At 37.8% G+C, this 62,576-nt stretch overlaps 4 protein-coding genes across 6 annotated transcripts; 3 read left to right on the top strand and 1 right to left on the bottom strand.

Moving 5' to 3' along the window:
* The first annotated feature begins 17,078 nt into the window (after positions 1-17,078).
* Positions 17,079-17,756, top strand: LOC145990405 (uncharacterized). The gene has a single exon (XM_083126100.1). It carries the CDS (start codon positions 17,079-17,081, stop codon positions 17,754-17,756), a length of 678 nt encoding a protein of 225 aa, XP_082982226.1.
* Positions 17,757-17,816: 60 nt separating this feature from the next.
* On the top strand, positions 17,817-18,731 carry LOC145990404 (uncharacterized). Its single transcript, XM_083126099.1, has one exon. The coding sequence runs from the start codon at positions 17,817-17,819 to the stop codon at positions 18,729-18,731; it is 915 nt and encodes a 304-aa protein (XP_082982225.1).
* A 762-nt stretch (positions 18,732-19,493) lies between these two features.
* On the top strand, positions 19,494-20,453 carry LOC145990402 (uncharacterized). Its single transcript, XM_083126098.1, has one exon. It carries the CDS (start codon positions 19,494-19,496, stop codon positions 20,451-20,453), a length of 960 nt encoding a protein of 319 aa, XP_082982224.1.
* An 833-nt stretch (positions 20,454-21,286) lies between these two features.
* Positions 21,287-44,222, bottom strand: LOC145990166 (uncharacterized). Of its 3 annotated transcripts, none has more exons than XM_083125827.1 (6): positions 44,051-44,222; positions 32,420-32,494; positions 30,160-30,414; positions 28,427-28,950; positions 25,604-25,800; positions 21,287-22,129 (listed from the first exon to the last, which is right to left on the bottom strand). In XM_083125827.1, the coding sequence occupies exons 1-6, from the start codon at positions 44,144-44,146 to the stop codon at positions 21,897-21,899; spliced, it is 1,380 nt and encodes a 459-aa protein (XP_082981953.1). In that variant the 5' UTR covers positions 44,147-44,222; the 3' UTR covers positions 21,287-21,896. The 3 variants fall into 3 exon arrangements, with proteins under 3 accessions (XP_082981953.1, XP_082981954.1, XP_082981955.1); XM_083125828.1 differs by having other exon boundaries at positions 21,287-22,126; XM_083125829.1 differs by lacking the exon at positions 21,287-22,129 and adding an exon at positions 22,153-22,256.
* Between the last annotated feature and the right edge of the window lie 18,354 nt (positions 44,223-62,576).

Below are 62,576 nucleotides of genomic sequence, written 5' to 3'. Positions count from 1 at the left end.
ACCTGCCATTACAGAGGTTTGACTCACTATTTTATCAGAAACTTTCCAAGCATTAAGTTGTTTAATAAGAACTTCTGATAGCCCTAAAGCAGTTTTATCACTAGAAACGCCATAAAAGCCAATAAATCTCTCTTTAGGACCATCTTGTGTACAGAACCTTAGAATAATGCTCATTTGAGTTTTGCAAGAAACATCGAGAGTTTCGTCTGCTTGCACACCAACAAACTCACAGGAATGTAGCTCTTCTTTAATATGTTCATTAATTACGTCAGTTACTGATTCAATCAGCTGATTTTGAATTGTACTTGACGTGCCTTTAAAGCCTCAAGAGTAGTGCAAATGATCACGTAAAAACTGTTCTTGTTTGGAAAGAAGTTTTAATAATTTAAGATAATTTCCTTTGTTGTCCGAACTTTCATCTGCTCTAAAAGCAAGCTCTTGCTTACCCAAGAAGCAAACAACATCGATAAGTCTCTCGATTACAAATCTATTTTGTTTCACGATTTCATTGTGTTTGATGGCCTGAAGTTTGGCTCCTTCAGAAAATGCATGTTCAATTCTTCCACGACCTAACAATAGAAAACTCGCTTCATTCTGAAGATTCTTTCTTGAACTTTGATGTTTCTCAGCCTTTCTATCAAAATTTTTTGTTACATAGACCCCCTAAGATGACCATGCTTTTTCACTCCCATACAGAATACAGGTATAACAATATGTATTAGAGCACCCTGTTAGCCAAGGGTATTTCTTATACCATGAAAACTGAAAATTTCTAATTTGTTTTCCTCCATCTGCTACTTTAATATCTAAATGTGGTGTCCATCGCCTATCTTTGCAAGCACATTTGGTTTCATAAGTCCAACTTGAAAATGGTTTCTCTTTTAATTCCTCAAACAATGACGTCAATGTTCTCTAGAGTATCAGCCATTTTTATAACATAAATACACTATGTGACACACACACAAACACACACGTGCATGCACTTGAGTAAATTAACATTCAACATGCAGCATGTGAACGACGCACTTTGCACAAGAAGACTAGAAGCACAAGTTGGTTCTGAGGCTAGGTGCTTTCCCCCAGCGAATCGGCAGTCCCCTCCCCTTACACTCCCCTCCCACCTACACAGAGCTCACACTGTAGCTGCCGTTAACCACGAGGCTTTTCGTCAAAAGCCTCACAGTTCGGCCCAAACGCGCTCTGTCTTTCTGGCCTGACTGACGAGACATCTGGAAGCATCGGCGGAACGAAACGTTCGGATTACATAGTTTAATTCGTTTTAACGAACTTTGATTGTTACAGGGTACAGAAACATTTTAATTTCAACATTTTTTGGGTAGGCTAAGCTTCATAAGCCTCATAGGAGCTTTGCCACTGGTGGTTAGCACATTGTGCTACGATGCCAGGGGTTCCAGATTTGAATCCCGGCCTGTGCATGGATGTTTGTGATTGTCCATTCATCAATTTCATCATATCATTATGACAATATTTGTCATGGCTGTAACATTTGTAAAGTGATTTAAGGCCGATTGTGCCGAAACTGCCGATAGATGGCATTTGAGTGTTAAATTTGAATCGAACATTAGTACAAAGATTTGACAATAGATGGCCTCAAGGTACTTTATGTGAAAATTAACACGAATGTTTGTATAAGTGTTATAAATAAGATTGTATTGTGTATAGTACAAAAAATAATATTTAAATTAGATTAGAACATTTAAAATTATATCGCAATTAGTAACTTACGTTTTGGTATTGCAACAAAAGAAAAACTTTCGTCAACGCCGGAAGACTGCACAATAAAAGTGAACTGGTTTGAGGAACGGGTCATCACACCCGTTACCTGTGCATAAGCGGTGGATTGGAAAGAGCAGGAATCGAAATCGAAGGAACGGTTCAGGACTCGGTCCGGGAGAGGAAAGAATCTTGGTGGATGTAAAAGGAATTGGACGAAGCATCAATGGAAATCGAACATAATGGGAAGTGTTAAGTGAATCCATATGTCTTAAATTGTTCAGGAAGGACTGTTTGTCAAGAATCTCGATGAGTATGGATTTTCCATTGTGTCTAAAGATGGATATTTTAAATTAAACATAACGGAAATTTCCCCGATGGCATCTGATCCGTAAGTACTGTTTTGATGTCATTCCTTGCATCACAGTTACAAGAATAGGAAGAATTGTGATCTACACCCAAATTCTTTCTCAAATATAATAATGCTAGCATCCGTGTGTCACAAATGGCCATAATTCGTGTGCTTTCTTTGTTTTAAGATTTGGCGGAAAACTTGGCGTCCGTGGCAGCCATATTGGAAAAAAGTAAATAAGAACGTTGAGAAATTTTACTTACAGTCGTTAAAGAAGGTTAAAGGTCTCTGACGTATGTCTTTACGACAAACTTTGATGAATGATTCAGTTGTGGTTTTGTTTGGATAATACAATGCCAGTATTTGAAACAGATATAATATTTCTGTAGGAAAAATAATAATTTGTACTTGGCAATTGACATGTATGAAAAATATTTATTGTCCAATACAAGTTTGTTTATGTGCTAATGCAAATAAATAGTTGTAGTCAAAGCAGTATTCCTGACTCCAAATTGGCATTTTGTATCCAGGCATGTTTGATGTAATTTAAATGGTATTATGTTAATAAGAATATTTCTTTCAGGATGGAAAGATTCATCTCGCTCTGGTCTCATAAGTCGATAAACTGAACTTCCATTTCAGCAAGGGTTTTATGTTAAATTCTACTGTTCTGGGTTGGGGTGTACGGAAAGCTAGCATACTTCCCCCCCCCCTTTTCCGGTTAAGCGGAACTGCTGAATTTTTTTTTAGTTTACGAATTTCATCCATCAGTGTAGATTAATTGTTTTGTCTTTCTTTCTAAAAGCCTGCGGGAATTTAAGTTAAAGGTAAGGGCTAGGGGTGAGCTTAATTCATTTGCAGAGCTGTTCATTCTAACCGGTTGGTCACCATATGTGTTATTTTGGACGTTGATTTTTTTTTTTAACTTGGAGCTTTAAGGGTATGATCTCACGTTAACAATCACAATGCTGCGTATCCGTGCGTTGCTTGACGGGTGAATCCAAAGTGCGGTGGCTCTATGAATTTTTTTTTTTAAGGAGAATTTAGGTTTGGGAAATTTTGTAGTGCACTGCATGAGGATAAATAGGAACGGGAAAGTCTCGTCTGCCTAGTCTCGTCATAGAAAGATTATGAGACTCAGGCATTGTTGAATTGTTCGTGCAGATTATCTTAAAAAAAAAAAAAGTAGATTTTTTTTAGTAGATTGGGTAAATCTTTCATTATGGGTACTGAACATGAGCCAGTGACGCTCGATGCCCTGTTTGCGTTCATCAAAGAGAGTAATGAAGCTCTCAAAGGTGAACTCAAAGAGAGTAATGAAGCTCTCAAAGGTGAACTCAAAGAGAGTAATGAAGCTCTCAAAGGGGAACTTGGTGATAAACTCATAAGTACCACCAAGGAACTTAAAGGTGAACTCAAGGAGAGAATTCAAGCTCTCAAGATAGAAATAAGTGATAAATTTACTAGGTCCAAAAGGGAACTCAGTGAGAGAAATCAAGCTCTCAAGAGGGAAATTAGTGATAATCTCACCAGTTCCAAAAGGGAACTCAAAGGAGAACTTAAAGAAATATTCACCAGTGAACTGAAAAGAGACTTTGGTGACAGCTTTAAAGGTGTTAATCAGAAATTAAGTGAATTGTGTGAGGATTGGGATGTGATCAGTAAAGATTGCAATAATGACTTTCAGGAAGTAGTACAGAGTCAAAAAGAATTTATAGAAGAACTTAAGGCGGGTCTACTTGAATTTCAAGGGGGATCTCATGCAAGTTCTTATCCGTTAATGCAGGGAAAAATTGAAATTTCAGTTTGTCTCTCACCTTCTGAAAATGAAAGCCACGGTGGCAGGGAGGAGGAGAAAAAGACAAATGAAAATGTATATGATGACAAAATCATAAAAATACAGGGTGACCATAAAGTTGATGTGTCACTGGATACAGAATGTGTCAAAAACATGCAGGTTTTTGGTGGGAATTCAGGCGCTTGCGGAGGTGCTCAGAACTTTGTATATTTAGGTTCCACCCTCAAAAAAGAAATTCTCACGTATGAATTAGGACAATTTGAGAGAAGGGAACTTGTTGTTGTAAACTGTGCAAACGCACATCTCTCTCCTAGTTATATATTTGTCCCTTGTGAAGCTAAGTTAGAGAATAATCATGTAATTGTAGATTCATTGGGAAGAGCTGTTGGTGTGGAAACTCGTCACGTTAACGGGTACATTAAAAGTAATGTGTCCACTCAAGAACAAAGTTGCATAACTAATCATAGCTTAATAGTCTTAGTTGGGGTCCTTTCCTCATGGGATGATCGAAAGCATTCACCAAGGTTGTCTTTGAAGTTGTCATGTCATGCAGACAAAGGAAATGTTCCAGAGGGATCAGGCTATGGGCATGCACAAAAGTACTTCGGAACTGACTTTATTTGTCAACCACAGTGCAATGTTGACAGATGGCACAAACATATGAACCAAGGGGTATTTCTCAGAAACCTTTCGAAAATTAAATTTAGGAATAGAATCAGAAAGGGCGTCAGATTCAGATTGAAACACACTACCAAGCCTGGCTTAAATAATCGCCCGGGTGTAAAGAGAACGTTAATGACTCATCCGAAGCATGTGCGTAAAAGAAAATTCAGACAACGGGGTTTGAAACTCAAGAAGAGGGAATTTTGTCTGGAAGCATATCATGCTATATCCTCTTTTTCGTGTACGTTGATCATTAAAACAAGCTTGATCATGCATCGTACTCATGTACGCCGAAGATGTGATGAGGATGACGTGAAGTTAATTTAACTTCATCTTTGTAATGTAGCTGACTTACCTTATGATTATCCGTTAGTTAACTTTCCGCGAAACTTTTCGGAGGTACAGGGACTAAATATCCATTCGAACATGTCTTGTGAAAATTTATAGGGAATGTGACAAACTTTCATGAATAATAAACGCTGTCATCCACTTTTAGATTTGGTCATGGCAATTGAGTTCAGTCTTCTAGTACGTTGAACTATATGTGAGCTAAAATTCTTATGCAGTTGCATAAATTTAAATAAATACGAGTAAATAAATATATAAGAAAAGAGATAGGTATATTTGAAGTCATTAATGTTATTTGTATGTAAAAACTGGGACATACAGATTGCATAGTAGTTGTTGTGTGCATGTATTGTCTCTTGCGAATCGTGAAGTAATATCATTTAATGCCATAGGGTAACAATGTGGCTTATTTTTGGACGGTATAGATGGTACAAAGTCAGTAGTTTTATTGCTAGACATGTTGATCCATTAATTTAGTTTCCGGTTCCGATGCTGAAATTTAAGAAACGTGTATGCAAACCCTATATTAAAAGTATTTACATATAATATTAATAAATAAATTTTAAAGAGAAATCTTTGTTTAAAGAAAGAGTTATGCTTTTGTTTTGTTCTGCGGGAACATAAAGTCCAGTATTGTGACCTAAGGACAGGTTCATATGCTCTTCCTTTAGGGTGTAGTTCCGATACATGATAGTAACATGGTGACTCGAGAAAGTGTCAAAGGGGGATAGCAAGCAAACCGAGGATAGGTTTCATCCCGACACAGAAAAGTCTCGGACTAACTAACCTTAAAGAGGTTTAATAGGAATAATTGAAAATTATATTCCTTATCACAGATTGTATGGTGATGGCAGGGGGAGTAGTTCTTACACTCACACCCGATGGTAACCTGCATTCTAGGTGAAGTAGTGAAATTTTTAGAAAGGGGTTTTCGCATATTGTTAATTTGTTTCTGTTCGTTGTCAGCAGCCTGGTAATCCTGATGGAACATGTTAATAGCGATAAAGGTGCGATAACTTGGGCACGCGTGTTATTAGAAACACACATCAGCAGATAACTTTTAATGACAGTATTTCCATCTGACTTTGAAAGATTTTTCTAAAATAATCGAATTTGATTCGACACGCATAATGAAACATTATTGTGAAATGCATAGAGACTTTACATTCATGACACCTTTGTGGTAGAGGTATATCACGAAGAGCTTAACTGATTCATGAAAGGTTGCAGGAACTTGACTCACTTGTTTGTCTCGTGAGTGAGCCTACTTATACTGATCAAGAGTAAGGTGTAGTGTTCAGCAATGACGCATACAGGTCAAGTAGATCACCTGCAGCGGGCTATTATGGCCAAGTAGGAGGGATTCAGCGGCGGGCCGGAGTATGCTAGTTGGGAACTGCAATTACTAACGATAGTTAGAGTTGTGAAGATAGGAGAGTTAGACAAATTGCAGAGTAAGCTATTCATTTGCGGGTTTGGGCATGTGTTATTAAAAAAAAATTAAGGGATTACTTAGAATGTTGATGCCCAGTTTTGTCCGGATTCGAAATATCAGGTAATAATTGCCTTGTTAGTCCAAGTGGAATCTTGCCTGCGGCGGGCTGTGGAGCCAAGTGAGCAAGGTTTTGCGGCGGGACAGCACGCGACTGATGGGTCATAGACTCACTCAATACCTGATGAAATTTGCAATTATGTGATGACCAGGGCGACATGAGCATTCCCTTCCTGTGAAATTCATACTGTGTTCTTGTTGTAAATAGTATGATGTTGTAAATGATGTAATTGATTTTTTGTGATTATGAGAGTCTATGTTCTATGTTCAGTTGAATATAAATCTATTGTAAGAATTGTTTATATGGGTTCGGCCTTTAGTTGGGCGCCAACTATGACAATATTTGTCATGGCTGTAACATTTGTAAAGTGATTTAAGGCCGATTGTGCCGAAACTGCCGATAGATGGCATTTAAGTGTTAAATTTACCTTGAATCGAACATTAGTACAAAGATTTGACAATAGATGGCCTCAAGATACTTTATGTGAAAATTAACACGAATGTTTGTATAAGTGTTATAAATAAGATTGTATTGTGTATACTACAAAAAATAATATTTAAATTAGATTATGAACATTTAAAATTATATCGCAATTAGTAACTTACGTTTTGGTATTGCAACAAAAGAAAAACTTTCGTCAACGCCGGAAGACTGCACAATAAAAGTGAACTGGTTTGAGGAACGGGTCATCACACCCGTTACCTGTGCATAAGCGGTGGATTGGAAAGAGCAGGAATCGGAATCGAAGGAACGGTTCAGGACTCGGTCCGGGAGAGGAAAGAATCTTGGTGGATGTAAAAGGAATTGGACGAAGCATCAATGGAAATCGAACATAATGGGAAGTGTTAAGTGAATCCATATGTCTTAAATTGTTCAGGAAGGACTGTTTGTCAAGAATCTCGATGAGTATGGATTCTCCATTGTGTCTAATGGATATTTTAAATTAAACATAACGGAAATTTCCCCGATGGCATCTGATCCGTAAGTACTGTTTTGATGTCATTCCTTGCATCACAGTTACAAGAATAGGAAGAATTGTGATCTACACCCAAATTCTTTCTCAAATATAATAATGCTAGCATCCGTGTGTCACAAATGGCCATAATTCGTGTGCTTTCTTTGTTTTAAGATTTGGCGGAAAACTTGGCGTCCGTGGCAGCCATATTGGAAAAAAGTAAATAAGAACGTTGAGAAATTTTACTTACAGTCGTTAAAGAAGGTTAAAGGTCTCTGACGTATGTCTTTACGACAAACTTTGATGAATGATTCAGTTGTGGTTTTGTTTGGATAATACAATGCCAGTATTTGAAACAGATATAATATTTCGGTAGGAAAAATAATAATTTGTACTTGGCAATTGACATGTATGAAAAATATTTATTGTCCAATACAAGTTTGTTTATGTGCTAATGCAAATAAATAGTTGTAGTCAAAGCAGTATTCCTGACTCCAAATTGGCATTTTGTATCCAGGCATGTTTGATGTAATTTAAATGGTATTATGTTAATAAGAATATTTCTTTCAGGATGGAAAGATTCATCTCGCTCTGGTCTCATAAGTCGATAAACTGAACTTCCATTTCAGCAAGGGTTTTATGTTAAATTCTACTGTTCTGGGTTGGGGTGTACGGAAAGCTAGCATACTTCCCCCCCCCCCTTTTCCGGTTAAGCGGAACTGCTGAATTTTTTTTTAGTTTACGAATTTCATCCATCAGTGTAGATTAATTGTTTTGTCTTTCTTTCTAAAAGCCTGCGGGAATTTAAGTTAAAGGTAAGGGTAGGGGTGAGCTTAATTCATTTGCAGAGCTGTTCATTCTAACCGGTTGGTCACCATATGTGTTATTTTGGACGTTGATTTTTTTTTTTTAACTTGGAGCTTTAAGGGTATGATCTCACGTTAACAATCACAATGCTGCGTATCCGTGCGTTGCTTGACGGGTGAATCCAAAGTGCGGTGGCTCTATGATTTTTTTTTTTAAGGAGAATTTAGGTTTGGGAAATTTTGTAGTGCACTGCATGAGGATAAATAGGAACGGGAAAGTCTCGTCTGCCTAGTCTCGTCATATCATCTCTCATCCCCATCTTCGCAAATTAGCCAAAAGTGGCACAAAAAGCAAAGTAAAATAAAGCAAAACAATAAAAATGTACAAAAACATTTTGTGACGTTTTTAAACACTCTAGGAGTAATACAACAATGCACGTCACTTTGCTTCGGTAAAAACGCAACCTGGGATCAAGAAATAAGATACTTACAATTTTTTCATTTCAGCTTCAACCATCTTCTTTTCAGTAGTGCTCATGATCATTTTTTTACCTCATTCTTTATTGATATTTTCTTTCCAGAATTGAATACAAATTGACATAATTTCTACAAAGTTTTATATTAACAAATTTAAATAGTTTGTTTACAATATTGTCTGATGATAACTTATTATTGAATACTTTGAAATAAAATAGGTTTTTTAAAAAAAATTGCTACTATGTTGGGATATAGATTGCAATGGTGAACAATAGATGGCTCTGGACTTATGAGTATTTTCTAACATTTTTCTTTATTGTTTCTGAATGTTTTACTGTGGTGGAAATGAGTTAATATCTTGATCTTTTTTACAGAATTTAGAACTTTATTTGAAATTAAGAAGATAAACCACATGTAAGAAGATAACAGAGTTTAATTTCTAATTGCCATTAAGAAAAATGTATGTAATTTCCTTTTATACAAGTAATAATAGAGCTAAATTTTTCTTGCCAAATGGCTTTTATATCAATATCATGATGATATTGATATATGGCACTCAACATGGGTTCGAACTACAGACCCTGAATATCCCAAACCATCCACTGCACAACTCAACCAAGAAATTTTACATGAAATTTTAAAATGTACATAAGTATGAAATTTTTCTTGTACAAATGATATAATTACAATTTGTTTTTTGAATGTCCTGAACTTTTCTGTTTTGTTTTGAAACATTTACATAAATAAATTTATTTCACAATGATTTTTAGTTTTACTATGTTTATATGGAAACATACAAAGGCAAAATTATATTTGTGTGAAATTATGAAATGAACCCATATATATATATATATATATATTTTTTTTATATGCTAGCTTAATAGCATAATGCTATAAAAAACAAGAATAGCAAATATGGTATAATACCTGAGTGAATGACTAATTTGCAATGACAATATGCAACAATCATGTTACAAAATAGTAGTAAGTTCTACAAGAAATTTTAACGAAATTAAGCAGGAAGCACTTTGCTACGTCCAATCTTAATGCAATACAAGAAATAGTACAAACTCTTCATTTGTGAGCAAGATGCACATATATATAAATATATTTATTTTTGCTGACCTCACATTGTCAACATGAATAAAATAAGTTTAAGGAATGGATATTATGTATGCAGTATATTTGCAACTGAGCGTGTGTACACCACATGTCATTCAAATGCCAATTATACCTGAACATGGACAAAAGAAGCATATTGAAGGAGCATACTAATTTTACCTTCAGCAGTAACTAATTAAACACTGGGCATATTCTTTTACAGGTAAGTGTGTGGAATGCCATATCGGCGCAATACCACCTTATTAATCTTGCAAATTTAAAATTTTGGTTATTTGCTCTTGCAGATATTATGCTGAGTATTAACTATGAGTGAAAGCACAAAATTTGTTAACTGGTTATTCCGACTATTCACATACCATCAGTGTTTATGCTCATTGCATATCAAGATTGAATATTCAAAAATTAAGGCTGCATATCTTAACTATTCACAAAGAACAAAACATTTAAGGAAATATAGATCCGACGAGCTAGGTACAACTTACATTATACTGGAAAATAAATATTATGTGATTTTATAATATTACCTTGAGAAATCTAAGGGTATCACATATACATTTTCATCACATTTAATATATCACTCTACAGAGCTTACGCGTCTATGTGTATATCAAGTTACAAAATATTACCAAATTTACATTACTAAGAAAATATTGCATACCTTGTACTTTACTATTTTTTTTTTTTTACTATTAAATATATATATATATTACCATGCACTTATGTCTGAATAATTAGAAAAATTAAACAGTCAGTATAATTAAGCTAAAATGGGATTGCATTGATTAAAGTGATTATTTCAATGAACCAGACAAATTACCATCTAAATAAGAAATACCATTTCTTTTTATTATTATTTTATACCATAAATATCGTTACGCCAAATACCGTGTATCTACAATACTGCCACAGCAACTTTATAAAATAAAATTTTTATTTATATGTTTGTATCTATGTTGTACTAATTAAGAATGAACCACGAGTGAAATATTAGACCTAATTGACCACTCAATTTCAAGATTGAACATTCAAAGTACAGTAAATCACATGAGACAGACTACTAAATACCTTACATGTGACTGAGACACTGACCGAAGTAATGGAATACTGTAAATATAACTCATTATCTAGAAGTCAAACATTACCCTAATTACTATAATGCCTTTGAAATATTTGTCTTCAACAGAGATGTGGACACCAGATTGATCTTTACAAATGTTTGTTTTTACAATGCCAATACAATTTCAGGTAAGTTTTCTCCTAGTGTCATGTTATCAAGAACTTTGCAATCGATTAATAGCATAAAAGTATACAGCTGGCTGCAAATGTATCACAAAGTACATTGCACTTCACCATATTTACTCTCTGCAATCTAATCAACATTACATGTAATTCTACAGAAAACACTTTTATAACATATTATAGTACCGAATCATTGTCTGCAGATAATTCAACGGAAGGCTAAAAACATAGATTGCTTCAAAAATGAGCATACATGTCTCACAATAATAGATAAACATGCAGAAATATCTTACTTTGCTGTTGTACAAACATAAATTCAGATCTCTGAAAACATTATGTAACACCTTGCAATAGCATGTGAATAAATATTTAGTACACTGTATCACAAGAATGCATCTTATTGAAGTATGTGTCCGTGGGTTATTTGTTTACTATTTTAAATACATGTTCTTACATACTGACACAAATATTTACTCATTTGTTATTATTCGGAGTTCAAGAATTAAACATAAAATGCAAAGACATCGGTATACAAATGCTGGACTAGCATCATGAATAATAATGTTATTTTCAGACATGAAGAATATAAAAATAATGTATTTATTTTCAGCTGACTGTACTAAATAGTGATATTTAAAAACTGATACTTTTCAATTCTCTAAATACTTGATTTAGGTTTTGCCAGCAAAGCAGTTTTCATTACATCAACATACCTAGATGTATGCACATATAGAGATATACATGAACATGCATACACACTTATCATCTCTAATATTTTAAAAGTACTACCTACCACTCAACTTATTATTAAAACATAATTCATAGTACACTTATGAGAAAACAAAAGTAGTTAAGTTAATAAACATAAGCTTCTAACATATTCTTGCACTTAACTTTTTTTTTTTTTTTTTTTTTTTTTTTTTTTCAAAGACTTATGAAAGAACAAGACAACAACATGTTTCACTGTAAATCACTTTTGAAAGAATTACAATATATACATCTGGTTAATTTCACAAAGCACACTATTGACATTAAGGCAATACTAAAAATTTCGTGTGTGTGTTTTCGGATCCAAGATTGTCTGTATTGTTGCCTTTATGATCACCTTGCTTCTTCATTTTCACTTTTTTCTTTTGTGTCTCGTAGTCTTTATTTCCTGTTTGCTCAGAACTTGCAGAACAAATTCCTTCATCTTCCGTACTGGTTGTAACATGCTTTACCTTAAAAGTTTTCCACTTTGTGTGTCTTCTGACATCTTCACTAAGCATTGGTAAGTCTTTATCTTCTATGAAATACGGCTTCTCACTGTCGGAACTTCTACATCCAGCTTCCCTTCTCAATTTCTTTTTCCGCTTTTTCTTCTTTCTACTTTTTACTTTCTTCACCATTTTCTCTTGTTTGTGACTATCTGAGGAGTCGTTACTACTACTGGATATCTTGGAGCTGACAATCTTAAGTCGCTTTACATCATGTGTTTGATTTTGAGAAAAGCACGTAGAATTATTCTTATGCAAACTGTTCTGGTGATGTACATTTACTTCCATAAATTCAAGTAAGCTTGCATTGATTTTACTACTCTCCTTAAGAGACTCTCTAATTTCACTTAAGGCATTAACTATACACTTGTTGCTTTGTTCCACATTGTCTTTACCTTCTTTTTCCAAATCAAAACTGTTTGTGGCAATAACTACACCTGAAGGTGGACATGCATCATCTTCTGGGCACAAGAATTTACATACCTCTTCTATGTCTGTTGCATTGCTGTGTCCCTTTTGCATTTGTTTCATTTCACTTTTCAATTCCCTTACCTTTTGATCTAAATGACCTAAACTTCTTTCTAGACTAACTTTTGTGTCCATTATCAATGCCATTATTTTATCTAGTTTCTTCTCCATTTTGTGGTGATTTTCCTTTTATACACTTGCACTGAAATTACCTGCTTAGTTCTTTGTTCAGTATCAGTCTTGCATGTATAATTTATCTTAAGTCATTTATCCCTTCTGAGTCTCATAATCTTATTTATGACGTTTTTAAACACTCTAGGAGTAATACAACAATGCACGTCACTTTGCTTCGGTAAAAACGCAACCTGGGATCAAGAAATAAGATACTTACAATTTTTTCATTTCAGCTTCAACCATCTTCTTTTCAGTAGTGCTCATGATCATTTTTTTACCTCATTCTTTATTGATATTTTCTTTCCAGAATTGAATACAAATTGACATAATTTCTACAAAGTTTTATATTAACAAATTTAAATAGTTTGTTTACAATATTGTCTGATGATAACTTATTATTGAATAATTTGAAATAAAATAGGTTTTTTAAAAAAAATTGCTACTATGTTGGGATATAGATTGCAATGGTGAACAATAGATGGCTCTGGACTTATGAGTATTTTCTAACATTTTTCTTTATTGTTTCTGAATGTTTTACTGTGGTGGAAATGAGTTAATATCTTGATCTTTTTTACAGAATTTAGAACTTTATTTGAAATTAAGAAGATAAACCACATGTAAGAAGATAACAGAGTTTAATTTCTAATTGCCATTAAGAAAAATGTATGTAATTTCCTTTTATACAAGTAATAATAGAGCTAAATTTTTCTTGCCAAATGGCTTTTATATCAATATCATGATGATATTGATATAATTTGTAGCCAAGAAAAAAATTCATGATGTAATCACAACAAATGCATGTGTTCACAGGGAAATATATTACAAATGCAGTTCAATTTACAGAACATTAGTTCTAAAAATAAATCTTTACAAAGAAATAAAACTATTTGAAGTAAAACGTTGTAATATTCAGTGTTGTACAGCGATGAAAAAATTCCGTTACTGGCACTAACTTATGCTTTGTACTATTATCAATACCTTACAAATTATAATTAACATCTTATCTTATTTACATAATCACAAAGTATTTATGTACCTCAAAATTCTAAACAGTTACATGAGCAATTCAGATTATAAAAATTCTGTAATATTTCAAATAATCACATAGTTCACAAATTTGTGCTTTATTCTTTAACAAAGATTATATATTTTTAAAATATTTCTATATATTTAAAAAAACTTCACACTACAAACTGAAAAGGTTATTTGAGCAAGAAATGACCTAAGTATGATGGGTACACTTTTTAGAAATTCTTCATTATTTCAGAAAATTCAACTATATCTCTTATAATGATAATGTAAAGCCTAGTTTTGTGAAAAATCAAGGGTTCCGCAAGAGAAACAAAGGGTAATATTACATTTATATGCAGAAAAATGTAGTTACGAACTGTTTGTATCCACATGCGTAAATATACTTTAAAAAGGGAATGTATACTAAAGATAAAAATAGCAAAAAATGTAATTATCAATACCATTAATATTATCAAAACTTGAATTTAAAAAATGAAAGTTACAACTGAGTTTCTGATATTACAACAAAAATGGATAAATACGGAGAAACTAGTACTCACTTTTATCCGCGAAGCTGTTCTTTCTTTTTCGATTAATTTCAGTGGCCAATGCCACTGTTCAGGTTTTAATCATTAATCAGTGTATTTTAGTGGGACTTGCAGCACGCCAGTGAAGCGGCGTGAACAGTTGGCAACACTGCCTCAAGACAGTCTCAGTCGGCAGCAGTGGAACATTCTACGAAGACGTGCGTGTGTGTTGCGGGAACACAATCTAGTTGTACTTCTTAGTTTGTGTATGTAATCATGTGTATTCATCAAATATAGCATTTACAAGCAAAAAAAATGTCTACTGCATCCGTGCAAAAATCAGTATGGTGAAACAGTTACGGCAATCGCAAACATGTATGGTCCTCCATGCGGACGGATGCCATTGTGGACGTTATCAAGTGCGTAGTTTGTGATGTGAAAACAGTCATTGCAGTACAGTTATGTGCGTGTCGCTTCAAGAACACACTCGGTACATTCGGTTAGTGTATTACACACAGTGACAGCAGCATTATTGTGTATTACATACATTGAACATAGCAGCATACGTATATTTCTCAGTACGGGAACTAAGAAAGTTACATGAACATTTCGGGCGTGGCACGTTTCGCGCGCAGTTCATTTCGTCGCGGCCAGCAATTCTTCTCGTGTTGCAGCCACTATCAACAACGGAGCTCCGAGCAGCCTTGTTGACGTCTGGAGTCAGGAGCGGCAATCAGCTGTACAAAGGTCAGTCATTTCTGCTAACACAACACCCACACAAGCTCAATTTCTTCCCTCTTGTTTCTTTCCCTTCCTTTTACAATGAATCAAGAAGCACGGAAGAAATTAATACGACAGCGCGGAGTTGTAAAGGGGCAACTTACACGTTTGTTAGAATTCATTCAGACCTTTGAGGAAACTCAAAATATTGAGGAGGTGAAATGCCGTGCTCCGTATTTATCAGATGTTTGGGCAAAATTCAATGAAGTGTAAACACAGCTGGAACTCGAAGACGACGAGTCAGAAGAACATGAAACTTACTGCATTGAAGTTGAAGAGTTGTACTTTCAAATAAAGGTTCAAATGCAAAACATAATTTCTAAACATGCTGTAATTAGTAATCAGGGTCAAGAATCAGCTGCTCAGAAATTTACAAATAAAGACAACCAGCTCAAGCTACCTTCAATTTCTCTTCCTACTTTTGATGGTAGTTACGACAAATGGTTAGGGTTTTCGGATACATTTGTAGCCTTAGTGCACAATAATGACACCTTATCTGCAATTCAGAAATTCCATTATTTGAAATCAGCTGTGAAGGGTCAGGCACTACGCTTAATCCAGAATTTGCCAATCACTGAAGGCAACTACACAGTAGCTTGGGAACAGCTAGTTCAGCGCTATGAACACAAGAAGCTCATAGCGGCAACACACATAAAGGAACTCTTGCACATTCACTCAGTTAGTAGGGAAAATGCGTCAGATTTGCGTCACTTCGCAAATACCATTACAGGCAATCTTTCGGCATTAAAGGCATTACAGTTATCGCAACCTTTAGAGGATGTAATATTATTGCAGCACTTCCTATCTCAATTAGACATGCAAACAAGACGTGATTGGGAATTAACTCACACTGAGCAAGACTTCCCACCACTATCAGAATTCTTTACGTTTCTCGAGCATAAATGTCAAGCACTACAAACTATCAAACCGCAAGGACCAAACAAAACTACACAGCAGTCACATTCATATTTGGTTTCTTCATCAAATGCATGTTTGTATTGTAAACAACAGCCTTCTCATTTTCTGTATACATGCCCAGGTTTTCTCAGTGCAAATGTACATCAAAGGAGACAGTGTGTGCGTGAAAACAAGTTGTGTTGGAACTGTTTGAAGCCACATCGAAGCAGGGACTGTAAATCAGGCAATTGCAGAGTATGTTCACAGAAACACAACACTTTGCTGCACGATGATCAACGGAAGCTCGGTGCTGTTCGAAGGGAAACACAGAACAGACACACCGACACCCAAGGCTCAGTGGCGGAGAGTGAGACTCACAATCGGGAGAATACGCAAGCATCATACTGCAGTTTCAAGACCAGACACACATCACATGTTCTACTTTCAACTGCTTTGGTACAAGTGAAGGATAAGGACGGAAGATTGGTCACATGTCGTGCCTTACTAGATAATGGAAGTCAATCAAACATCGTAACGGAGGAAACCGTTCAAAGACTGCATCTCAAGAAACAAAGGGCGTACATTCCAATTCATGGGATAAATAACTCAACGTCGGAAACTCGCTTCAGTGTGAATGTGAACATTTCATCACTCGCGAATGACTTCTCAACTACAATCTCTTGTTCAGTTCTGCCAAAAATCACTGGAGATATGCCTGCAGAGCACATAAACTACGATACATGGAATATTCCAACGGACATCGCACTGGCAGACCCCACATTCAATAAACCTGGCAAGATAGACATTCTTTTGGGCGCAGGGCTTTTCTAGTCCATACTGAAGCCAGAACGTCTAAGTAGAGAAGGCAATTACCCTGTTCTGCAAGATTCGCAACTTGGATGGATACTGGGTGGATCCATGCCTCAAGAATGCAACTCATCAGTCACTGCATGTTTTCTAAGAACAGATGACAGTTTGGAAAAACAACTTATACGCTTCTGGGAGTTGGAAGGAATAGAGTCACCACACAGATCTAAGGAAGAAGAACTATGTGAAGAGCACTTTAAATTAAATACAACGCGATCCGAATCTGGTCGTTTCATAGTATGTCTACCTAAACACCCAAATCATCCACAATTAGGAGATTCAACTCAGCAAGCCATGAGTAGACTGGAACAACTGGAGAGAAGATTGAAGAGGCAGCCAGCTCTGAGAGAAAATTACAAGAACTTCATGAAGGAATACGAGAATTTAGGACACATGAGAAAGTTAGACACAGTCAAGGATGACACACAAGTATTCTACATGCCTCATCATCCAGTATTCAAGCCAGACAGCAGCACAACGAAGACCAGAGTTGTCTATGATGCCAGCGCCAAAACTACATCTGGAAACTCACTTAACGACATTTTACTAGGAGGTCCAATTCTGCAACAAGATTTGTACTCCATCATTCTACGATTTCGCACACACAGCATAGCATTTATGGCAGACACGGAGAAAATGTTCCGCCAAATTATGGTGCATGAAGACGACTTACCATTGCAGAGAATATTCTGGAGATACTCATCAGACAGCCAAGTAGACACTTATTAACTTTTAACGGTGACTTATGGCACAAAACCAGCTTCATTCCTCGCAACAGCGTGTACACAAATGCTAGCCGAACAGCAACAACACGTGTATCCGAATGCAGCAAGAGCTGTAAGGGAAGATATGTACATGGATGATTGTTTATCAGGCAGTGACAGTGTAGAGGATGCACTGAAATTACAAGAAGAATTAATCCATCTTCTACGAAGTGGCGGTTTCAATCTTCGAAAATGGTGTTCTAACCATCCCGCACTTTTAGAGGCAGTACCTCATAGCCACAGAGAAGTGCAGTTACCACTTCAGTTAGATAAGGATAAAGGTGTCAAAACTCTTGGTCTACTCTGGGATCCAGGCACAGACAAATTTTTAATCGCCAACAAGGCAGCATCAACATCTGCCCACGCAGCAGAAATAAGCAAAAGAAGAGTAACGTCAATAATCGCTTCAATATTCGATCCTCTTGGATTGGTCAGTCCTGTAGTCATCAGTTTCAAGGCATTTCTACAACAGTTGTGGTTTCAAAGCATCGATTGGGACGAGAGCTTACCACCGACGTTATTGCAGCAATGGTTGCAGTTGTATAGAAACCTACCACGCATCAATGATATACGAGTCAGTAGATTCATCTTGATTGAAGGAAAAATCAACGACATACAGCTTCATGGATTCTGCGATGCCAGTACAAAGGCTTACGGTGCAGCAATCTACGTTAGGTCAACAAACAGAAGTCGTGATGTTGCAGTTAAACTTCTTTGCGCCAAATCAAGAGTGGCTCCAGTAAAACAGGTTACACTTCCACGTCTGGAACTATGTGGAGCAGTTTTACTTGCCAAATTAATGAAGAAAGTATTAGCGGTACTCAATCTTGCAATCAGTCAAGTATATTTTTGGACAGATTCTAAGATAGTCCTAGCATGGCTGTCATCGCCGCCAAACAAGTGGAAAACTTTTATCGCCAACAGGGTGGCACAAGTTTAAGATTCAACAAGTCCTTCACAATGGAGACACGTGTCATCACAAGACAATCCTGCGGACCTTGTATCTCGAGGTGTAGAACCGGCCACATTGCAAGACAATACACTGTGGTGGAATGGACCCACATTCTTGAGTGAAGAATCTTCATCATGGCCAAATTCTTCGTCAAACGAAGAGATAGAAGAAGTTACAGAAGAAAGAAAATGGGTCACATCACTAGTCATTCAAGTTCCATCGACGACCTTCATTCACAAATTTTCGTCATTATCGAAACTAGTTAGAGTCATTGCCTATTGCCAGCATTTCATTCAAAACACAAAGAATCGTGAAAACAAGAAAACAGGGCAGCTAACAGCAAACGATTTAAGACTCAGCCTGGCAGCAATAATCAAGGCAACACAACAAGATGTTTTCAGAGAAGCATTCCATGAGCTTCAACGCAATGGACAAGTGGCAAGGGATAGTCCATTAAGAAGTCTCTATCCATTCATAGACGAAAACAGCATGCTTAGAGTAGGTGGGAGACTACAAAATGCTCAAATACCCTATGAGAGCAAACACCAACTCATATTGCCATCAGAGCATCATTTAACAAGACTCATTATACTAGCAGAGCATCAGAGATTACTTCACGCGGGCTCTCAGCTACTGTTGGCCTCACTTCGCCAAAAATACTGGATTCCGAGAGCAAGACAAGTTATCAGGAAGGTTATACATAATTGTTTACCTTGCTTCAAGCTAAAATCATCTGTGTCAGAGCAACTAATGGGTCAACTACCATCAACAAGACTTCAACCAGGTAGAGCATTCCTCAATGCAGGAGTGGATTATGCTGGTCCATTTAATGTGAAATCAGGAAATGCAAGAAGCAAGATTTCGAGAAAATGTTATGTAGCAGTCTTCGTCTGTCTCACTACAAAGGCTATACATCTAGAATTAGTCTCGGATCTAACATCATCTGCCTTTATCGCAGCTCTAAGGAGATTTACTTCAAGAAGGGGAAAATGTAGAAATTTATACAGCGATAATGGAACAAACTTCGTAGGAGCTTACAGAGAACTACAACAATTGCGTCAGCTGTTTGAGTCTCAAGAAGTCAAGACTGAAATACACAAGTATGCAGCATCAGAAGAATTCATATGGCATTTCATACCTCCACATGCGCCCCATTTCAATGGCCTGCAGGAAGCAGCGGTAAAATCAATGAAATACCACTTAAGAAGAGCAGCTGGAAATCAGCACTTCACATTTGAAGAACTTTCAACTTTGATTTGTCAAATCGAAGCCTGTTTAAATTCACGTCCTATCACTGCTATGTCCAATGACCCTACTGACAATAGTTATCTCACCCCAGGTCATTTCCTAACAGGTAGTCCTCTAACATCCTTTCCCGGGCTTGATGTAACACATATAGCAGAAAATCGTCTGGATCGGTGGCAACGGATTCAACGGATCTATCAACACATCTGGCAGCGGTGGTCAAGGGACTATCTCAACAACCTGCAGCAGAGAACCAAATGGACAACAACGAAACCCAATCTCAGACCAGGGATGCTGGTGCTAATGAAGGAAGACCATGTTCCACCCCTCACATGGAGGACTGGAGTCATCGAAGAGGTCTACACAGGATCTGATAAACTTGTGAGAGTAGTGAACGTTCGCACTACTCAGGGTACATTTAAAAGACCAATTCATAAACTTATCCCTTTTCCAACAGAGAAATAACTTGTTGTAGTATTTTATGTTGATTTAGTAAATCAAGGAGGGGGGAGAATGTTCAGGTTTTAATCATTAATCAGTGTATTTTAGTGGGACTTGCAGCACGCCAGTGAAGCGGCGTGAACAGTTGGCAACACTGCCTCAAGACAGTCTCAGTCGGCAGCAGTGGAACATTCTACGAAGACGTGCGTGTGTGTTGCGGGAACACAATCTAGTTGTACTTCTTAGTTTGTGTATGTAATCATGTGTATTCATCAAATATAGCATTTACAAGCAAAAAAAACGTCTACTGCATCCGTGCAAAAATCAGTATGGTGAAACAGTTACGGCAATCGCAAACAGCCACCATCCTCGGAACTTGCTGTACTGTTGCTTGGTGTGTCTTTTGTTTGTAGTTCTCTGGCTGCTGGGCAAGCGCACCACACTTGGATTCCCCTACTACAACAGTTATCGCCTGGAAATAGCAGACGACACAGACCCAGACGCACAGTTAACAACAGCGCATCTAATGGCAGCCAGAGAACTACAAACAAAAGATGCACGCCAAGCAACAGTACAGCAAGTTCCGAGGATGGTGGCAGTGACCACTGAAATTAATCGAAAAATAAAAAAACATCTTCGCGGATAAAAGTGAGTACTAGTTTCTCAGTATTTATATACTACCGCGTCTCTCTTTTCCCAATTATGAAAAATGGATATATATAATTTTTCTTATAGCTTGTCAGTTTTATTTTTCCATTTTCTTGTATGTGCACTTGTACTTTAAATGAATATTAAAATAGCTGCTGCCATTTCAGAGCAAAAAAAAAACAAAACTAAATTTTGAATTTTGCACAATATCGAGAATATTTAGACCCCATGAAAGTATCATGTGGCATGGACGTCCGCAGGATTTTTTCCAGGGAGGGGCAAGGAAGGTATATTTTTCCGGGGGGGGCCAACATGGCATATTTTCCACAATAATAGTGTTCATCCCTCAAAAAAACATTGCTTAATTGAATTCATTAACACACATTATTGTGGCTGAAATTAAATTATATGTGTGAAATATGTAATTTTTGGTTGACTTATGTTTTCCAGGGGGGGGCCACGGCCCCCCCTTCCGGACGCCCATGTCATGTGGTATTTTGCAGACTTCATGAAATACTGAAACTCCGGAAAACTACTGCATTGGTTAGTATTGAGATTAAAATCAAGCTATACTTGTACCACTGGTATTTACAAATACGGACTAAATCAGAATCAACTCGGTTGTAGTATTGATGAATGTAAGAAGTACAAAGCAGATGATTTTTCAGACATCTATATACACACTGCACACACTGAAAAATAATCTTTTAGAAATATATTTGCATAGGAACTCGTATAAAAATATTAACTTTTTTTTGTACATTTATGTGTATGGACAAACATTGTGTTTAAAGTGTAGATGAACATTTTCCACTTCATTCATGTTTTCTTAAGCTTTCTCTTCTTGCTCAAAAACTCTTTCACTTCTTTAATCATTTGCTTTGTATCGTCTTTGTCACTACTATCATCACTCATGTCTGTCTCACTGCTATCCGAATCTGTTACCTGAAAATCATCAGAACTTGTGTCATTCAAGAATGAGTCATCATAGTCATAATCCTCTTCGTCATCAACTTCATCCTTCTTCTCTTGGGTCTTCTTCTTTGCAGCTGCTGAAATATCAGCATATAATACAAATTTGCTTGCCTGGTTAATTGTGTGAACCTATGATTTAATGATGGGGAGGAAGAAATTGTTACCAATTTAGCATAGGAGAGGTGGGTATCTGATTAATTTGACCTGAAAAAGAAAGTCCAAAAAAACTGATACAAATAGTTTTAAAAAAATAAAATTATTCATAAAGAAATTATTGAAACATTGGTGGCACTTACAGAAAAGAGGGCTAGTTATGAATACATAGGTACAAAAGCTCACCCACACCAACAGACTACCACTTCTTCAAACATCTCGACAACTTCCTATGATGCTGTCAAAAACACCTTTCAACGGCTCATTGACTCCAGAAGCCCGAATTTTTTTTCTACCAAAATAAATAAACTTGTTTCTCATTGGCAAAAATGTGTTGAATAGAATGGTTATTTTTCAATTAGTAAAAATAAGTTTAAACAAAGTTCTAGCATGTCAGCACAAAATCGGGCATTATTTTTGCATCAACTTGATATATGAGGGTGAATCAAATATGAACGAGCCTTGTGCGGAAAATCAAAATTTATTGAAGGAAACATAGACATTGTCACATCCTATTTTTCTACATAGTCTACGCCCTTAGTGATACATTTTTCCCAATGTTGTGGTAGGTTCTTGATGCCGTTCTCGTAGAATGAAGCTGGGCAGGTAGCCAACCAGTTGCGCACAAAGGTTTCCACCTGATTGTTGGTTGCAAATCGCTTGCCCCCAAGTGCTTCTTTGAGGGGTCCGAACAGGTGAAAATCACATGGTGAAAGGTCTGGGCTGTATGGTGGATGCGGAAGCGGATCCCAGTGCATTTCCACCAGTTTCTGCTGCGTAACATGTGCTGTATGGGGTATGGCATTGTCGTGGAGGAACAAGACCTGACGGATGGGACAGCCTCGTCGTTTGCGTCGATACTGCACCTTAACTTGATCCAGGAGGCCGCAGTAGTAGGGTGCGTTGATGGTCCGACGTTCGTGTCAGAAATCCACCAGTAGGATCCCCCTCCAGTCCCAAAACACAGTGGCCAACACCTTCCCCGCAGACAACCGAACTTTGGCCTTCACGGGGTTTCCTTCGCCTTTCCTCCTCCACTCTATGCTGGCATGCTTGGATGCTGGGGTGTAATGATGCACCCATGTCTCGTCACAGGTAACGATGCGTTCCAATGCAAAAATGCTTCCCCTTCCACGTCAAAACGAGTGTGAAGCTGGCGAGCAATGCGAACTCGGTCATCTTTTTGAGCAACATTCAGCAGCTTAGGAACCCACCGAGCTGTGATTTTGCGGAAGCCCAAGTGCTTTGTGATGATTGATTGGACACTTCCATAGCTCACACCAAGTTCTGCCGCAATTTGCTTCACAGTGACTCGGCGATCCTGTTCGACAAGCTCACGAACACGAGCCATGTTGTCATTCGTCACACTGGTGCGAGGACGACGGGGGTGCACTTCATTTGCAACACGTTCACGGCCTTGCTGGAATTCCTTACACCACACCTTCACTCTTGCCCACGAGAGGGTACCATTTCCAAACTGGGCCTGCAGTCTCCGGTAAATTTCGGCCGGTTTGACGTTTTTCTGGGTGAGGAACTTGATGATTATGCATTGCGCAACAGACACTGGCACACACTGCTCACTCATCGTGAGAGCTACTAAACAAAGCATGCGACATGCCGGCTGTTCTAGTTCCTGACTCAGGACAGCCCCACCTACCGGCCGCACATGCCCAATCACACCCTGCTACCCATTCCAACGCTTAGCCAATCAAGGCTCGTTCATATTTGATTCACCCTCGTAATAAACCACGTCAAGACCCATGTTCGATACCCGAAGTGGGATTTCAGGTGTGAATTCTTCCTGCAATGTGTCTGCATGAAATGGCTCTGGGTTTTACCCAGTTCTGTTAAGTGAGAAGAAGGCTAAAGGTAGTTGGAGTATGGTACTGATCATATCACCTCCGCAACCCTTCATGGCATGTTGGAATGCGTAAAAGGTAATTTTACCTTTCATTTTGCATGCCTCATAAGTTACTTGCATTCTAGAAATGTAGAATGCTTAGATCTGAACGAATGCCATTAACCCATTAACTGCGGCAGAGCTATATATACAAGGTATGCAGAAATTCAACAGGATTTACAAAACTTCTGTGGAGATGCCTGCATGGGTTACAGTACAGTGAAAAGGTGGTGAAACATTTTACAGGTGATAACACATTGTTGACAAGCCTCGTAGTGGCAGACCAAAAACAGCTTCCATGCTCAACAACATGGGCCACATTGACGAGCTTATCTTAAGTGACAGGAAGATAACTGCACGAGAAATTGCACATTATCTGAACATTGGACACAGTGATTTACAGAACATCATAGGGGCTCTTGGTTATAACAAGGGTGGCAAGGCTACTGACAAATGAGACCATAAACATACACGTTTGACCATCTGCTTTGGAAATTGAAAAGATGGGATGGGAGTTAATGCCCCATGATTCCTACACCCCAGACCTAGCTCCGTCTGACTTTCAGTTGTTGGCTCCATTGAAGAACAGAATGCAGGGTACCAGGTTTGACAACAATGACACGAAGAAGGATGAAGTTCGCTGATGGTTATGTCGTGCAGAAACTGACTTCTGCACGAGTGGCATTTTTCAGCTGCAATTACGGTGGCGCAAATGTGTTGACTGATCTGGACGTTATGTGGAAAAGTACCAACAAGGTACAAATTATGTATTACCATAGGTAGATTAAAATTGGTCGTTTCTGACTTTATGCGCTATGACTTAGCTCATTATGGTATTTGACAATTAACGGTTTTTGCATTGTGGCAAGTCATTTTTATAGACACCACTTTTTCGTGCTATTATTAGTCTATGTGGGCTATTGGCAATCAAAAAAATCCACTGTTGATGCTGTTTTAGTTCCTGAAAATTGCAATGTGGAATTATAGCGGAGGTGGTCAAGTTGGTAGGGTGTCTGACTGCCATGTGGGAGACCTGGGTTCGATTTATGGGATGGGTGTTCTGAGGTCCGAATTTCACTGGCCTAGTCCCTGCATAAAGTGGCTCTGGGGTTCACCCAGTCTCAAATCAATGGGTACCTAGGGTCAACCCTGGAGGGTAAAGGTGGGTGTGGCTCTACTCCCACATCCCCTAAATGTACCCTCATGGCATGGTGCAGTATGCAGGGGGAGCTTTGCCTTTTACCTTACCTAATATAGAATGTTTATTTGTGGCAGAGTATATATATATATATATTGTTTTCCTTAGCCTCATTTTGCGTAAAGTCTTTTTATAGATTTTTTTTTTTTGATGCATCTATACAGATGATTTCGTTTTGGTTACATTTCCCTTCAATGTTGCCGCAGGCAAGGGGTTAACAATGGCTAATATTGATATGTCAATAACAATACATGATCCTGAGAGTGAAAATTAAAGGATATAAATAATATGCAAACTTACCCCGAGCTTTAGGTGCCTGCTGAGTATTCTGGGTATGTTTGAACTGCTTTTTATGGTCTGGATTTTTCCGGTAGCATGCAGTCCCATATTCACATTCTGGACGGCTATCATCATCATCATCGTCATTTCCATGTGAAGCATCAACGTAATCAGGATCACCTGGATGGCTGAAGTCTCTCTTGTGTGCTGGGTTCTTCCTGCAATGAGAAAAATTGTTTGTTTGATTTTTGATATCTAGCGTCTGCCACTTTGGCTAATGGACACTTACAAAGAACATCCATGTGCAGGCTGCGATTCGAACCTGGGACATCTTGCATCGTAGCGGCCTGTGCAAGAGCTAACACATGTTTAAGTATTTAGGCATCATTAATAATAATAATAACCTGTGGCGCAACAACCCATTAGGATCAGTCCCTACCTACTAATTGTCAACCTCCCACCTGCTGAGGTGGGAGATCATTTAACCAGTTACCGGGTGACGTGTGGTCAGAACAAATCCCCAGTCGTTGTTGCAGGTTTCCAAGACCAGGTTACGCTACTCATTCATAGCTCCCCAAGTTCCTCACATTGGTTGGTGGCCAGCTGTCCCATACGCATGCCGAAATCTCAGAAGAAAAGTTGTTACGCTTCCCCCAGGAGACTGGAACCTGCGTGCATCCTGTAGCCGGAGCCCGAAGCATGCTGCCTTAAGAAAAATCAATCGGCAAATGTGCATGAACTTGTTCATTTTAATGAGATGATGATGGCGTTTCAGGAGTTGGCACACTTATTTCTTACAAGTTGTTACACTTATTTCTTACGAGTTGGCAATATTGGCCACTTTCTTTCAAATCCGCGAAACGTAAAAAAAACACGCAAGGGGTCCCATGAATTTAGCATGGATGTCGTCAGTGTTTTGAACCCCTTGTTCCCAGCGTGGAATCTTCACAGCAACAGGGAATTTTGGGGCAAGGAAAGGTGTTGCTTATGACAGGGAAATTCCCCCTCTGGGCCAAGAACACCACTTGCAGACAATTGGGACAAGTGGGAGAGGCTGCTGACCTCTTCAAACAACCAGAGTACATGTCGGAGTGAGGGGAGGTTGGGAGGGTTTGTTGGCTGTCCAATTATGGTTTATGCTTATGACCGCACCTAAAAATAACCGAACTGACAAAGGACAATGCAAAGTACTCTTGTTCTGTAGTTCAAGTGGAATCGCGTTGGGTTCATTTCCTTGGTGCACAGACCTTTATTTCTTTCAAGGCAGTTCACTTTGTAGTGTGGGGAGTGAGTGCGTGGATTATATTTTTGTGAATTATATGTGCTGTGTTGTGTAGTGAACTATATGAATGCCATAATTAACGAGTAATTTACTCAGCTTATGTATGAGGATAAGCTTCAAATCGATGTTGAATTTTTGTTTTTAGTCCACTTTGTGCAGAGAGAGAGGACTGGACCTATAATTTAATGTCGGATCCGAACCACTATGTGCCTCCACTGGGTATCAAACCCAGGACCCCTTCATTTCAAAGGAATGACATTGCCACTATGCCAATGAGGAGGCCCCAAGCTTCAACTCGTGAAGATATGTAGGTCACAGACACTCCAAAAGAAGTATGCGAGGTAAGAAGTTTATTATATATTTTATTCTCGCTTCACAATATCACTTCACTTCAAAATCCTGAAAAATGAAAAAGAACCCTCTTTCCTCCCCACAATCAAATTTGTGTCCATTCGAACATTATGACAGTGAGATAGTCAGATTTTGGTGTATGGTTTTAGAAGCGATATCGGGCGGGACAATGCAGAGTCTGTCAGTGGTGACCAGCTTATGGCAGGGGTGCAACGTTGTACAGTTAGGAAGTTGCGGCATGCCGTGTTCTTGCATGCAAGAAGTTTTCATAAAACTCGCCACTTTAAGGTTCATCATAAGATGGGGCAAGTTTTGAATCCGACTGTCCAAGTTCCATAAATTTTCGTCGCCTACAGCCAGAGTTATTGTTTCTTGAAGAAACACTGGTAAACAACACATCTCAACACACACAGAATGATCCTTTCATTTTCCTTCCATCTGTGTTCTTCCTTGCCACCCTGTTGACACAGCTGAGTTGTTGTGTCGGGAAAACAATAGGTGTTCAATTCATCTCACAATGACCCTTCATTGTCGTGGGCATTCTCGAACATTGTGAGTCGAGTCCGTTTGAGTTCAGCATTTTTGTAGCAAACACGGTGTAAAATTATGGCTGATAATTTACTCATACCCCACAAAGAACAGTTGTGAGAGGATTTAGTATAGCCTTTATGTACAAATGTTGTGCAACAACGTGTGTTCCATGAGTGTTATTTAATAATTCTCTGTCTTTCCCTTCCACCAGCAGTTAGTTTGGAAATAGTGCAGTAGTACTGGCTGCATATTGGCTGTACTCATGTTTCCTCTAAAAGCATACACAGTATAGTTTCATTCTCACCCATAAAAAAAGAAGTGCCAGTACGGTATACAACCAGAAAAAAAAAAGCACTGGTTTTGGTTAATTTTATACTGTATCGTATCCCCAGGTTTTAAATCACTGCAATCACAGTCTTGGAGAGTGGATTCAAGACTAAACCAGTGAGTAAATATGCGGCATTAAGGGAGATTTCAAACTGAAGCAACAATTGCCAAGAAACATGTGTTGTTTGGAAACCAACCATCAGAAGTAAATGCAGCCCTTCAAACTGAAGCAACACAACAAGCTACATGAGCCACTGTGTCACCTCAGTGTGGGCCCATTTTGCTTGTCGCTTTGGTCTGAAAGCTTCTTAACATGCACTATACCACAAGAAAGAATGAATAGAAAAAGGTACCTGTAACAAGCTGCTCCATATGTACAGAATGGCCGCACCTTTTGTTGTTTGTCTGCTTTTGTATCTGTCGAATCTTCATTTGTACTCTCATAATTTTCATTAAGGCATACACCATCTTCATTTTCTCTGTCCACTTCAATATCTTCAACAGTCTTCTCAACACTATCTTCATTCTCCTTACTGTTATCTTCTTCCCCTTTGTTATTCACAGCAGCTTCACCATCTTCAGATTTTATTTTTTCGCTAGCTTTACTTGCTTTCTCGTTGTTCTCACCTGCTTCAATGTCTTCATTTTCTACATCCTCCTGCGATAACTCATTTTCATTTCCTTTTGCCTTCTTCCTTCTCGTTGGTTTACTTTCATCAACTTTTCTTTTATGCCTTCCTTTTTGCTGTCCAGTCTTCTTACCCTTGTTTCTTGCATCTTTCTCTTCATCATCATCTTCTTCTTCTCCCAGCATCCATTTAGGTAGCTTTCGGTTCTTCTTTTCAGTATTTGCTGTGTCTGTTGCATAATCTTTTACCTGCAGAAAAATAATGTGTTACCACCATGGCGTTGGATTTCTACGGCAAAAATAAATAAATAAGTAAATGCTGGGGCTCCTACCTACACAAATGGCTACCACTCTTGCCACTGGTGCAAGCAGTCCTAGGTTTGATTCCTGCTAGAAGCTCCCAAAATATTGGAACTCGACCAGCTCTAATGATGACTCTGGGATGGAGTCGAAAGCTTACACAGGCTTATAAAGTATCTTTTATCAGATTGATTATTCGTTTTGTGATTTTTAACATTATATTTTTAAAATTTATAAATAACATATAAATTAAAAAGAGCTTAACACATCCTTGCCAGGGTGGTTTCACCAATTCCTTCCTCCTGCGCCAAAGTGGTTGGTTATTGGACTTTATTTTGCAAATTCTGCTTTTTTCCTGTAAAAAATAGAACAGCCAAAACACTTTTATGTAAACTCGATTCCCCATGCCTTATGCGCATCATTGTTATACTCGTGACAGACGGCACGCTACGAAAACGAAGTGCAAGCCACATGTTTTGGTCATTAATGACCGACATGGCAAAGAACGTGGTAATTTCAATTCATACATAAAACATTGTATACAAATCATATTTCATCTAGAATAAAGTAAATGTAAACGTAACATACTTACTTCATAAAGTACTGTAAGTAACTATATTACAGTTAATTTAACAACTAAGAGTTGGGTGGCAGAGCTCAAGGAATAAATTGATTGACTGATTGATTTAGCTGATTTTACTTTGCTTTTCTGCCACTTTCGGCTAATTGCGAAGATGAGGATGAATGATGATGAGACGGATGAAAAGACAATCATAAATATATAGGGACAACACACCACAAGCCGCAGAGATGATTATTTTGGCTCTGAGCCCAGATGCTAAACCCCGTGGCAGAGTGGTTAGCATATCGCGCTACGATGCCAGGGGTCCCGGTTTCGAATCCTGGCCTGGGCATGGACGTTTGTGAGTGTCCATTCATCAATTTCATCATATCATCACTCACCCTCATCTTCGCAAATTAGCCAAAAGTGGCACAAGAAGCGAAGTAAAATAAAGCATATCAATCAATCAAAACGAAATGCTAAAGCATTGACAGTCTGCAAAATGTAGTCCAGAGTGTACTATATGGAAGGGAGGTTGTATTTGAGTGCCTTTGGAAAGGGTCATCCTAAATAAAGAAATTATCATCATTAAATACCTTGTCATTTAGCTCTGGTAAAGCACCATTTTCCTTTACTTCCTCCTTTTCCAATGGACTAACTGGTGCAGAAGAACTCACTTCTTGCAGTTGCTCGGTCTCCCGTCCATCGTGCCGAATGACCACTTTATACTGGTAAGAGGTAGGCAGAAGACCAAAACAATCCCCATCCTGCAGAACCACTGTGTCACCTTCATTGACCATTGCATACGTGTTCTCTCCCTTCTTCTTGTAGAAGCAAGGATTCACATGAACCTACAACACGTAAAATTTGTTTAAAATTTGATTAAAACGTGAGCATACCAAATTCCATGTTGAAACTTCTCGTAATTGAGAATAACACCATGTAACAAAAAAAAAGTTATTTTTTGTTTAAGTGAATTTTTGTTTTGTTTATGATAAATTAGGTCAAAACTAATATGTATGTGGTATTGCTACCTTCATGTAATTATTTTTCTGGTAATGGTGGTCAATCATATGAAATGTATTGGTTAACATGAATTAAGCATAGGAAAATTCATAAGATAAAACTGTGCGACCTAGTATTCTAAAATCTGTTTTGTTTTTGTTTTGGAGGGTGGCAGTATGTAAGGATGGCATCTTCCCGTCGCTGTAAGCATGATACAGACAGTTTTTGCTATGTGTGTGGCATCTTCCTTAGTTCAAAGGCACTAAAACATAGGATAAAGGAGGGCAACAACTTCTGCTCAGCGTTCAAATCTTATTTCGGTATGTCTGTGGGAGCTTTCAAGTACCTCCAGACTGTTTTCCCCAAACTATCCAAGGCTAAGATAAAGGGTGGAATTTTTGTGAGCCCTCAAGTGAAGAAACTTCTTAACGCTGACAACTTCATCAGAAAGATTCGACCTGTTGAAAGAAATGCCTGGAATAGCTTCAGGGACATAGTGAATAGTTTCCTGGGTAATCACAGGGTGGAAAATTACAGAGATGTAGTACAGGGTCTTCTGAATAACTACAAAGCAATGGGATGTAGAATATCTCTAAAGGTCCATGTACTCCACTCACATCTAGATGTCTTCAAATCCCACATGGGTGCATACTCAGAGGAACAGGGCGAAAGGTTTCATCAGGACTTATAATTGTTTGAAAGAAGGTACCAGAGACAGTATAATGAGCGGATGCTAGGCGATTACATCTGGGGACTGATCAAAGAAGCTGATGGACATCTCAATAGGAAAAGTAGGAAAACAACACATTTTTAGAGACCTTATTATCTTTACATGGAATGTACAGGTCTTCATGTGCTGTAGCCCTTTCTTTATATTTCTTCACTCCATTTTGACATGTGTTCAAACTTGTTTATCAATGTAAACCAGCTCTCATTGTCCCAAATACATGCATTTACTAAAAAATCAGAAAATCGTTGTCATTTCATTAAAAACAATTTCCCACATGCACAATTGTGTTTTTCTAGTGTTTTGTAGTAAACTGCATCAGAAACAGGAAAAAAATTCACTTAAACAAATTTTTGTTACATGGTGTAATTTATGCATGTGCACCAACAAAATGCTGGATAATAAACAAAGCAAGCTTTGCAACAATGTCAGATTAAAACCACCGGTCATTCTTGTGTCAAATCAACCAATAAAATAATATTTTTAATTTCTGACTTTGAAGATGTTTGTTTACTCATTGTACCTATCAAGAGGACTAAAAATTGAAACTTCTAGACTTTTTGGGCTCTTTGATTTTAAGCTATTGACTTTCAATAAAGTAAAAAATGCAAAAATTTGACAATATTTTGAAATTTTCAAGCAATTGTGGATCAAAAACTATTTGACCAAGAGAGATAAAATTGGTGTCATTCACTTCTGCCTTTATAGAGCTTTCATTTGAAATGCAACGTGACTGTGGCATTTCAATTTTTGTAACTCTTTCTAAAACTTCGAAAACACCCTTTTTAATTTTTTTTTAAAAAAATATATATTTTAGACACACCAATTGACCTATTTGTGTGCCAAATTTCATAGTGGGACGGCAATGGGTTCCTATGGAAATTATTATTTATTATAATGTACATGAAATTTGCTAAATTTGTTGACTTTCATGTTAAAACTGTAACTATAAGCTGAGTGGTTTATATTGAAATCTTCATATTAATTGCTTTTATAATTTTTCGGAGTTCAGTGTTCATTCCTTATTTCTATTACATGTTACTTTTAGGTAACAAACTTAGAATGCCCTGTATGAAAACAAACACACTTTATATTATTAAAAGGTAATATTTTAAGTTACTTACGGAAGTAAGTGTCAATTTTCCATTCTTCTCTGCTTGAAGGAGACCATGCTGTCTTGAGATTTTCTTATTGGTGCACTTGACAAAAAGAAAGAAAATGAAAAATACATAAGAAAAGCACAGAAAACATGTACAAGAACGTGAAATGGATTTGAATTTGTAAAATTACAAACACATTCATGTAGAAAATTTAGTGAAAAATTGTGAAAAAGTAAAAACATTGTTTATTGTGGATACTATAGATTACTGGGGTTAACTGCTCGTGTGCTACAGCACCCGATGAGGCTGCTACATGTGGAATTAATTTGTCATTACCAGGGCTAGGATTTATATGTAAATACATACTTTTATTTTGACAAATTACCACTGACATTTTGTAATACCTTTCTGAATAGTAATGTTTGTAGTGATTCAAGACACATTTTATTGTCAATATTTTTACCTTTAATGCCTACTTTTACACATTTAAGGAAAACATACTTAATTTTAATTTTACATATTTCAACAGGTTTATTTCACATACTGTTCATCTTTAATCAATTTGGAATTGTTCAAAAGAAAGAAATTACGTGACTCCATGAGCATTTCAACTCTTGGCTCTGGCACGTGTTCTTGAAGGAACTGTTTGTGATTTGTATCTTGGAGGGGTATTGAAAGTATTGGAGATTTAAGGTTGGCAATGCTGGTGTAATGTCAGAGGGTGCAAGTTTTACTGCAGACGATGTTTCAGTGCATATCATGACTTATCACACCAAACTTGAGCACCTTTTTGTTAAGAGCCCTATTTCATCTTCTGACATAAGCACGGAATTCTTTCACTGCTCGGTAAATTTTGTTAGGTTTACAACTCTTAACATAAATACACTAGATCTAGCCTAACGTCAGAAGGCGAAATATGCCACCTGACCACAAAGGTGTGTGAATTTGGTGCAGTGAGTGACATCCTCAATGTCACATGGTACATTAGTTTTGTTTGGAAGGTGGGCATGTGTCTGCAGTATGGTATGGAGCAGATTTATTTCCGTGAGTTCCAGAAGGATGGTTTAGTGACTGGGAACAAGAAATGTATCAAGTGTAGCAGTCAATATCACAGGAATGTAGGGATGAGGTTCAAAATATGGCAGCGAGCAGAGAGTGGGTTGGTGGAATTCCTTTTCAGGTGTTCCAAATGTAATTTGGATTGCTCCACTCTGACCAGAACATTTTTTGCAAATATGAAATTGTGTCTGATGCATTTTTTTTCCCTCAGTTATATTTCTGTGGTCTTGCATAGTTTCCCTTTGTCCCATCTCCACTGGTAAATACTTTAAAAAATTTGGTACTTTAGTATTTACGGACAACCTGCTTTGTGCAATTGTGTAATTAACATTCATTATTTAGGTTAGGTCCTATTATGTCCATAAGTGTTTCCTTTGCTTTCCCAGAAAACAGACGGCCTGAAATCAGGTAGTCTGTATAATACTAAAGTACCAAAAATTTATAATTTTGGAAATAGTTGTTAGGTTAGGAGGGTTACATTTGGTTACAATGGTAATGTGGCGTTTTTATTTGTTAGTACTTCAAAAAATTATATATTTTCGTTCATTTGGAAAATGGTTGTTAGGTTAGGGGGATTAGGTTTAGTGGCAATATTAATTAATAGTAATAGTAATTAAAAAGGAATGGATTTATACGTAAATATATATTTATGTATGAAGCTGAAATTACTTCTATTTTGTAATATCTTTGCACATCATGGCATGTAGACTCAAAAAGTTCAGTTTTCATTTTCCATATATATATTACATTTTGGCCCACATTTTAAAAATTTTAGGTAATTTTACATATTTCTTTCATATTTCAGAACATTTCTCAACTTATAGCCTACTCTATATTTGCACAATAACTACATGAGCCCGTGTGACTGAAAGAGTTCGGTGAATTTCTTGCGACTAACTGACAATGTCCGAAGTGACGTTAAACAAGCGAAAGTTTACCACCTTTTTATACCTTTCAATTGTGTTAATTACAAGTTTTCAGTCATCGAAACAATAATGTTTTTTCTTCCTGTTTTACACCTCCAAACAGTTTACTTTTAATGTTGTAAAACACTTGAAATTCCTGTTTATTTACAATTGTTGTCAACAACAGAGAATAAGGGCTCAAGCATTGGCAATGTTGGAAAAGAGTCGCAAGTGAAGCAGTCCATTGCTAACCCCACCCTCTACTAGTTTTGTGCCTGACAGAAGCGCTAGAAACAACAATTTTGTAGCACATGCACAAAATTTCTCTTCAAGAGTGTCACGCTAGTAGTTACAGTGCCAAGGCTATTTTATGTAGCTTGTGTAGTACCATATTATTAAAAAGGATTTTTTTTCTAAATGTAAGTCCATATTTTGGAAATTAATTTGTTGCTACCTTAGGATGTTACTTTTGCTGATGTTTGGGAATTCTTACGGAAAAAGGACTGAAATTAATCGAAATAGAAGTTTGGTTTACTTACGTGGGAGATACTTTGGGATCAAACAGCTCCATTATTTGCATTATCCGCATGCTGGAAGCACTTTTATATTACGTAAAATGGCCCAAGTTCCTTTTGTTTTATTGTGATTGCATCAATTACATGGTTCGATTTCGATTTACGTATGTTAACACATACTGCGGAGTTGTAGCGATTACATAAGATTTTGTTCGGCGCAAGTTTCTTTTCTTATATTGCAATTTAATTATGCTACGAATGCAATGGATGATATTCAATGTGACGTCAGCAGCGAAAGGCATGATGGGAAATCTGGTCAAACCTCGCGTGCTCCGGCACTCAGTCTGGCAAGACAGAGCAAGCGTGAAGTGAAGCAAATGCTGAGTGCATGAAAATGACCCGATGTTTAACATTTTAATTGTATTACTATTATTGTATATTTGTATATTTTCAAATGAAGTTTCCTTTTAGTGAATTAATGCGTTGTGTATGTGTGTGTGCCATTGTTTATGTATTAATTGTGAGAGAACATCATACCTTTATCAATTTCGTCGGTGGTTAAGATGGCGTGATTTTTCCAATCCGGGTTGAAATATGACTCGTATTTTAAAGGCAACTACTGTGTTTACTCTTTACATCCGCATGCTTTGCAACGCGTGTGGTTGTTGAACGATCTCTAATAATGTTCACAGAAAGTTTGAAATACTGCTTATCAATCAGCGGGTGCGTTCGAAGTATGCGCATATTTGTATATACTTTTCAGCATATCTTCTATGCCTATCTCACTTTCAATACACATATGAAAAGTGACAGTGATACGTTACAGCCTTAAAAAATTTAGTACATAATTTTGTACTTTGGAACATTTCTATAAATTATCTATTTCACGAGACAAAGTTTGTTTTAATTCACTTTTTTAAAAATATATTTTTAATTTTCTTTGAAATTCCCTGCAGCGGGAATCGAATTTCAGATCCTTCGATTACAAGGGTTTAGGATTAGCCACTGCACTATCGGATAGGTCTGATTGATTCCATGAGAAACAGGCTCCATAGTCCTGTATTTGTCTTGTATGTTACATAGCTTTATACAACGTTGTTTTGTGGCAAATAGCAGCTTTTTAGATACTCTGGTCATTGTTGAAGTCTACATTTGGTATATAATCTAATGTGAAATTCTACATTTGGTTTATAATAGTTATATTTGTACCTTGAATCACTTCCACAAAAGCTGAGCGCAATACTTATCAAACGTATTTTCAACATGCTCAGTCTGTGCTGCGAAACTTTGCCGGAAAAATGGCCGCGGGCATGCTATTGCACAATGGATTGTGGGGGAAGTTGTTCACTGAATAGCATCGATTTTAACATGGTTCAATTTCGATTTACCGGTACTACTGTTAGCACATACTGCGGAGTTTTAGCAATTACTTAAGAATTTGCTCAATATATGCTTTCGTAGTTATGTTAGGCAGGCCAGGTTTGGCTCTCTTAGCATTAAAATAAAGGGTAAAACTATCAAAGCCGGGAAACGGATTTCTTCAAATTTACAGGAGAAAGTACTTACGGAATTGAGTTTCTGTGTAATTTTGGAAGGTCGTAGAAGTGTTTTCTCACATTTTTCAATGTATTTGGCTGCTAAATCATGTATTTTTCTATAATAATGTCCGTCCGATGCACGAAAGCTGTTGCTTGCATTTCCAGCCATGTACTTGAACCGGATGTTGCGAGCATCTGATGACGTAATCCCCGGTAAGTGTTTCCAAACACATTTTTTTTCACTATATTGCCCAACCTAAAACAACCTTACCGTGATGGTGCATGGGGCTATTCGTGGATGGTTATACGATCCAGAATGGTTTTTGGGGCTATGCGTGAATGGTTTTTGGGGCTATGCGGGAATGGTTTTTGGGGCTATGCAGGAATGGTTTTCGGGGCTATGTGGGAATTTTTCTGTTAAGAAGGTAGAAACACTGCTATGGCTTTTGAAACACAACGCTAGTCAAGATTTGCCCGCCATTTTGCGTGTTCAGGAAGCTAGAAAAGAACAAACAATAATTACTTGATATGTCGACAATAGATACTAATTTCGTTCAGAAAAACGAAATCCCTTGTTAAACAATCTTTCGCAATGCAGAATAGGTAAGTACGAATGTCAACAATTACAGAATAAAAGAGTTACAGACATTTCCTGGCTTTGATAGTTTTACCAAATAAAGTCTAAATGCATTCTACTAAGGTTGTGAATTACTTCTACATTAATTACCATTAGTCTAAGATACTTACAGTCACTTGTCAGCGGAAAAGGAACGACTTGAGATGACCGGACCCAGGCACGTATGCAAGGGGGGGGCTCAGGGGGCTCGAGCCCCCCCCCCCGAAAATTTGTGGTTTATACTAGATAAAATGAGATTTTTAGCTTCCCCCATGTGTGTGTGTGCGTGTGTGAAATAAAATATTGTTACCATAATTTGACAAGAGAAGTAATGTTCGAGACAAGGAGGAAAATGTTCTAGAATCCTGAGGTTCTAGCAAAATAAGCAAACAAACTAATCCACACAAACTTTCTTCTTTCCCTTGGTTGCTTCCTCGGACGCACCAAAGAAGTGGATCTGTCCTGTCCCTCCGATATGTTGAGAGAAGCACAGATGTTGAGTGGGTTGGGTGACGGGAGCGTTGTCCAGGTCAAGTGATGAAGGACACATATTGCTTCAACATTCTTTTCTCCCCACATCCCAGGCTCCAGGTCTCCAAACTGCAAACTGAGAATGTCGAAGGGAGCGATCGTCCCCCCCCCCTTCCCTCGAGCCTTGAAAGGGCGTCGTGGACGACTTCCGCCGAGAGCCTATTCTTCTTCCCTCCTATTTTGATAATTTGAACAACTGAAATGAATTGCAACGAACTTTGCAGTATTAAAGAGCCGATTAGGTGGGCGGAGAAGGCAACCGTACCTTCTCCTGAGGACCCCGAGTGAGCGCTGGTGGTTGACAGGAAGACCACAGGAGTCTTATTTTCCAGGTACTGATAAATAATTAACACCGACTAAAATAAAACAAACATTGAAGCATTTTACAAGACACATGCAAAACATGACCTGGGGAAACCCTCGGTCAACGAATTTGTCCCCTTTCCACCACTCCATCAAAGAAGAGAAACTGCATACATAATTAAAGCCCAAATATGCATTTTTTGGTATAGTGTTTAGACCTATGATAGAAAATATACCAGCCACCTCTGCTTCCTCGCTCATTCTTCTGGCGCCATCATTGTGGAAAGAGCGTAGCTAGAGGAGGGGATCAGGGTGGAGTAAAACTAATTTTTATTTCGGTTGGGGCCCAACTCCCCCTACCCCCCATGGACTAAAACTCTATTAATTCCATATAAGCGTACTATCAGTTGTAATTTTTGGTCATTCGAAATTTTGCTCCTTACAATGGTAAGCATCTTGGCTTCCTCAGATGTAATATGCGAGCAATTGTTAACCTATAAAAAAGGCGCTTTTCGTCTCAGTTCTTATCGGTGAAGGGTGGAGAACAGTCTCACCGGGTGGTGATAGAGAAGTTTGGAACAGTCGATTAAGATTTCGTCAAAAAATTAATTATTGCACAGAATAAGATTTTGTATAACTTTCCTCGACTGTTCACTCTTCTCAAGATTCTCAACATTGGTCTTCACGAAATCAGAAAAAGTAATATGTGACTCGAGAAATCATATCGTACTGTTTGTGAATATTATTACTATTAACATGTTGCGTGTTTTACACTATGTAAATAGTATAATGGTGGTACGTTCCTATTTTATTTTAGTTATTTGGTACTCATATTACTACTTGCCGGAAAGATAATGCAACACTGGTCGTCACCCCACCATTATACCCGTGTCGGCCTCAGTGGCGGAGTGGTTAGCATATCGCGCTACAATGCCAGGGGTCCCGGGTTCGAACCCCGGTCTGGGCATGGGTGTTTGTGAATGCATTCATCAATTTCAGTATATAATAACTCATCCTCATATTCGTAATTAGCCAAAAGTGGCAGAAAAACGAAAACAAATTAACCAAATCAACCATTATACTCGTTTTAGCATGTTTGCACTCTGTCTGATTCTGGACTATGCCCTGTGGGCTTATGAGCTCGTAACTGTATGTATTTCTTTACCACTGCACAAGTTTTCTTTCTTGATTGATTAATTGATTTAGTTTATTTTACTTCGCATTTCTGCCACTTTGACTCATTACGAAGATGATTGGATTGGATTGATTTCTTGTTTTAAGTCCACTTTATGCAGAGTAAGGCTAATCGGGACGGGACCTACAGTTTAAAGTGGGATCCGAACCATGTGCCTTCACCGGGAATCGAATCCGGGACCTCTTCGTTACAAGGCGACGACGATACCACTGCGCTATCGGGGAGGCAAATTACAAAGATGAGGATGAGTGATGATATGATGAAAGGACACTAACAAAGAACACCCATGACCAGGACAGGATTCGAACCCAGAACCCCCGGCATCGTATCACGTTGCGTTGACCACTCTGTCACGGAAGTCGGCACAAGATACAAACTACTTGAGATCGACACATGGTTTGGAAGCAACTGCGACGTCACAGAGACACCCAACACCGGTGATGAAAACCAGCAAGGGGGTTGGGGGTGGGGGGGGGGTAAGGCCACTCACTTAAAAATGTCCAGAAACTTCGAAGCGGTCAGTTGCAACAGTACAGTGCTACACTTTAGTGCGAATATTCACGAAACGTTTTATCTGCGGAACCTTCCAGAATGTAAAAGAGGATACGCGAGTTGAATTTCCCGTTGATCTGTTCAACAGAATCAATTAATGTGACACTTGATAAGTCGATAAGTGATCATCTGAACTGGGCTCATTAAAATGAAGAGAACTATTGACAATTTTATATCTAGCGATTCGAAATTGAAGAGAACTATTGACACATTTTTCCGTAAAGTGCCAAAATCTAGTAACAGTTTTAGTTCGGATCCAGGGCTGAAGACAGCAGAGAAACTACCGGAGCCACAGTGCAGTGCTAGTTCGGGTCCAGAGCTGAAGACAGCAGAGAAACTCCCAGAGCCACAGTGCAGTGCTAGTTCGGGTCCAGAGCTGAAGACAGCAGAGAAACTCCCGGAGCCACAGTGCAGTGCTAGTTCGGGTCCAGAGCTGAAGACAGCATAGAAACTCCCGGAGCCACAGTGCAGTGCTAGTTCGGGTCCAGAGCTGAAGACAGCAGAGAAACTCCCGGAGCCACAGTGCAGTGCTAGTTCGGGTCCAGAGCTGAAAACAGCAGAGAAACTCCTGGAGCCACAGTGCAGTGCTAGTTCGGGTCCAGAACCAAAGAGATTGAAGATCTGTGAAGTGAATGTTCTAGCAGTACCGGATATAGGAGCGGTTGCACAAGGTTTATTAAAAAAAGAAATAAGCTGCACAGATGAACTGAAAACCAAAGTGTTGAGTGATGATTTATTTGTGCCCGGACAAACTTTCGTGTATCCAGTTCGTGTCATTCACGGGATGAAAAGAACTTTTCAAGTTAATTGGTTGAGGAGGTGGAACTGGCTTGCATATTCAAGAGTCGATGATGGAGCTTACTGTAAGTTTTGTGTTGTGTTTGCTGCTGAACTAACCGGCAAAGGCAATCACCAGAAACTGGGACAGTTGGTAACCTTTCCTTTTATTAAATGGAAAGATGCCGTGGAGAAATTCGACACACACTCAAAGACTAACTACCACAAAGAGGCAGCCATTAAGGCCGAAAATTTTATGAATATCGAGAAGAAACAGCAAGAAGATATTGCTGGTTTAATCGACAAGCAGAGAATAAAGGAGAAAGAAGAAAATCGAGCGGCACTCCGACCGGTTGTCGAGACAATCATCTTCTGTGGTCAACACGAGCTGCCGCTTCGAGGTGACAACGACAGTGGTCCACTAAGTCTGGAAGATCCGAATAACAAGGATGGGAAATTTAGGGCCTTGTTAAGGTTTCGTGCGAAGGCAGGGGATAACGTTCTAAAGAATCACATCCAAACTTGCAGGAAGAACGCATCTTACTTCAGTCCACTGATCCAAAACGAAGTGTTAAAAACTTGTGGTGAGCTGATTCAAAGAAAAATGGTGTCCGAGATAAATCAGTCTCAGTATTTTACCATATTGGGGGACGAAACTTGAGATGTATCGGGAACGGAACAGTTTTCGCTGTGCATTAGATTTGTTTCACCATCTAACTGCGTTCGAGAAGACTTCCTTTGTTTCGTGCCAATATATGATATGACTGGTGAAGCCGTGACAGAGACAATTTTGAACACTTGTGAGTGCTTGGGACTTAATATGAACAATTTGGTGGGTCTTGGCTTTGATGGAGCTGCAAATATGGGAGGACACATCAGTGGTGTTCAGGCTAGAATCAGACAGAAGTATCCGTGAGCTGTCTACGTCCACTGTGCCTCTCACCGTTTGAATCTTGCGTTATCGAGTGGATTGTCCATTCCGTGCGTGCGTAACAGCTTCGGAGTAATGAGAGACACTTGTTCATTGTTTCAAAATAACTCGCTAGCTGTAAAAATGCTCAGGGACACCATAGATGCTTTGATGCCTGAAGAGAAGAAACGGTGCCTAGTGAGTTTGTGCGATACGAGATTTATCGAGAGACACGACGCAGTCATTGTGTTCCTTCAGCTCCTGGAACCTATTGTAGCCTGTTTGCGTGATCTTTCTGATAGAAACAGGGCTGTGTCTTCAACAGCGGCGCAATTATTGTCTGCAATTGAAAAAAGCCAATTCATCGTGTCCCTGCTAGTGTGCGAAGAGATTTTCAGTCACACGCTGCCTTTGTCAATGTACTTGCAGAAGCCATCCCATGACCTTGCAACAGCAGTAGAATATGCAGAAAATGTGATCCAAGTCCTGAAAGAGCTGAGAGAAAAGTCCGACCGAAAATTCGGAGAATTGTTCACCGCTGCTAATAACTCCATGAAAAACTTGTTTGGCACTTCGGTTGAAGTGCCTCGGATTTGCAGCAAACAGACCAAAAGGAGTAATTATCCCCACGAGTCGGCCGAGGTATATTTTAGGCGCTCTGTCTGGATCCCCTGTTTGGATGGTGTGATATCAGCTTTGGATGAAAAGTTTTCCAACAACAAGGAATTTCTGTCTAATGTTTCTGTCATCCTTCCCAAAAATGCAAGTCTGCAGAAGATGGACCAGTTAAAGAACATAGTGCAGTACGTGGGCGAAGAAACGACTTTTTCTGAACTGAAAGGGGAATATGCTTTGTGGTGTCAGAAGTGGTCTGGAATGGAGCAGCCATCGGACTTAATAAGCGTACTGGACGCCTGTGATCCCGCTTTCTTCCGAGGTATTCATGCTCTTCTCCGAGTGCTGGCGACAATCCCTATCTCGACAGCTTCTGTGGAGAGATCATTTTCCACAATGAAAAGAATAAAAACATTCTTGAGAAACCGGATGGGAAGTAACAGACTGACAGGTCTGGCACTGCTGTCAGTCCATTGGAGGTCAGTTCCTACTCCTGACGAAGTGCTCGACGCTATGGCTAGGCAAGGACCTAGAAAGATGTTACTTTAAGTGAATCTGACAGGTCCAATTGTTTGCGTTTGTTTATAGGAATTGTATGTTCAGATATTTTATGTGTAAGTGAATGTTGCATAGGATGGTGCATAAATTTAATATTCATTCATTTATTCTTTTTATTTATTCCTTGTCAAAAATGATTGTATCCAGAGGTCGGTACTCCAAGAGTAACTACACTTTTCTCTCATCCAACAAACCTAAGGCCACCCTTAGCAGCACAGTGGACAGCCGTTTCTTTTCTTTCTTTTTTTTTTTTTTTTTCAATTCATGTACCGAACGACTTATTTCTGACTGCAGTGTGAACGTGAAATGTTGATATTTTTTGTTTAAGGCTATATCTTTTTCGTTCTCGTGTATATGCATAACACATATATTATTTTCTAAATATTATTTATTGTGCTCCAACTTTTACTCTATGCTGCTGCCTTTGTTGGTGATCAACTGAGACGTTAATTGTTGTCAGCTTGAAAAAAATAAGACTCAATGGTCTGTAAACAATAACCAACACTAACATATTCAACCATCTTGTGTTGGGTATATCGTAGTTTCTATTGTTTCAATCATGTGAGTGATATTTTGCATGTAATCACATAATAATAACAGTAATAACTTTAGTTTATTTTGGATACAGGAGGCTGAAGCCGATCTCGTTCTTTCTTATCTTTCTGTTTTTGATTTGCATGGCATGTATGTGTGTAGTGTGTACACACACACACACAGACACACACACACATATATATATGTATGTGTGTGTGTGTGTATATATATATATATATATATATATATGGTATAATTATATACAATAGTGAAGTACTATCTTTACACCTATAAAGATATTCTTTAGCCCCCCCCCCCCCCGAAGAGAATTTCTGGATACGTGCCTGACCGGACCCCTCTCCGATTTTCTTCACATTTGGCATACTCACTAATTGAGGCCTCCTAATCACGAATCTGAAGTTAAAATTTGTTGGGAATGTCTAGAAATTGCAAAATAAGTGAAAATAAGGCGTTAGTTTTCGGAATGGAAACAGTCGACTTTCGCGAAATTTTTTGTTTCACAAGCAAATATATATATTCCTGATACTACCATGACACCAAATTTTAACTATGTTTGCCTAACCTAACCGCGTGCCAATGGTTCGGGGGGCTAGCGTCAATGTTTCGCAATTATTTGCAATTTCTAGATCCTGATACTACCACGACACCAAAATTTAACTATGTTTGCCTAACCTAACTGAAACTAACCTAACCACGCGCCAATGGTTTGTGAGGCTAGCGTCAATGGTTCGCAATTTCTAGACGTTTTAGACGTTTCCGACAAATTTTAACTTCAGATTCGTGATTAGGAGGCCTCAATTAGTGACTATGTCAAATATGAAGAAAATCGGAGAGGGGTCCGGTCATCTCAAGTCATACCGCGGGAAATACATTGTCAATGGGAAGCGCGCATGCTTGCGTAAGGTAACTTTTAAGTTACTTTTCTCAACATGAATAACTTTTTTCGAAATCCAAACAGTGCTCATTTCTATATAAAAAGGAAAATTCGTGAGACAAAGATTACCGGTAAATTATGATTTCACTTACATGTAATAAAAGGCCTCGACCAATGGAAATTTCTCCAATTGGGACAGATACATCTTCGGTGTTCTCATCCAATCGTAATAGCTTATATTCTACCATTGAAAAATATATAAACGTCAAAATACTCGAAGGCACATAACAACACAAGTTCTAACTTGAAATCATGACCAACCACAGTTTGTCTGGGGGGTCTCACTTATCGCACAACACTTTAGCAACTCTGTGTTCTGACGTCACGGGAGAAGGCTTTTTAATTTTAGGCTAAATGCCTACTACGTTGTTAGGTTAGTCTAGCTAGGTTTAGTTCTCTTAAATTAATTAAAAATCTTTCATTGTATTTATGCTAATGGAACCTAACCTAACAAACCTAACCTAACCTCGCAGTCTTTCTTCATCTGACGTCAGAACCCAAGATTGCAAAAGTGAAGTGAAATGAGAGCGCCCCAATTGGTCCAACACACAACAGTAAGCAGACAAATTGTCCGTTGGCAGGTTAATTCGCTCGGACATCCGTAATTAAAGCATCTTGATAGAAAAAGTACTCATTAATCAAGAGGGTAATAACTGACCTAACATTAGAATCATTACATTCCTCGGAAGCCATAAAATGTAGTAGAAAAAAGAACGAAACTAGTGGACATTTTAATAGTAATTTTAAGGCGGGTTTCTAACTTTTAGTTGGCAGAAGTAGGTGGCGACACCAGGGGCCCGTCAAGTATCTGAGGCCCGTATTCATAGTTAAATCTCAAGACACTGTGTAAGAGATTCTTAGCCAAGACGATCTTGGGAAGGTAATCTCGTCTTGAGACAGTGTCGTATCTTGAGAAACTCTTGGCTAAGATCCTCTCTTCCCAAGGAAAGAAACCTTCTCTTCGCCAAGATCTCGATCTTGAGATGAGATTGCCTGAAGTGCTGCCAACATTTAAGAAATGCAAGATAAAGTGTCAAAAGAAACAACAAAACACATTTTTAAATACATTAATAAATTACGTGAAGTTATGTAAAGAGTCGTAAAAGTACATTTGTTTCGATAACTGATGATTTTGTTACATAAAATAAATTACTTTCCTGTCTTTGTATGTTTTTCTTGGTTCAGCGATGGGGCTGTATGTTAGTATTGAAACAATAGAAAATCACGCAGCGGTCGTGTGGTCAAAATGCAAATTCACGACATGCAACGCGTTGTAGCTTCGTGTTTCATGTTCTAATTAAAAATTAACCAGTAGTTAGTCCTACAAAGAAACGAGTTATATCAAAATTCAGTTTATTTCAGTGACGTGCACTGAGGAGTAGCTAGTCTAGCAGAGATAGATCAATCAATCTCAAATCTCTAATTATTTTCAAATCACAATATTTATTGTTTTGTTGAAGCCACAGTTCATATGCAACACTTTTTTCACGCGCTTCTCGCCCCTCGGTGCGTTCAGCGGCCTAGCTCGCTCTTTCTCCGCCTCACAGTTCCAGGTAGAAACGGGTTTTCGAAGAGAAAGGGAAGATTTCTGCCTCTACCTCCTTTGCCCCCTCGCCCCCGCTCCAATGGTTGAAAGCCCGTGCTTTCAGGTCCTCCAGTCTGTCTCCTATAGGACAGATAGGGGATCGGATTCCCTTCGCTTCCTTTGTAAATCCTCTAAAGACCTAAGGGGAATTTTTTCTGCAGTACTTATGATCTGTGTATTTACACTACTTTTTACACGTTGTACAATATGGGATGTACTTTTATTATTTATGCAATTGGAACGTCTTGTGCAGACAAAAATTTTATGCTTTTATTTTTAAATATGGAATATATAATGATTAAATAACAAATATTTGCTCACGCTCTCTCTTGCTCTCGTTTTAGTAGTGTTTTATTTAAATATGCTAATCTCTTGGCCTCCAATAAAAAAATGGATAAGCTAAACAATCATAAATATGGATGTATTTATTTGGGTAAGTAAACGCGCGTTCTACACGTAATTCTTGTTGTTGGTTTTGTTTATTTTACTTCTCTTTTCTGTCACATTTGGTTATCGCGAAAATGAGGATGAGTGATCATATGATGAAACTGATGAACGGACCTCACAAAGAACATTTCAGGCCGGAATTCGTGACGAGCCAGCATTCTTGTTCCTATGTGTTGTACTCTGCCTGCAGTGTATAATGAAAAAATTAGAAATGAAAAATGTATCCCAGAACTCAAAAAGCCAAATGAATATCATTGAAGAATGTAGAAAAAAGGCTTGTTTAAAGGTGTGTTTTGTTACCCATCGCTTTTTCTAGCTGTATAGATTTAATCGGAATAAGTAGCTAAGAGCTTGGAAAGTCGTGAGGGACAATCATAAACAGAGAATTCTAGGCTCCTGATTTCACAGACCCCTGCAGATGCACTGGGAGGAAATTATTTGTATTTTCTTCTCTCTTCCATCGCGTTACCTAATTTCTGACGATGAACGTTGAATAAATTAAACGGGTGAAGAGTGCTTGCAAAGAAACACTCATGCAAAGGCCAGGGCTCGAGTCCGGATCCTTCAGTAATGAGATCGTGAGATAGGGAAATTAGGGAAATCAAGCAATGCAAAATTTTTGAAAAAACGTTAATCCTATATAAAGATGATATTTCAAAAATTCAATTGAAAATTACTACTCAGGAAAAATGCAGTTTGCTTTACCGATACACGTAAGTAGTGTAATTGGTGATAATATAAACCCGAGAAAGTATGAGCCCCCCTCAGGCAGATTTGGCTACACTTAAAACTAGCTCAAGATGTGCATATGAGCTTATTGCCCAAGTGTAGTACTCTGTCTAACCCAAGATTTTTGTAAAAATGCCCTTGGGAATTTCCCGTGAAAGTATGACCCCCCTCAGATTGATTTGCCTACACTTACAAAAGCTACATCTGTGAGATTGTTGTCCATAAGCTTGTTAAAAATCTGCCCTTCTTGATATTGTTTTTGCTACACTTAAAACTAGGCCAAGATGCTCATAAAACCCACACCCACCTACACCCACCCACACATATGTACTTAAAGAGCCTTGCCAAAGCACTTGGCATGTCCCATAGAGCAACATACTCAAATTTTGAAAAAAATTGATAATTTTGTTTCTCTGATATCTCTGAAACTGTGAATGCTAGAGACATGGGGCTTGGTGATTTGACATGGGCCCGCCAAAATGCAACTTTTTGCTCTCTATAATTTTTCAAAAAATTCTTGTTGTTCTCTAGATCTTGAATAACTTGCCTATTTTGCAAGATAGAGGCATGGGGGTTTCATATTTGAACTCTGTGTGCTGTTTAGAAGTTTTGTTAAAAAATCGATAATTTTTTGATTTTGTGATTTCTCAAAAACTGTAAGTGCTAGAGACTTGGAATTTGTTCAGGTGTGTTCTATTCATGATTCTCTATATTTTAGGTCTCTATAATTTTTTTTGATAGAAGCAATATTTAAGCTGCAAATGCCTAATTTGTGTCTGTTCTATAAATAGAATTTTAGGAAAAGTGCAATATTAACAAAGTTGTTAATATTTTGAAAGCTATGCATGCTGAAGCACTCCAACAGGGAAATATGAACTTGTGGTGCCCTACTGAACAACATACTTAAATTTTGAAAAAATCAATATTTTTTTGTTTTCTGATTATTTCTGGAACTATGAATGCTGGAGACATGGGACTTGGTGATTTGACATGGGCATGTTCAAATGCAGATTTTTGCTCTCTACAATTTTTTCAAAAAACTTGTAATTGCCTAGATTCTTGAATAAGTCAAGAATGGTGCATATTACAAGTGCGGGGGTCTGATATTTGAACTCTGCAAGCAGTTTTGCAAGTTTTTGAAAAAATCGATAATTTTTTACCGGTCCACTTCCGGCACATTTCCGGCACATTTCCGGCTTATTTCCGGTCCACTTCCGGTTCACTTCCGGTCCACTTGTGGCCTTCTTCTGGTTTATTTATATTGCATCATGTTGTGCAACAAATCATTACCCAATACTATGCAATAAATTATTTGGGATGTGTTGTTTTCTGATTGGTTGGTTATGACATAATGTGATGATGTGTTATATTCTGATTGGCTTATTGTTTCAGATGTTTTCAATGCGGTCCGTGCTTAGGCTATATAAAGAGATTTTGCATTACATATCAGCCAGTATTGTGAGAGTTGTTGAAGAGTAAGGGTATGTTGTTGCAGTGCTCCTCATATTTTTTAAACACAAAAATATTGCAAATTTATATAAATTGAATTACAAATCTATTTGATTTAATAGACAGAATTTTTTATTATTCATATCAAACATATTTGTAATATATTGAACAAAAGGTTTATATCTGCCCCAGTTTGTTATACATGACACATGGTATTAGGTTATTGTTTTTCTAGGACATGCCTGTGTAGACATGCATTTGTGCTAGGGCAGTGCTTCTGTACTTATTCTACCTTTGTGCATGTAGGCTATTAGCTTTACAACCTGTCATAGGTTTATTAAGTATAGAGTTTTGATTTGAACCCCAAGAAATTTTATATAAATACCAAAGCCAAAAATATTAACACACATACACACACACACACACAAAGTTTACAAAGCAGACTGCTGAACCCAACTGATATTTTTTATTAAGCATAGAATTTTGATTTGAATCCCAAGAAATTTTATATAATAAACCAACAACAAAAATGCCAAATCAAAAATATTGTAATCAATGCAATAAGAATATATCCAGCCCCAATTGGGCTAAGCACCAAAGGAATTGTAATCCAGACAAATGCAGAACTCCCACAAAAATATGCCCAAAATGCCATAGAAAATATAGCATGGAATACTTCACATATAAACATAAGGGTACTTGTTCTGCACAGTCATCAATATTGCCCCCACAACCATCTACATCTGGTCTGAAAAGGAAGCTTGAAACACCTGTTAATGCTAGACCGGCAAAGCAGCCACGCTATGAACCCATCCATAGCAGTTTTGCTGGCCAACTTAGGGATCACCGTTTTGTATCAGAGCCAAGATGTGACATTAAGAATTTTTTGAACAGTATAAATTCTAATGTGCAGGCAATTCTAAATGCACAAAATGGCTCTTATAAGCTGTCCCTCAAATTGTTTACACAATATAAGAAGCCAAATGGCACAAAATTTACACAGCCCCACATAACAGAAACTGTAGCTGTATATTCAAATACAAATTTAGACAAAATAATAAGCAGTTTGATAGAGCAATTGAATATTAAACACTCTGAATTTGCAGCAAAAGAGTCAGGATGGAGCCTATGCGGATCTCCACACAAGCTCTATGTTAATATTTCTGAATTCAGCCCATTACAAGGATCTACATATCTGCTTTTACCTGCCAATATTAAAAACAAAAGAGCCGTGGTTAACATAGAAAATAACGATGAGAAATGCTTTTTGTGGTGTATTTTAGCTGCTTTGTTTCCAGTTTTAAGGCATCCTGAGAGAATAACTTATTATAAACAGCATGAACATGATTTTGATGATGCTATGGAGGGCTTAGAATATCCAATGTCTGTTCAGAATATTGATAAATTTGAAAAAAAAAGGCCAGGGATATCAATGGTAAACAATTATCTATTAATGTATTTATTTGTTCTACTGGCCTTGGCAATTGCTTGATAGCACCTCTCAGAATCAGTACACTTGATGATGATTCTGTTGTTCCGATTGATCTGCTCTTAATTGAAGAGGATGGCACACACCATTACACTCTGATACATAATCTTGAAGCTTTAATTAGAAAACAACTAGACAAATCTAAGACAATATTCAAGTTGTGCAGAAGATGTTTAACTGTATTTGATGGTAGAAAAATAATAAATGGGGTTCGGGAACAAAATACAGAAATTGCTAAAAACAAGTTAATTGAACATTTAAAATACTGTGGCAACCATAAACCTGTTCATATGGTGATGCCTAATCCAAGTGAAAATGCCAAATTCAAAAAATTTGAAGCCTTGTTGGAACACCCAGCATATATAGTCTGTGATTTTGAATCAAACCTCAAACCCCTTGCATTCTGCAGCCCAGATCCTAATGAATCTTCAATTACATCATACCAGTTACATGAGCCTTCTAGTTTTTATTATGTTGTTGTACAGGATGGTGTTGTTAGTGAAGAATATTTATACATGGGATCAGATGCCATCAAAAAATTTGCACATAGAATAGAAAATGAGTGCCATAACATAGCATCTAATATCTTATTAAAATCAAAACCTATGTTGCCTTTAACAGAGGATCAGATTGAAGATTTCAACAATGCAGAAAAATGCCCGGTATGTGATTCTGAATTTTCAGATACAAATATCAAGGTGCATCACCATTCCCATACAGATGGTAAATTCTTAATGGCCCTGTGTAATAGCTGTAATATTAATATCCAGAGACCAAAATTTGTCCCTATATTTTGCCATGGTGCATCCAATTATGATTTTCATCATTTGATCAGGTACGAGGGGTTTGACAAGCAGAATTTAAATATTTTAGCAGAAAATGATGAGAAATATATTGCTATTAGCAAGATAATTAAAGTTAATGGTGTTCCCATTCACTTAAGATTTCTTGATTCCTACAGAATTCTGTCAGCTAGCCTTGCCACTCTGGCCAGTCAATTATCTGATGATCAATTCAAAATCACATGTGCTAAGTTTCCAAATCAGGACCTGAAATTAATTAGGCGGAAGGGTGTATACCCATATGACTATGTTACAGATATTTCTAAATTTGATAAGTGTTTGCCACCACAACAAGAGTTCTACAGCAAACTCAGAGCATCTGGAATCACTGATGAAGATTATCACCATGCCCAGTTGATGTGGAACAATTTAAAATGCCAGACATTTGGTGATTATCATAAGGCATATTTAAAACTTGATGTGACTCTCTTAGCTGATATACTTCAGGTATTTAGAAAATCTTCCATGCAAAATTATGAACTGGATCCAATGTATTTCTACAGTGCTCCAGGCCTAGCATGGTCTGCAATGTTTTTAAACACTAAAATGCAATTGGATCTGATCCAAGATCAAGATATGTATCTGTTTATGGAGCAATGTATAAGAGGAGGCATGGTGCAATGTTCTCAGAGATATGCCAGAGCAAATAACAAGTATATTCTCAATTATGACCCAGCACTGCCATCAAATTATATACTGTATGTAGATGCCAACAGCCTCTATGGTTATGCTGTGATGGATAATTTGCCATATGCAGGGCTTGGGTGGGTTGAAGATTTCAATATTGAAGATCTTCAGGATTTTGATGACAGTAACTATGGCCTGTTCTTAGAAGTTGATCTGACAATTCCTGATGATTTACACAACAAATTTTCTGATCTGCCCCCAATTCCTGAGGTTGAGTGTTCACCTGGCTCTAAACAGAAGAAGCTCATGATGACTCTAGAGCCAAAACAGGATTATGTCATATATTACAAAAACCTCCAGTTCCTAATGAATCATGGTGTTCAAGTGACCAAAGTTGGCAAAGTCTTAAGGTTCAGGCACTCAAGATGGTTGAAGCCATATATTGATACAAACACAGAGCTTAGAACATCTGCAATGAGCCAATTTGATAAGACCTTGTTTAAATTGATGGTAAATTCAGTGTATGGCAAAACCATAGAAAATGTCAGAAAACATATTGATGTTAAATTAATTACTGACCCCAGCCGGAGCAAAAAATTGATTGCAAAGCCTAATTTCAGTTATAGAAGAATTTATGATGAGAATATGGCACTCTTCAACATGAAAAAAACAAAGATTAGGTTTGATAAGCCTATTTATGTAGGGGCTGTGATATTGGAATTGGCCAAATTACACATGCTGGAGCTCTAATATGATGTGCTCAAGCCTTTTTATGGTGATTGTGTAAAACTGATGTACATGGACACAGATAGTTTTATCCTTGATATTCAGACAGAAGATGTTTATCAAGATATGTCACAGCCTGCATTGCTTGAATATTTTGATACCAGTGAACATACAAAGATTCAGCCCCACAACAAAAAGGTGCCTGGCAAGTTAAAAGATGAGACACTTGGTGATGTTATTGTGGCATTTGCTGGGTTAAGGGCCAAGATGTACAGCTTTGAAACATGTAGTGGTGTTGTTGCCAAAAAGGCCAAGGGCATTGGCAGAGTAACTGTGGACAAAGAGCTCCAATTTAAAGATTACAAAAATTGTCTCAAAACCCAGAGTTTAATAAGAACATCAGAATGCAGAATTCAGAGTGAGGATCACTTGTTGACTACAAATATTGTAAGAAAAGTGGCTCTGGACCCACATGATGATAAGAGATGCATTTTGTCATGTGGCATACATACTCTACCATGGGGTCATTGTGGTTTGAAAAGTGGGAATCAATGCCCAATTACAGAGCATGATTTGAAATAAATAAACATGCCTATGAATTTATTTGGGTTCAAAAAACAGGCTATTATGGACCTGCCAACACCAGCACCCTCTTCTGATATAATATCTAAACTAAGTGGTTTGTTAATTATTCATCTGAACAGCATACTTACAGATGTTGATGATGAAACAGGTAAAACATTGTACATATTTAACAATAATTTAAATCACTACCAGTTACCTGTAGGTGGTCAATTACAATTTATTACAACCCCCGAGGGTGATGTCAAGGTTTCAATAGGGAGAAATATTTATAGAATTAAGCACTCAAACATGATTTCTGGCACTGTATATACTGTTTCTGCTGGTGACTGCTTATATATTGAGGTCCCAGGATCCTATGACAAGCTTATACCTTTTTTATAGAATTAAGAATTAGATATTTTATAATAAATAACCACTAAAACAAAAATGCCTAATGATATATTTGGCCATACAAGACATGAAGATCACAGTGATGAGATTCTGATGCTTGATGTTAGAGTCAAAAAATTAAGAAGTGATTTACAAGCTTTACAAACCACACTGAATGCCAGTCTTCAACTAGAGATTACAAATTTACAATCACAATGCATGGACCCTCTTCTTAAAATTGATTCAGAACTCAAATTGCTGCTTCAAAAATATACTGACTTGGCCACATTAGATAATTTTCAAAATTTAGAGGAGGCTGTGGCAGCTCTTCAAGCCAAATTTAAGACCGAGGCCACCAACTCTGAGCAATTGAAACAACAATTGGAAGAACAGATTAATAATGTCCAGACACAGCTCGAAACAATTGTCAAAAGCATAAAATCACAATAAGATTTTGATCTAGTGATTTCCACTCTAAAGGAACTGATTCAATCACTACAGATACCTAATCTGGACCCTCTGAACAATGCCATAGCTGAGGTTAAAGAAAAAATTGAGACACTTGAAAATTTTATGAACAACTTGCCATCTTCTGATGCTTTGAGTGCTATAACTCGGAGTGTTGCCAACATTAAGCTGCAACTTGAAACATATGAAGATTTTGGAAAAATTCAGAGTACCATAACCCACCTTGAAGGTACCATAGCAGCAGTGCAAAGTGATCTGACAAATATACAAGAAACTCTAGAATCTCGCCTGCCTGGTATTGTAGACACACTTGTCAGTGTCCAGCAACAGATCACAAAACTTGAAAACCTCAACACTGAATCTGAGCTATCTCATTTTCATCACTTGATCGATGATATCCAAACAAAACTTGAAATTTTACAACAATCAACACCTACTCAGGCAGACATAACCCTGCTCCAAGATGCTATGCGAAGTGTGGCTGATGCTTCTGAATTAAATGATGTGAAATTGGCACTTGAATCTTTGCAAAATACTGTATCAAATCTGCCTACATCACAGGAACTTAAAAATATTAAGAGAGCTGTGAATCGCATATTGAAATCAGAAGATATCAAGAATATCCAGACAGAGATCAAACAACTTAGCCAGACAGTGGTCACTCTGCCAACTAATCAACATATTAATGAATTGCATGCCTTGTTTGAGGATATCAGAAGACAAGTCCATGATCTTACCTCTCAAAATTCAAAATTGGCAGTTGTTGAAAATTTACAGCAAATTGTAGCCAACATCAAGCAACAGCTAGGGACCATGGAATCCAACCAAGCAAATGCTCTGTCTGTTTTTGCCACACAGCTTCAAGAGATTGTACAGTGGGATCCATGAGTATTACCGTGCAAATTGTCCATCACCATGTTCGTGCACTTTATTTGACCCAATAAGAGCTTCAAGAATTAAAAGAAAACTCAAAACAATCTAGTGACAACTTCTGCACCAGCATACATAAAAATCCATCGCTTAAAAACACATTAGAATGTTAGAGAAACATTCATGAAAACAGTCATGGACAATTTGCCGAGCAATTCTAGTGGATCCCACTGTACAACAATACAAGAAACTTGCTGTGGACATAAGGGTCAAGCCAGGGCACGATGAGATTGTTAGGACTATCAATGAGCATCTTGAATCTGTAATAAGTAGATTGCTTACAGCAGAAAAAGAAATAACTGGCATAATCGAGAATCCTAAACATACAGTAATTCTTGAATTGTGCAGTAGCCCCAACAAAGAATATGATTCACCATTTACACCAGGTGGCAAAATATATATGCTGTCCCCTGCACAATTTTATTACCAGTTTTTTGTTGGGGGCACACTTAGACCAATCAAGATCAAATATTGGCTACAACCACAGGCACACCACTACCCTACCTTATCAATAACAAATGCTGACAACAAACCAAAAATCACCAGTGTAGAGTTAGAGGATTTTACAGATCCCAATACATTAGAGACATCTTATGCTGAAGATGATGGCTCTCTGGAATTTAATATACAAATAGGAGACAAACTGTATTTAGAAAATCCTGTAGTATCAGCTGCTGAACATCCCATAGTTGCAATATTCTTGTTTACATACTATGTCTAGACAAATTATTGTTGATGAATTACACAGACAAGCCAGACATAATTATAAGAGACTGCCAGTGGTTACAAAAGGCATAGATGATTTATGGCAGTGTGACTTGGTTGAGATGGCAAGTGGACAGCTGAAAAATTTAGACAAGATCAACAAGGGCTACAAGTATCTACTCACTGTCATAGATACATTTTCAAAATTTGCCTGGGCTGTGCCACTCAAATCCAAGACTGGAGCATGTGTTACAGAAGCCTTCAGGACAATCATCAATCAGAGTGGAAGATCACCGCGCTATTTGCAAACAGATAATGGCAAAGAATTCTATAATTCTGTGTTCCAACAATTTATTAAAAGCCAGTCAATACAACATTACTCGAGTTACATTGATCTCAAGGCCTCTATTGTAGAAAGATTCAACAAAACCCTAAAAAATCATATGTATAAACAATTTACCCTTCAAGGTAATTATAAATGGCTCACAATCCTACCAGAACTTCTACATAAATATAACAACTCGGTCCATTCCACAATCAACATGAAGCCCTCTGAGGTAACTTCATCTGATGAGCAAAAATTGATCAGTACTGTTTATTATCCTAGATACCGGCCAACAACAAGAAAAGCCAAATACAAGGTAGGTGATCAAGTAAGAATCAGCAAATATAAGCACTTATTCAAAAGAGGCTTTACCAGAAACTGGAGCACTGAATTATTTACAGTGGTTCAAGTTAAACCTGGGACCCGATACACATATATAATAAAAGATCACCGAGGAGAAATTCTCAAAGGCAGGTTTTATGAAGAAGAACTCAGCAAAACTAAGCAGCCTGACACATATCTCATAGAAAAAATCATCCGCAGAAAAGGCAACAAGATACTTGTCAAATGGCTAGGACTTCCAGAACACAGCTGGATCGAGGCAGACAAAGTGATACTATGAACACCTGGGATGTTATAAAAAGACTGCCAGAGCCTGAACAGCAGATTAAGAGAAATGGCAAGCTGCTGCCTGATAATATTAGATGTCTTATTGTTGGGCCATCGGCTTGTGGTAAAACTACACTAATGATTGATAATTTTTTATTGGCACCCAACTGGTTAGACTGGAAAAACAGGCACTTGTATGTTTTCTCTAAGAGCTTGGAACAATTAAAATATCAGCAGCTGATGAAGCTATATGATGGACTGGATATTGCCACTTTTGAATCAGATGTTAAGCCACTCCATGAATGTCTCGATAATTCTGTTGTTGTGTTTGATGATATTATACTGGATAATCAAAACAAGGTTAGAAATTTTTTTACACAGGGGCGGCACAAAAATATAGATTGCTTCTACCTGGCACAGACTTTTTCTAAAATACCGAAGCAGCTGATCCGAGACAACAGCAATTTTATATGTGTGTTTCATCAAGATCATACCAACCTGAAACACATACATGATGAATATATAGGTGGGGACTTGAGCTACAATGATTTTTCCAAGTTTTGCAGTAGGTGCTGGAACCAGGACAACTATGGGTTTGTCACAATTGATATGACAAGGAAACCCAATAGTGGTAAATACAGAAATAAAATCAACAATTTTCTAGACATTGAAACATATATAAATAACCATGAAAAGGCCAATTATTGATGATCTTAAATTAAGAGATTATCTTGTAAAAAGATTTAAGGGATGGAAATCAGAGAACCGAGGAATCTATGAACAACACAAGCAAACAGAACAGCCTATTATTGATGCTATTAGTGAATTAGGTAAAAATATCAAAACTGTTACAGAGCAAAATCAAAATTTGATCACAGAGCCTGTACCTGTAGCTGCTAGGAACATATTAGATTATCCAATCACCCCACTTTCTAGTATTCATACACCTAGTCCTGTTGCTCCTCGAAGAATTGAAGCTACTCAGGATCCTATTGAATTGGGTCTTCTTGCTCAAAAATATTTAAGCACACCTAAAGACAACAAAGATGAGGTCTTTGGCCTATATGCTGACTCAGAGGTTGATGGTAGCATCATACATAGACTTGGCAATTTCAGAGTAACATTTATGGGGGATGATCTGATTGTATATTCAGAATCTCATCTTGGAGAAAGAGGTGCTTTTGTTAAATATCCTGGCACACCTGGATTGTGGGAACTGATGACTAGGAAGAGACCTGACAGCTATTCAGATCAAGATTATGAGCATTACAAAGAAATATTAATAAAATCAGATGCTCTATACCAGAACAATGATCCTACACAAAAAAGAGTCAAGTCTAGCAGTGGAGCAAAATACAACAACTTAATCAAGCCCATATGGTCTCAGATCAAGACAGGTAGTGGAATCAAACAATACAACACCCTGCCTAAAGAATTTGTGTGGGTTGATGATGTCAGGAAACTTGTAGATAGGTTGCTGGTGATAGCTGGGGAAGAAAATGCTGGCAACCACAATTTTTACAATGAAAAGTTTGGAATTATGGACATGATAAGCACCAAATTGTCTAATTTTATAATGAATGACACTAAGGGGATTGGATATCTTATAAAAATTATTAATACTCTACCACCTAAATTTTGGAATATCTCTGAGGGTCGGGGGCTGGTTAATGACATCATAAACAAGCTGCCATTTGAACTACACATTCCAGGCTATCAATATTGTGGTCCAGGCACAAAACTAGATCATAGATTAAACAGAGGTGATCCTGGTGTTAATCCCCTAGATGCTGCTTGCAGAGACCATGACATAGCATACAACACACATTCTGATCTTGACAAGAGACATGTGGCAGACAAAAAATTAGAAGAGGCTGCATTTGGTAGATTTGTAAGCAAAAATGCTTCTTTAAGTGAGAGAATAGCAGCATTGGGGACCACCATAGCTATGAACACCAAACAAAAACTGGGGTGGGGGTTGTGATTATATATATAATAAACCTAGGATGAAGGCCAAGGGTGTTATGTATCAGATACCTTATGCAGGTCTTAAATGTCTTAAAACTATTGATAGTCTTTTAACCAAAAAGCAGCGCAAGAAAAAAATTCTTGTCTTGCCAAGGGCCATGGTATGAAATTGTTACTTAGTACCCCCCAATTAAAAAAATTACAGCAATCTAGAAAAAAATCACATGTGGGTGGCTTCATATTTACTATCCCGGCCATCTTAGCAGCACTTGGTGCTGTTGGGAGCTTGGCTGGGGGATCAGCTGCTATAGCAAAAACATTAATAGATGCCAAAAAGAATAAGGCAGAATTAGATGAAATAAAGCGCCATAACCTGGCCATGGAAAAACAAGGCAAAGGTCTTAAGAGAGCCATGAATAAGTTTAAAAAAAACAAGAGCCGCTTACAAACCAAGATATTGAAGCTTTAATCAAGCCACTGGGCATCAAACATTTTAGAGGTGTGATTCTTTACCAGAACAACCACTCAACAAAGAGTGTGGCATAGTTAATTTGGATAAGTACAAAAATCAGGGCACTCACTGGATTTGTTATCTTAAATATTTAAAAGATGAGGCATTTGTATTTGATTAATTTGGAGGTGTTCCACCTGAAAATTTAGTAAAATATCTAAAATCAACTAATCTTTATTACAATAATGCTCGTGTTCAAAATTTCAAAGATGTTAATTGTGGACATCTGTGTTTATCTGTTCTTAGATATCTGTCTCAAATAAATAAACCATCAATTGAAGATTTTCAAAAAGCCCTGTGGTATCTGAAGCATCATGGGAGTATTCCATCTCACCAGCCAAAATTCAATATTTAAACTTAGATTACATGATGATATAGTGTATCCCAAAACAATAGCTCTCAGAGCATTTTATGGCATGTACTTGATCCCTAATATTACACACCACAACAGCACAATTGCAGTTGGTGATCAAAAAATTGTTATCACTCCAGGGCAGTATAATCTGTCCACTCTAAATGCTCAGTTACCCAGAGGTATAGTGTTAACTCAAAATTCTGTCACTCACAGAGTAGAGATTGTGTCTGCTACAGAAACAGTGGATCTGGGTACTATAGGAGAGCTGTTAGGCTTTGAGAATAACACAAAACTTGAACCAGCCATTAAACACACTGCTATTAATATACCTAAATTCTTAGCCATAGAGACTCTGAATATTCACTGTAATGTGGCCGAGGGTATGATCACCAAATCAAATGGCATAGGCACTCACAAACAAACTGGCATCATTGCAACATTTAAACCTAACTCTGAATTTATGGAGCCCATCATCTACACTCCATCACCAACATTATATTTTCCTGTGTGCCATAATAGAATAGATTACATTGAGTTGATGGTCACTAATGAAAAAGAAGAATTAGTTGATTTTGCTGGAGCCACAACAACTGCTATCCTAGAAATTAATATTTAAATAAAAATACATACAAAAAAAAAATGGAAAATATTGAGAGTTATGAGCTACAATCATTCCCCCCAAACCGGAGGACCTTTGCAAACTTAAATCAACCCAACACAGAGATTGAGGTTGATCTTGATGTAGGAGATGGCTTTATACACCCTCACAGAGCAGATCTATACATCAAATTTGATGTTGTAAAGCTCGATGGTACAGATTATCCGGCAAATTCAAATATAAGATTGGTAGACAATTTTGTGCCACATCTGTTCTCTGAAATTGAGATCAGAAAACATGGTGTTGTTATAAACAGAGTGGATTACCCCGGCATTACCTCTACAGCTTTGGCCACACTAAAATTATCCAAAACCGAGGCTTCTTACTACAAAATAGGTGGATTTGAAGCTGGTGATAAAATATTATCCAAGAGCCACACAGTGCTGTTCCCCATGCGCCTGTTGCCAGGATTCTTCTCGGATTACAAAGATATTATGTGGAAGGGTGGTTTAAGAATCACATTTAGAAGAGCTGCCAATGATAATAATGCTTTGATGAGGTACAGTACATTAAACTCTACCGGGGCAGCTCTGCCTAATACCCTACCTGATGAAGGCAAATGCATTATTCAGACTATGGAGCTAAGAATCCCGGTTGTTGAATATGAAGCCATTTATGCTCTTAAATACAAAGCAGATATCCTAAAAAATCCACAGGTGCCTTTACAATTTTATACATATCAATGTGTGCAGAAGCCTGCCACTGGAAGCTATTATGAATTTGATGCTACAAACTCATTCTCCAGTATACAATATGACATGCCAGATTTTGTGGTAGTACTGTTTCAGACTGGAAGACACAATAATCAAGAAAAAAATTCAAGTAAATTTGATAACTGCAACATCAAGAACATATATCTTAAAAATGGCAGAAATGAGGTGTTTCCTAGAGAAAATTATAATTTAAACATGTCCAAGGATGATTTCCTCAAATTATACGAGGCATTTACAGCATACAAAAGGGTCACTACTGGCAATACTGACATGTATTACACACCAGATGAATTCAAAGCACAGAGACCCATGTTTGTCATCAACACCTCAAAAAGGAAACAAGTTGTGGTTAATGACAGGACAAACATTAAAATTATCTGTGAATTCCACGATACACTCCCTGATGACACCATATGTAGTGTTATTCTTATAGGTGAAAAATCATATGTGTATGATGTAAGAAATGAGAGAGTCACAGAGCAATTCTAGAAAGCCTCTGCATATTGCATTGTCTTAGTACTAGATATGCAAGTTGGGCCTGGTGCCCAATTGAAATATTCGGGTTAACATATTAATACTCTGAACTGACTGTCAAGTATTACACTAGAGGCAATAAGCTCATATGAGCATCTTGGCTTAGTTTTAAGTGTAGCAAAAACAATATCAAGAAGGGCAGATTTTTAACAAGCTTATGGACAACAATCTCACAGATGTAGCTTTTGTAAGTGTAGGCAAATCAATCTGAGGGGGGTCATACTTTCACGGGAAATTCCCGAGGGCATTTTTACAAAAAATTGGGTTAGACAGAGTACCACACTTGAGCAATAAGCTCATATGCACATCTTGAGCTAGTTTTAAGTGTAGCCAAATCTGCCTGAGGGGGGCTCATACTTTCTCGGGTTTATAATATCACCAATTACACTACTCACGTATCCGAATGGTTAGTGCCTTCCTCACATGTTTGTTGTCGGCCGACCTCCGTGGGGGAGTGCAAGTGGTCCCGATCTGTACCCGATGGAGTATATAGTGGTTCGGATCCCACATTAAACTATAGGTCTAGTTCCGATTAGCCTTTCTGTGTATAAAATGGAATTAAAACGTCAAATCAACCACAGCGCGCTACAACACCAGGAGTTCCGGGTTCGAACCCCTACCTGTACATAGGTGTTCTTTGTGTTTGTCCCTTCATTAATTTTGTCGTATCATCTTCGCGATTAACCAAATGTATAAAAAAAGCGAATCAAATCAAATCATTCATTGATTGATTGTTTGATTTGGTTTATTTTACTTCGCTTTCCGCCATATTTGGCTAATCGCGAAGACGTTACGATAAAATTGATGAAGGGGCACACACACAAAGATCACCCATTGCCAAGCCGAGATTCAAACCCGGCATCTCTGGCTCAGTAGTCAAATCAAATGGTTTTTGATTTTCGAAAGTGGGTGGAAGTTATGTGTACAATTTTTTGTAGTCATTCCTAACTTTGCAATTTTTCCTGTATTTGTCGTTCTTCTTTTATGAATACTGGGCCCTAAAAGGGGGGGGATTATGACCCATTGGGCACGCCACTCATTGCTACCCCAAGTGTCGACGTCACCGCACGTCATTGGTTTATTTAATTCTGCATTAATCCATGCTAACTAATTTTTTTTTTTCGAATACGCCTTCTATTTTTAATCGTCGTGAGAACAAATAAAAAAAGTGCAGTTATCTTATTTTTGCAAAGGATCGCTCTCTGAAATTCTGTAAATAAGAAACGGGTGATCTGATCGTAATGCAATTTTAGTACGGTGCAGACAAAGGTTTTTAATCACAATTATTACTTTTCAGATTTTTAAAATTTGTAAAAAAAACAGCTCTTACCAATTTTTCGAAGAAAAAAACCGTTTTCTTAGTTTTAGCATACTCGTACCTCGCCGATCTTCGCAACCTCCCCCCCCCCTTTCTCTGTCCTTTCCACTCCTCAGTCGGCTGGCTTAAGCCCCCTGCACACGGGGACAGTAGTGGCGGCCAGAAGTACTAGCCAGTAATGGCCGCTACTAATTATCCCTCTACTGTCCCCGTGTGCAGGGGTACTTCCGCTTGAACGTCCAGTAGGCTACTGGCGGCCACCAAACTCAAACATGTTTGAGTTTAGTGGACGCCAGAGGGCCAGTAACAGGGTCACGTGACCTAGAGGCAGCCATTATTGGACGTGTCTTTAAAGGTACTGGCCGCCAGTAGAGCGCTAGACACTGTTGAGGGAAGAACTACTTTTGTGATTACTTTCGTATTTACTTTAGTTGCGAAATTTAACACCGGAAATGTGTTCAAAATCTGAAGAAGCGAAGACAAAACCAACTGCTAGTGTAAAATGGAGTGCGGACAATATCGGTACATTTTTAGAAACTTACATAAACTATGAACTACTATGGAACGCTTGTCATTCTGATTATGCCAACAAGGCTAAGAGGGAGAGTTCAATGATAAAGTTAAAGGGTGAATTAATAGGACTAGGGGTCGAAGTTCCCGACTTGAGTTTTTTGAG

Source organism: Lepisma saccharinum, chromosome 7 (assembly GCF_977018435.1).
Source record: "Lepisma saccharinum chromosome 7, izLepSacc3.1, whole genome shotgun sequence".
NCBI lineage: Eukaryota > Metazoa > Arthropoda > Insecta > Zygentoma > Lepismatidae > Lepisma > Lepisma saccharinum.
This window is presented reverse-complemented; position numbering and strand designations above follow the sequence as displayed.

Bases quoted from the DNA above. Each gene is read 5' to 3' on its own strand.
- LOC145990405 (XM_083126100.1), top strand. From the start codon at position 17,079: ATGCCTCAAGAATGCAACTCATCAGTCACTGCATGTTTTCTAAGAACA.
- LOC145990404 (XM_083126099.1), top strand. From the start codon at position 17,817: ATGCTAGCCGAACAGCAACAACACGTGTATCCGAATGCAGCAAGAGCT.
- LOC145990402 (XM_083126098.1), top strand. From the start codon at position 19,494: ATGGGTCAACTACCATCAACAAGACTTCAACCAGGTAGAGCATTCCTC.
- LOC145990166 (XM_083125827.1), bottom strand. From the start codon at position 44,146: ATGGTAGAATATAAGCTATTACGATTGGATGAGAACACCGAAGATGTA. The intron at 25,801-28,426 runs GTACCTTTTTCT...TTCTCATTGCAG, and splicing joins TATGGAGCAGCTTGTTACAG to GAAGAACCCAGCACACAAGA. The intron at 22,130-25,603 runs GTAAGTTTGCAT...CTGATATTTCAG, and splicing joins GCAGGCACCTAAAGCTCGGG to CAGCTGCAAAGAAGAAGACC.